Source organism: Thalassophryne amazonica, chromosome 1, assembly GCF_902500255.1.
Source record: "Thalassophryne amazonica chromosome 1, fThaAma1.1, whole genome shotgun sequence".
In the NCBI taxonomy this organism is placed as follows: Eukaryota; Metazoa; Chordata; class Actinopteri; order Batrachoidiformes; family Batrachoididae; genus Thalassophryne; species Thalassophryne amazonica.
Genome location: NC_047103.1, coordinates 9,456,228 through 9,528,316, shown reverse-complemented (window position 1 = coordinate 9,528,316; position 72,089 = coordinate 9,456,228). Strand labels below are relative to the sequence as shown.

Below are 72,089 nucleotides of genomic sequence, written 5' to 3'. Positions count from 1 at the left end.
TTGTGTTTTTCTAATGATTTGGAGGTCAACTGATACGATCCAAAACCAGACCTGAAACGTCTACGTGCCGTGACTTGTTTTGAAGACCCGTGTCCTGAGGTGAGATCAAACAGGAAGGGTTCAGTCCCATGAGGACAAGTTTGCCAGTTTTCGCATCATTTTGACCCAGTTTTATTATTGTTAATTTCTCAGACACGCCCCTCCCCGTTAGATTTTTTTTTTTTTTTTACATTTGTACTTTTCCCATCAGAGGTTCCGTCTCTGCTCTTCAGCAGCATTGCACAAGTCAGGAAACGTGATTAAGACCTAAATTATAAAGACAAATTGCTTTTTGGCTCTTGATTAATGGTAGATTGTCACGCGTCCTTAAACGGTGCAGCTGAGTGTCTGAGGCGGAGTCAGTACTGAGGGTACCTGTTCACAGGAGGTCTGTTCTGCATGGCGTACTGACTGGATGTCTCGTGAGGAGAGAGGGAGTTCTGGTTGGGGGGTATGAGCACATCGAACACACTCTTATTTGGAGGCACAGATTGCAACATGTTCTCCAGATCCAGGAAAAGGGGAGGGGCTTGGACAGAAACTCTCCTGCTATGGAGGAGGGGCCAATAGGTATGGCCCAAGAAGTGGCCAGGCGCACAGGAGAGCTCCCGTAACCATAAAGAGGGAGTCCGCCGTGGAGCGGCACGAGAGGGCCTCCGTTGAATCGCATGCTGGGCGGGGCAATAGCATTGGGAGGAGCGTATTTGGTGTAGGAGGTAGGCAGCTCCCAGGGGGGCGTGACAGTCTCTCTGCGAGCCGATTTGTGCAGCGGCGGCTTGTAGTCGGAACAGTCTGATGCCGCTTTGCCATCGGGAGGGAGGCGTTTTCCAGAATGCGGCACACCTTTCCATTCATCATCAGATGACGAGGAGGTCGAGGCTGGACTGATGGAGCTGGCAGAGGCACTGCGGGTGGAGGAGGCGTAGTGAGGTTGCAGAGGAGGAGGTGGCTGATGGTGGTCTGCCTGCCCCCAGCAGCCTTTAGAAGCTGTGCCGACGTCTTCAGAGGCGTCAGCTGGTCTTAGACTGTGTAGCAGGGAGTCTATAGCAAATGAGGAGTCCAGCTTTGGTCGGAACAAGTCCTCCTGTGGTGGAGAGGGGTTTCTGGAGCCCAAGAGAGGTAGACACATCAAAGGATCCGAGGGTGGAGCGTGGGTTTGTCCGTGAAGGATGTAAGGGGCCAGATCTTGTGCAAAGATGGTCTCATCCTGGCGTGACACAGCAGTGTTCTGCCTCTTCAGGAGCTCCAGAGGAATACGGCTCAGCTCCACACTCCAGAAGTTCCCTTTGCCCTGGGGCTTGCCTGGGTCCTTCAGCACCTACAGGTGGATGGAGGACAATGAGAGGAGTCCCAGCCACATAGTTTGGCAGCTGGGGACTTTGATCTGAAGCCCCTTCAAAGTGCATTTAACAAAAAGACTCAACATTTCAAAGACTTGTGTTGAATTTAAGGCATGTGACATGTTATTTGTGAGTGAGATTACCTCAGCTGCACTGTCCTAACTTAGTGTAAGCATTATGCACAGTAACCCCAAGAAGACTAGCGATTTGGGGGTCAAAAGGTCAGTCATTGAACTATATTTTATAAAAAGCCTTCTGCAGAAAAGTGTCACTTGCAATGGTAAGCTCAAACATTTGCCCAGGGGGCCGTGGCTTTGTGCACACTATGCGCTTGTTCTTTGTTTTGTTTAAAATCTCCATTCTGATGATGAAGATCAGAGATTTCCAGCTCTGATCTTGGAAGAACCTGCCCTGCATGTATACTCAACAAAAATATAAACGCAACACTTTTGGTTTTGCTCCCATTTTGTATGAGATGAACTCAAAGATCTAAAACTTTTTCCACATACACAATATCACCATTTCCCTCAAATATTGTTCACAAACCAGTCTAAATCTGTGATAGTGAGCACTTCTCCTTTGCTGAGATAATCCATCCCACCTCACAGGTGCCATATCAAGATGCTGATTAGACACCATGATTAGTGCACAGGTGTGCCTTAGACTGCCCACAATAAAAGGCCACTCTGAAAGGTGCAGTTTGTTTTGTTGGGGGGGGATACCAGTCAGTATCTGGTGTGACCACCATTTGCCTCATGCAGTGCAACACATCTCCTTCGCATCATCCGTGAAGAGAACACCTCTCCAACGTGCCAAATGGCAGCGAATGTGAGCATTTGCCCACTCAAATCGGTTACAACGACGAACTGGAGTCAGGTCGAGACCCCGATGAGGACGACGAGCATGCAGATGAGCTTCCCTGAGACAGTTTCTGACAGTTTGTGCAGAAATTCTTTGGTTATGCAAACCGATTGTTTCAGCAGCTGTCTGAGTGGCTGGTCTCAGACGATCTTGGAGGTGAACATGCTGGATGTGGAGGTCCTGGGCTGGTGTGGTTACCTGTGGTCTGCGGTTGTGAGGCTGGTTGGATGTACTGCCAAATTCTCTGAAACGCCTTTGGAGACGGCTTATGGTAGAGAAATGAACATTCAATACACGAGCAACAGCTCTGGTTGACATTCCTGCTGTCAGCATGCCAACTGCACGCTCCCTCAAATCTTGCAACATCTGTGGCATTGTGCTGTGTGATAAAACTGCACCTTACAGAGTGGCCTTTTATTGTGGGCAGTCTAAGGCACACCTGTGCATAATCATGGTGTCTAATCAGCATCTTGATATGGCACACCTGTGAGGTGGGATGGATTATCTCAGCAAAGGAGAAGTGCTCACTATCACAGATTTAGACTGGTTTGTGAACAATATTTGAGGGAGATGGTGATATTGTGTATGTGGAAAAAGTTTTAGATCTTTGAGTTCATCTCATACGAAATGGGAGCAAAACCAAAAGTGTTGCGTTTATATTTGTGTGAGTATATATACAACCGGATTATTAAAGTTCGGTTCTCATATGAGCACAATCGCCTGAGTTAATTAGCTGTGGGTGGAGCAAAAGGACAGAGCTACGGCTGCAGAGACGAAACCTTATCTAAAGTTTGGTCTACTATCCATCTGCTCATACACAGGCACAGGAGATGTAAAAGTTCCTCCAAGCTGCAGTTCATCACCAAAGTGTGTGTTTGTGAAGATCTGAACCGAAACAAAGAGTCAGTTCACCATGAGAATAGAAATTTGTTGAGAACTTTAGAGTATGTTCTTTATGTCGTTTCTGGATACCAACCTTGATGAAGCAGTTGTAGGATGAAAGGTTGTGTCTGACAGAATCTTGCCAGCCCTTGTAGCTTCCTTTGAAGAACGGGAACAGTGTGCTGATCTCTCTGAGGATCTTAAAAATCAAATCAAATCAGAAAAATAAATGGACTGCATTTATATAGCACCTTTCCATCTGCATCAAAAGCTCAAAGCGCTTTACAATAGTGCCTCACATTCACCCCGATGTGAGGGTGCTGCCATACAAGGTGCTCACTACACACCGGGAGCAACTAGGGGATTAGACCTTGCCCAAGGGCCCTTAGTGATTTTCCAGTCAGGCGGGATTTGAACCCAGGATCCTCTGGTCTCACGTCAAATGCTTAACCACTAGAACATCACCTCCCCCATCATAAATTATTATTTCAGTGCTAAGGTGACATTACTGTGCCTGAGTGTGGATGCAAACACTGGCATTCATCTGTAAACAAACAACAACAACAAAAAAACAACATTTCACATAAAAATAAATAGTCTGGAAGGAGATCCTTTATCTCCATCAGAACATCCAGCAGAGAGACAAACTTATCTGACAGAGATCAGAGTCTGGTTTCGGTCTTATCAAGGCAAAGTGAGAACGTGTCGCTCACACAATCCTGTTTTATGTCACAACATTTATGAGACTTTAATCATTTATGATGATTCTTGAATAAAATTATCTGGATGTTACACCAAAAACTTACATTTGTTCCAGATGGTGACGATCACCAGTTTAATTACTTGAACTGTTTTTTTTAAACCACTTCACATTGTTTTAAGACAGATGTTAAAATAATTTAATCAGGTAGTAAATTGTTCAAACTAGTGTTAATGTCAAATTGTTGGTAAGATTTTGTTTTACATCTTCAAAACATTTTGAAATCAAGCTTTAAACTTTTTAACACTCGTTTGAATCAGATGGGGTTTTCACCTGAGTTTAGAACACTAAGAAGGATCTGTTAATCGTCAGGATGCTCAGTGGATTACATAATCGTCAGGTTGCTCTGTGGATTAAATAATCGTCAGGATGCTCAGTGGATTAAATAATCGTCAGGATTCTTAGTGGATTAAATAATCGTCAGGATTCTTAGTGGATTAAATAATCGGCACGTTACTCGGTGGACTAAATAATCGTCAGGATGCTCAGTTAAATAATCACAAAGATGCTTAGTGGATTAAATAATCGTCAGGATTCTTAGTGGATTAAATGATCGGCAGGTTGCTCAGTGAATTAAATAATCCGCAGGTTGCTCGGTGGATTAAATAATCGTCAGGATGCTCAGGTAAGCACCACGTGTCCAAAACAACCCCACAGTGAAAGTTTTACCTCGGACAAAGTGAGTTTCTTCTCTGGGGATCTTTGGATGACCATGGCGATCATAGCCAGGTAGGAGTAGGGCGGTTTCGGGTACCGCTGGTAGTTCTTTTCTTCTTCTTCTTCCCCCGTTCGTTTTCTTCTCCTGGTCACTGTTCCACGCGTCCTGCGTGACATTTGTCTGCGCGGCATCTTGGAGGCAGGACTTGTCCGGCGGTGCGGGTTTATCCATGAAGGTGCCGGTTCTGCTGAAGCGTCCAGGACGCGCCCCGGGCGTCTCCACACCGGTCGGGTATTGTGGAACCGGCGGACCAGGATGGAGAGGTTTGGCAGGAGGTTTCTGCGTTACACCGCCGGGACAACAACGCTGCTGTTGCGCATTTCTGTGGAAGTCAAGGTGACGGCCGTGTGTTCTCCGAGGTGGAGCGGAGCGGGCGGTGCCAAGACAGAGTTCTGCTCATGCAGCCAGGGCTTTGTCATGCTGATCGGACAGGAGAAGGCAGAGGGGGAGGGAGGTCAAGGAGTCGGTCCTTAACTTGCGGCAGACTGCTGGCTCCAGGCTGACTATTTGAAGAGCAAACAACAGTTTCATGTAAACCCGCTGCGTAATCGACGAGAGAATGACGCGTTATCTGAGTGCAAAATGACTGATCGCCCTGGGGGTGAGAGTGCGTGCGGTATGTGTGTGTGTGTGTGGGGGGGGGGGGGGGGGCATGTAAATAGCTTGTATGATAAAATCGACATGACAACCAACGATGCAGCGTTCGCTTTGGAAACAGACGCCTTGTGCGTAAAAATGTGCCAAAACTAAAATTCAAAAAGAAATCTCAGAGTCTAACATGAAGTTCGCTCATTTAACGAGTTTTTAAAAACCAGATAATATTTTAGTTACTGGATGAAATTACAATCAGCGGCCAGAAAAATCGGCATTTGTACGTTTAATCAAGTCTGAATCAGTGGGGGAAAAAACTTGCAGTTTGTATCTTGATTTTTGTTTGAGATTAAAATTCAAATGTAGTTTAAAATTGTAAAATACTTCCCCCTTATATATATATATATATATTATATATATATATATATATATATATATATATATATATTTAAACGAAGGAGTTCACAAATTGACTTTTTTCAAGACTTCATGAGCAAGTACATATCTGACAGGAAAAATGCTATTTATTTTTCAACAAATCATGATCCCGTGTTGAAATTAAAAATGCCACCTTCTATTGTGTCTTCCCCTGACTGATCTGTCAAAGACAACTACAGCTGTAAAAGTGTATTTATTCATGTTAAGTGCTGTACACTAAACATCACTGTGTTTACATTTTTAAATTAAATTCAGATAGTCTAGATTTTTACTTTTGATAAAGTTTTCACATTCAGAATAAAGTGGGCACTTTAAAACGTTTAAATAAAACAGAGAGAGAGTTTGGGGTAAATTTCCTTTAACGTTTTCCTGATATTTTTACAACCGAGCAGACCATGTGATGTCACAAAGTGTACTGTTATATATTTAAAACCCAAAGGGAGTTTTTCCTCGAGTGTCCTTGGCCATGTGAATATAATGTAAACCGCCTCCTGTGTGTGATGGAGGTGCTGTCCACCCTGGAGGAGGTATGCACTCTCAACAAACCTCATCCCGCATGACCGGTTTACAAAACTAGTTTTAAGTCACTTTATAAAAAGTTTCATGCTGGATGTCTCTTTCTTTGAGGCTGATGTGTGCAAAAAGCTGGTTGAAACAGAAGGGGGGGGGGCTTCTTTGATTTTGATAAACCGTTTTCTGACATTTACACATTAATTGCTGGTAAAATAACATTGATTAGCTCTGACTCGCCTGGTCACAAGAATTCCATTTATTAGGATTCTTTAAAAAATTGCCTAAAGGACTCCGAGCATCTTAAATACATACATAAAGTTGAGTTTTTGTTGCTGGTGGTAATAAATCTGATCTGATGCAGAATAATAGATCACGTGTTGGCGCAGCGGCTCGCGCGCAGCTGGGAATCCTGGTGAGCGCGCGCGCGCGCGGGGTAAAGTTTGGGGAATGTGTGTCTTTTGTTCAAATTAGAGCTCTGTCCTCTCAGCAAGACAGCAGCCACGTTTGCATGGACACTTTATTGTTGATCTGACTGAATCCTGTCCGATTGGTGGATCAGATTGTCCCGTTTACGTGAACGCGCCCAAAACAGACGAAGTCCCGCCGGCCCGCTGGAGACTTTCCAAAAACCCAAAACCCAATTAGCATGTGAGGAAATACGGGACCCATTCAGAAGCATTTCTGGCTTTTTGTGAGGCTAAAAACATGCAGAGAGCTGTGGATGGGCCCAACATTCACACCTCCGACTGCAGCCGCAGGACAAGTTTAAAACTTTACTCACGTTTTAATGGAAAACTCACCGCTTTGATGACGTAACAGAGCCAAAGTACTGTTAGGACATAAATAATATGTTGAAATAACCATCAGATTTTAGTTTGAGGTGATTATTGCAGCTTTGTGCCACGGATTGAAACAGCAGCTGTAAGAGTGAATTTATTTAAATGGACTGCGTTTACATAGCGCTTTACAGTGATGCCTCACATTCACCCTGATGTCAGGGTGCTGCCATACAAGGTACTCACTACACACCGGGAGCAACTGGGATTAAAGACCTTGCCCAAGGGCCCTTAGTCAGGCTGGGATTTGAACCAAGGATCTTCTGGTTTCAAGTCAAACGCCTTAACCATATCACCTCCCTAGTAAAAATAATAAAGTAAAGTGTTTAGTAAATAATGTGTGAAATACAAAAATATATAGACAAAATGTTTATTTCCATTGTGGTTTGTAACAGGTCCATGCATCGTTCATGTGATTGATGGATCACATCAAAACCAGTGCATGAGTTTTATATATATATATATATATATATATATACGGCACAGCAGGAAAAATCCACTTCCAGATCTTCAAACTTCTTCCCTCTGGGTTTTTTTTCTTGTAATATTGATATTAAAGTAATGTAAACAAAATGTAAAGCAAAATTTTACCATGTAAAAACGGTGTAAAAGATATCCAGAGGATCCCAATAAAATCCAAAATGTAACAAATAATTCCTATTGATAATCATAAATAATGCTAATAAATAGATGCACAAAACATTCACACATTCCAGTTTAAAAGGTTCCTGAAACAGACAGTTTTATGGTAATTATCAATCAAACTAATCTGCATTTTAAATACGTGATGTCTGTAAAACTTTGCACATGGACTTTATTCATTTACCTTCAAATTTTAAGTGGGATGTCATTAAATTAAAAGCAAACAGTGCTAAGTTACAGAAACAGTTTAGTAGTTGTTCTATATTTACAAAATACGACATATAATTTATTTTATATTCGGAAAGTCTTACCATGTGAATTGTGTAAAAATCACAAACTTCCTTCAGCTGCTGCTGATTACTGCTAAAAATGACCGCGTTTTGGCTCCATCTAGTGGCAAGCCCTGGAATATACGTGAATACGAAAAAGGAGGAAAATATTTTTTAAATTAGGAAAACGTAACAGACAAAACCTTATTATTTTTATTATTTAAAGAAAAAGAATCTGGAAAAAGCAACAGATTTTGCTCATAAAAATATCGGACAAAAGTGGCACATTTTTCTTATAAAATAAAATTTTTTCAGAGAAATTAAGTATCAGATTTTTTGGGGGGGCTGACAAAAAGTAATAGATTTTTCTTGGAAAAAAAACAGCACATATAACAGTAACTTTTTTATTTATTTGAGAAACAAAGTATCAGATTGTTGTTGGTAGGAAAAAGTATCAAACAAAATGTCAGAGATTTTTCATGAAAACAGATCATTGTTGGTAAATAGTGAAAGGAATGGCTGAGTGACTTTTTATGGCGCTGTTGGGAGTCTTACAGTCTTCTAGAATTTGTCATAAATCCCGGGTCAAAATAAGTGTGGATTTAAAGGACAAGTTCACTTTTTTTAACACAACTTGTGTCGTATGAAAGACAGTCGAGTTATAAATTAAATTGTGTTTTTCCAGACCTTAAAGTTGCACAGTGTAATTACTGACATGTTCTTGCATTTTGGATTATTTACTGCATTATCACATCCACACTACCAGAAATACCTTCTAAGATGGGCACAGCTAGGTTGATATATAAGCAATTATTATAAAACATAAGTGTAACTGCCATATTTCTTCAAACATTTTGTAGGTTGTTTGTGTTATTTTAACACTCTGAAGCAGACTGATATTCCTGGATTTGCTCTTGTGAGAAACTCAAATTTTCAATAATACTGTTAAACGTCAAAGGAAAAAGGATCTTCTCCGGGGAGGAACACGTGCTCAGTGAGTGCCCCGCTAGATCCCCCTCTGTGCGCATTCACACCAGTTCACTGCAGCAGAAAAGGATTTAAATACAAATCCCAAACCGCGCTGCTTGCTGTCGTAACGGGTTTTGTGAGGATTAGTGAGACGTGTCTATAGACCAGGATCCAGGTCCAGGCTGGTCACATGGACCCACTGAGGTGTCCTGTGGGGCCCTGCAGAAGAAATTTACCGGAGCCTCAGAAAGGAAATAAACAAAAGTTTAGTGTATCTCATAGTCATACAGTTAGAAAAGAAATAAGGTCTGTCATTGGAGAGAGGTGGTTTTTGGGGATTGAGAAATATAAAACATATTAATTAATTGAAGCTTTTTTTATGTAACAAGATATTACAAAAACATATTAATTAATTGAAGCTTTTTTATTGTAACAAGATATTACAATAATAAAAAAAAAACAGCAAAAGAAGATGACAGTGAAGATCAAAGTCTTGATATTGGAGGCTCTCATCCTGTCTGTCCGGACTGTTTCTGGTTTCTCAGTTCTAGCAAAGACACATGCTAAGGTTGGGGTCAGGGGTCAGAGGTCAGAGCAGTAGCTAAGATGCAGCTGGCAGCGTCAGAGGAATAACCACGATGTCTTCCAGTTCCTGATCTGGACCTGCTGATCACAAACAACCAGAAGAACAGCAGGTATGTAAAAAATCTGGATCCCAAATATTTTCTTGCAGGTGTTTGTCTCATATAACTTCAGTCACTAGAGGGTGCTCAAAAACCCCTCTGCCCTGAAACCATGGTGAAGTGCAGAGATTCGTGATGGAAATTACAAACTAGAACATCGCGCTAGTTTCCAATTCCACAAATTTTTACCTTGGAAAATAATTTCAAGGCCAAAGTCCTGTTAGAAGTGGCTTTTCATAAGATAAGATATAATACAAAATATAGATCAAAAGGGCTTTTCAATGTTAAATCAAATATCCGCTAAATCCACAAAAAGGATCAGATGCAGATCAGACTTTGTCTTATCACTGAGAGCGCCAGTTTGCACCTAACTGTCACAAATGAGAGTGATTGAGGCACTTTATATGTATGATATGTATACATATACATATATGGTATATGAGATATGCAGAATGTACACCAAATGGGCTTTCAGTATTAAATTTAAATGTACAAAATACACAATCTGGCTCGAACTTTAAAAGGCGACTGTGAGTGTCAGTCTGCACCTCACTTTCAAATATGAGAGCAATTGGTGCACGTTTGTTTAAGATATAATGTAAAATATACATTAAATGGGGTTTTCAATGTTAAATTTAAATGGCCACAAAATCTGTAACCTGAATCAGATTTGGATCAAACTTTGCCAGTCAATAAAGATACAATCCTACATAATGCTGTCAAATATCAAAGATTTGAAGATTTTTTGACTGAGTTATGAATTTTGAATATTTGTTCAATGTTACAGATAGGGATTTTTCCAATTTTTCACGATTTTTCCTGACTTTGGCCTTTGACCTATGACCTTGAAAATGGAATCACTTCTTGGCTATCAGGATATGAATCTTCAGTAAAAAAAAAATCCTAACAATATAAGAAAAGTTGTGGACTCCAGGCTGTTCACAAACAGACAGATAAACAAACAGGCAAAAACATAACCTCCTCTAACTTTGTTGGTGGAGGTAAATATTGAAATCCTTCCTGGAACAAAACCACAATTCACCTAATTTCACTGACATTGGTTAATTTGTTTATATTTTTAGATAATCTGCTGACTGAGAGAGAGAGTGAAAAGAAGAAACTATAACCTCCATGATATCAAAAGTTTACTGACTCTATTATGTTGATTTATAATACACTTATTTAATCTCCCAACTGGCATAATAAACTTTGATCACATAACAGAAAGTTGAAATAAAGCTTTTATCCCCTTATAATTTAGATTTTCACAAACAAACCTCGAACAGAGAATCTTTTAAAAGGTTATAACTAGAATTTTGTGTCTCATAATTCTATTTTTTAAAATGTCCATTTTTACCTCACTTCTTTGACATATATTGTAAAGGTGCAGAAAAATGATTTTGATTGATAGTGAAATATCATCAAAGTCCTAATAATTTTGACTTAAAAGATCAAACGTTTGACAGTGTCATGGAATGTCAAATTTTTACTTTTTAATCTCGTAACTCTCTTTGAAATTTAAAAAAATTGACTTCATCTAATAATTTTGACTCAGAATGTCTGTTTCGTTATTTTTTAATCTCATAATGATTTTATAACATCAAAATGTGAGGTCAATTTGCAAATTTCAGTGGGAATGTTAAAATAATCAAAAAATTTGAATTAAGGATGAAATTCCTATTTAGCATTTCACATATTTGAGAATAAATAAAAAAAATATATTTTTTTTCAAATCTCATAATTGTGTCTGAGTGAAAAGAATTGTGAGTTCACATTTGGACTATGTATATCAAGCTTTTGTCGATGTATATCTTAAGAAAACAAAAGAAAGTCAAAATGTTTAAATTTGGGTCTGAATTTTGATTTCATCTCATAATATTGAGTGGGAATGTCCACTTTTTCACTTTCTATATCACATATAATTAAGTTGAAATTTCTGTTTAATGCATCATAATTTTGATTTAGAAAATTGAAAATTTGTCTTCATGATTCATCAATCCAACATCCTGTGAGATATTTTAAATCCTCGTTTTATAAATATAATTTTTAACAAATTATGCCTCACAGAAATATATACTGAAATAAAGTCAAATTGGAATAATGAATTAAAAAAAAAACACCTTTATTTAGCTCTTTTACTTGTGTGAATGATCACCATAATATAACCAAGCAGGACGCACTGTGTCGCCCCCTGGTGGTGGCGACGGTGTAGGAGGGCGTGGATATTATGGTGTACAGTATCGCCCCCTGGTGGCGCTCCGTCCTGCAGCAGGAGTCGGTTGTTATGGTGAAGCTTCGAAGCAGCTGTTGTTTCAGTTTCACAGCCGCCGGTCTGTGCTCTTGCTGCTACTGACTCAACAGGTGAGATGTCGCCACGTTATTTCTTGCTTCTTCCTTTCACGCAAAACTCACTTCTGTTACGTTAGTAGGCTATCTGAATTAGAAAAATTACTTATGAGTGTGACGTATCATTTAACCCGCAAAACTAAAAGCATTGGTGCGCGGCTCAAAAGCTAACCTGTGACGCTAGCCCGACTTAAGGTTACGGACGGTTCGAAACTTTTTAACCATTAAATTTCATGTTTTGTGCCCGTGAATGAAGCCAGGCAGTTTAAAGGAACTGTTTCCTGTCAAAGCAGCCACCTGTTGAACAAACCTGCTGCTCACTTTAATCCTTCTCATCTTATTCACATTCTGGGACAACAACGTTTTATTATGTTAGCATCTCCGTTAGCTACACCTGTTCGCCAGCAAGTAATCGATAGAAATATAACTGCGCGGCTTTTATCAAGAACACCTAAAAAGAAAGCAAGAAGATGACTTTTTTCCATTTTTCAAAGGCAGCTTGCTACCTTGTGCTTTTGACTAGACTGACTTTTAAACTGTTTATTCCGGTTTGTGTTGCGTTTTCCAAACCGATTTAAATCAGGTAAGCTTTATTTTGAGCAGGTTTACGATAAATCAGTGGTATAATGTTTGGCTAAAGTAGAGATAATCTGCTTTAACTGGTGTGAACTTGTTTACCATATTTTAAAGGGACACAGTTTAGTCCAAATGTAAAACAGCGCCACCAAAAGGCCTCGTTTTCAGAATCCCTGAAAGTACTGGTTTTCAAGTCCCATCAGTTATCGTTTAGTTTATGAAACTGTGATGCTCCATTTAACACAAAACATTCACAGTAACAAGAACTAAGGCTGCATTCCAGAATAAGTGCCATGTCAGAATTTCTTCGTTGAAACTATCCACTTCACACCTCGAAGGGTTTTAGTTCTCTGACTCCGAAACAAGAACAGCACTTGGATCAGTTCAGTCGGTGTTAAATAGGGATGCAACTAATATTCATTCATTCATTCATTCTCCATACTGGCTTACTCCAATCAAGGGTCACAGGGGGCTGGAGCCTATCCCTGCAGTCATAGTGTGTGAGGCAGGGTACACCTTTGACAGGACCACATATAAACAGACAAACACATGTACACACATCTACAGTCAATTTAGAGTCAACAATCCACTTACAACCCCTGGCAAAAATTATGGAATCACCGCCCTCGGAGGATGTTCATTCAGTTGTTTAATTTTGTAGAAAAAAAGCAGATCACAGACATGACACAAAACTAAAGTCATTTCAAATGGCAACTTTCTGGCTTTAAGAAACACTATAAGAAATCAAGAAAAAAAGATTGTGGCAGTCAGTAACAGTTACTTTTTTTAGACCAAGCAGAGGAAAAAAAATATGGAATCACTCAATTCTGAGGAAAAAATTATGGAATCACCCTGTAAATTTTCATCCCCCAAACTAAAACCTGCATCATAGCAGATCTGCTCGTTAGTCTGCATCTAAAAAGGAGTGAACACACCTTGGAGAGCTGTTGCACCAAGTGGACTGACATGAATCATGGCTCCAACACAAGAGATGTCAATTGAAACAAAGGAGAGGATTATCAAACTCTTAAAAGAGAGTAAGTCATCACACGATGTTGCAAAAGATGTTGGTTGTTCACAGTCAGCTGTCTAAACTCTGGACCAAATACAAACAACATGGGAAGGTTGTTAAAGGCAAACATACTGGTAGACCAAGGAAGACATCAAAGCGTCAAGACAGAAAACTTAAAGCAATATGTCTCAAAAAATCGAAAATGTACAACAACACAAATGAGGATTGAATGGGAGGAAACTGGAGTCAACGTCTGTGACCGAACTGTAAGAAACCGCCTAAAGGAAATGGGATTTACATACAGAAAAACTAAACGAAAGGCATCATTAACACCTAAACAGAAAAAAACAAGGTTACAATGGGCTAAGGAAAAGCAATTGTGGACTGTGGATGACTGGATGAAACTCATATTCAATGATGAATCTCGAATCTGCATTGGGCAAGGTGATGATGCTGGAACTTTTGTTTGGTGCCTTTCCAATGAGATTTATAAAGATGACTGCCTGAAGAGAACATGTAAATTTCCACAGTCATTGATGATATGGGGCTGCATGTCAGGTAAAGGCACTGGGGAGATGGCTGTCATTACATCATCAATAAATGCACAAGTTTATGTTGATATTTTGGACAATTGAAAGGATGTTTGGGGATGATGAAATCATTTTTCAAGATGATAATGCATCTTGCCATAGAGCAAAAACTGCAAAAACATTCCTTGCAAAAAGACACATAGGGTCAATGTCATGGCATAGCGTCAATGAGCAGATCTGATTTGATGCAGGTGTTAATTTGGGGGATGAAAATTTACAGGGTGATTCCATAATTTTTTCCTCAGAATTGAGTGATTCCATTTTTTTTTTTCCTCTGCTTGGTCTAAAAAAGTAACCGTTACTGACTGCCACAATCTTTTTTTCTTGATTTCTTATAGTGTTTCTTAAAGCCAGAAAGTTGCCATTTGAAATGACTTTAGTTTTGTCATGTCTGCTTTTTTTCTACAAAATTAAACAACTGAATGAACATCCTCTGAGGCCGGTTATTCCATATTTTTGCCAGGGGTTGTACCTTGCATGTCTTTGGCAGTGGGAGAAAGCTAGAGTATCCTGAAGAAACCCACATGAACACGGGGGGAGAACATGCAAACTCCTCACAGAAAGACCCAGGTGGGAAGCAATCCATGACCTTCTGGTTGTGAGGCAACAGTGCTAACCATGAAACCACTATGCTGCCATGCAACTAATGATATTGTCATAGGCCATGGCTACGGGTATGGACCCATATCTACAGAGACTGTTCTAAAGATACGGAGGGTCTTACCAACCATCAGAATGCACAACATGTCCGTACCTGTACCATATGCAGCTAAAGGTCCAGCAAGGCTTCAAAACTCATCCGTACATTGTCCGTATCTTCAGTGAGCCTCGGTCCGTACCTTTAGCAGTCCCGCAGAAGATACGGATGTACGTACCCGTAGCCACTTCGATTGTCATAATCTATTAATCTGTCAACCTTTTTTTGATTACTTGTTTGTTCACTGGACAGAGATATTTGGCAATATCGATCTCTTTGCAGGTGAAATAGGTCTAAGTCTTTAGGGTCCCGGTGCTGCCTGTCTTGCTGTATGGTTGTGAGACTTGGATGCTAACCAGTGACCTAAGGTTGTCTAGGTAAGTATCTTCAAGGGATCCTTGGGTACTGCTGGAATGACAAGCGGTTACTGAGAGAGACTAAGATGAGGAGTATCACTCACATTATGAGGGAGCATCAGCTCAGCTGTGACATTTCAGCCATATAGCGTGTTTCTCTGTGCATGATCCAGCACGCAGGTGCCTGAGTGTTGAGGACCCCAGTGGCTGAAGAAGGCCATGGAAGATCCACATTTGACCTGGCTGCTGCAGATAGATGGTTATTTTAAGATGTGGGAATGGACCGGTTGACTCAGGGTGGTTCTGTGGTGTTGTGGCTACGGCAAAGCACAGCACCAGCACATGCTCTCAGACTGACTTGATTTGACTTGTTTGTTCCATAAATATTAGACATTGGTGAAGAATGTTGATCAGTGACTCCCAAAACCACACAATTATCCTTAAATGTTTTGTTTCTGCCACATCCCAAAGATATTCAGTTTGTCTGAGAGGAGTCAAGAAATTAGTAATGAAACCAGAAGATATTCACATTTAAGAAACTGACATGAGAGAATTGACTTTATTAATTTATACAGCGCCAGTTCATGATAATATCAACTCAAGGTGCTTCACACAACACGGAATACACAACAAAAGATTTAAAGATTAAAACATGATAAAAGAGCAACCCATAAAGTACAAAAATATATGTAATATACATAATAACATACATGAAATACTAATGATAAACAGGGGAAAACAAGTGGGTCTTAAGTTTCGATTTAAAGTACTCCACAGTGTCTGACTGCCTTATGTGCCGCAGGAGATCGTTCCACAGGGAAGAGGCACGATATGAAAAGGCTCTGTGACCGGCAGACTTTTTATTCACCCTGGGAACACAGAGAAGTCCCGTACCTTGCAAACGCAGGGCCCAAGCTGGTACGTAGGGCTTAACCAGGTCCGCCAGGTAGGGAGGTGCCAGTCCGTGAACAGTTTTATAGACCAGTAACAGAACCTTAAAATCCAATCTCACAAAGACAGGGAGCCAGTGAGGGATGTCAAAATGGGTGTAATATGATCAAACTTTCTGCTTCATGTCAAAAGTCTGGCAGCAGCATTTTGATCCAGTTGAAGACCCCTAATGCTAGACTGCAGTAAACCAGAAAATAAAGCATTGCAAATAGTCCAGTCTAGAAGAGATAAAATGCATGTATCAAAGTCTCAGCATTCACAAGAAAAGCTTCAGCCATTTCTGTTTTATGGCCATTCATGGTAGTTGAACATTAATTAATTTTTTATAGATCAAAGTGCCACAGTTATAGCTCAGGTCAAAGTTCATATTCTATAGTTTTATGCTGATGCCAGTGCTGAGGCACACATAACCATAAAAATAAGAACACTTGTTCATTGTAACTGGGGCCGCAACTACAATTCTTTTCATACTGGTTCACCCACTGAATATTTTTTTTATTATGAATCACTTAGTGTGTAAATAAAAGAAAAAAACATAAGAAGTGGAGATCTCAGATTTTCTTTATTTTTTTTTGGTGGGGGAAGAGAGGCTGCAAATGAATCCATTCTGACCAGATAGACCAGATAGTACCATATTCTGTTGGTTAATAACAAGGATTCAAACCCAGAAAATATAAAATTTAACTGATTTCAAGTAGTTTATCTTTGTTTTAGATGTTCTTAAAACAAATAAAGAGCTATTATTTACTTATAACTTTAAATAAAGTTATTTGTTTAAACAATCTGTCTTTGTTGTAGAAGAACTTTCAACCAGTTAAAACCAGAGTTTCACTTATTTATTCAGATTCTGTGATTTTACAAGTGTTTTGTCTTTGTAGATGTACTGTTTCTGGAAAAAAGTTATAACCTGTAATTGTTTAATTGGGTTTGTTTATCCTGCTAGTTATTTCCCTTATGATTGCTGTTTTTTATTATAACTTTATTATTATTGTTATTAAAACACAACATCACTGACTACTAGTTACATGAACACATCCCTATGCAGGCTGGTCAGGCCAGCAAAGTAGTTTTTGAATAGGGTTGTGTCAGCACAGAAGGGCAAATATTTGCATGTTTCACCATAAATTTAACATGTAGGCTTCACGTTGCACAAAGTGTGAACATATGCATGCACACAATGTCAAAGTTAGCCTTTAAAATGGTATCTGAACCAGACAAACACATCAAGTCCTGTGCAAGCCCAAAGACCTGAACTCTCCTAAAACTATTTCTTCGTCATCCTGTTTTTAGATAGTTGTCACCCTGAATAAGATAATGCAACAGACTCAAATGGGATTGATTTGGAACATGTACAAAAAGCAGACTTGTTCAAAGGCCAAATTCTGTGAGACAGGATTTAGTTGAGGGATGGAATAAGATGATCACAGCTAGATGGGCACTCTGCAGAGTACATACCTCTGCTGAGACATAACCAGCTCTTCAGTACATTATCTTCAACTCCTATTCAAACTCTCCACCTCCGTCTGAAGGCAGACGTCGTCATCTGTTCTTGTGGGCACCATTATTTATTTATTGATTTATTTTTGCAACTATAACGTAGGACATGACTTTACATCCTGATTAGGAGTCAGCGGTTAAAATGTCTCCTCCCCATCCTTCCTCCTCATTCTGCTCTATCTGCTTTGCATTCTTTCCTCCACATCCTCCACAAGCAGTGACTCTGTTTTAAATTTTCTACTCTGCAAACAAGGTAAAGTTTTTTTTCTGTTTATTTAAAAGTTATTCAAGAAGTTGTCACCGAACTTATACAAACCACTGCATTTTGATTTGAGTAAAGATATAAATATTCTCATGTAAAAAAATTATTTTGTTTTAACTCACAGCAGACTTTTTTCTGCTCTTGTTAACGTGCCACTTTCTGGCTGTTTCACAGTAAAATAATCATATTCTGACACCATTGATGGGGTTTTACTTTAAAAGAGCAGGTGTTTGGGAGAACTGGAAAAGTTCCTCTAGAACAGTTTTTATTGTGTTTTTTGGGTGGCATCTGGACAAATGCTAAAGTCACTGTGAAATGCTGCATGACAAATGTTTTTTTTTTTCTTCTGTTCAAAGTGTTGCTTCAAAAGCTGAAGCGAAAATGAGACAGATGTTTGTAGGAGGTCCATTTTTTTTTCATTTGTGAGGTAAAGAAGAAGCAGGTGGGAGATTTGGGTTTGGCTAGATTGTGTGGTTTTATAGTTTCATGTTATGTCTCTTAAAGTCACTGAGGAGGGTCAACGTTTGTGTGTGCATCAGAGAAGTAGCAGATAGATTTAATTAAAGGTTTGCAGAGACTGTTTGTCCTTGGGTCAGGCAAAAATTGATTAAATTTAGATGCAGATAAGAATGTGCCTCAAATATCTTTCATATTATCTTTTCCCCAAACTTTGTCTAGAATTATAGACTTGTGTTTGGTCTAGCTTCAAACATGCAGGAACACCGTTACACTCAGTGCAGAATTCCACGGTTGTTTTGTTTGCTTTCCCATCATGTATCTAAATCTGCCTCCGACACGTTCTCCTGGTCTTTCACTCCCCCTCTGTTCTCACAACTCCATAATTACTCAGACTGCTGAATGATTATGTTGCTCAAACATTTGCACATGACACGACTTACGAAGTTCACATTTATCCCTCTGTTTTGCTCCAGTTTTGGGGTGTGGGCATCAAACTAAATAAATTTTAAAAACTATAGTGGCACTCCCAGCGCATTCTCCAGACAGAAACACAAACAAACACACCTGATCCTGCAGTGTTTTATATTTATGACCGAAATGTGAAAAACAACCAAATGTTTGTGAGCAGATTTGTCCTGTTGACGTCCAGTCAGGATTATTCCTGAATCATTGGACTGACTCAGGAGTCAGATTCAGAATGTTCTGGTGGTCTCACACACACACACACAACAGCATGATGGTAAAACATGAACATGTATGTAGCGCTCCGTGTCTGTTCATAAAGTCGGCAGCTTTAATAAGGTTGAGCAGGAATTTTAAACAGATGATCCTCATTATGTACCGTTTGTTTAGTGAACGTGTGAACTTCCCTCTGTGTATTTAAACAAAAAAAAAAATGTCTTGTGAATGAACATTTATGTTCAAGTATTAGCTGTACGCACCTTTCTCTGTTAGTCTACAGTATAAGAGGAAAACTGTTGTACAGAAATGCCAATGCTGGGACGATTTCCTTAGTGACTACGACAAAACATAACTCTTAGCATGTTCTGAGCAAAATAATTACAGAGTCTAAAAAGTATTCAGTCTCAGTTTTCCACAACGTCAGATATTCCATTTTATTAGTGTGCTTTATTTCCGTATATGAATTAATTCAGTTCAGTTTAATCAGCTTATAAAGCGCCAGATCACAAGAAAGCCGCCTCAAGACACCTCACACAGAACAATTCAACATAAACATTAAAATAAATAATTGAAAATAAAAAAATTCAAATACATAATTAAAAAACAGAACTAAAACAATAAAACAGATTAAAAAATAAAAACTATTCATAAGAGAATAAAGATAGGTTTTAAGTAGAGGTGCACCGATCATTATCGGCCGATCATGCCTTGATCGGTGATCGGCAAAATGCGCCGATCAAAGGGCCGATCACAACAGTGCAGGGAGCGCTTGGTCTTGTCATGACACGCTTTCTCTGTGACGTAAACTCATTTTGACTTCTGATATGAGCTGGACGGACAAGGAGAGCAGTTGCCTTCATCTAATGTAGTCCATGTCCGTCCAGCTCATATCAGAAGTCAAAATGAGTCAAATGGCTCTGAGAGCTCTAGACTGCTGTGTAATGAATGGAACCACACTGCCATCTAGTGGATATCCAGTGTGCATGAGTGTGTATTTGTGAATCAGTAGGCATTTTGATTTTATTTATTTTTTCATATGAGTGTAGAGGTACAGAGAGTACAAAGAAGCTTTGTTCATTTGATTTGCTTATATTGTGAACTGCCATGATACTGGAATTGACAACTAACTCTCCTAGAAGGAGAGAGCATATCTCACCCATATTGGCCTCTCTTCATTGGCTTCCTGTTAATTCTAGAATAGAATTTAAAATTCTTCTTCTTACTTATAAGGTTTTGAATAATCAGGTCCCATCTTATCTTAGGGACCTCATAGTACCATATCACCCCAATAGAGCGCTTCGCTCTCAGACTGCAGGCTTACTTGTAGTTCCTAGGGTTTGTAAGACTAGAATGGGAGGCAGAGCCTTCAGCTTTCAGGCTCCTCTCCTGTGGAACCAGCTCCCAATTCAGATCAGGGAGACAGACACCCTCTCTACTTTTAAGATTAGGCTTAAAACTTTCCTTTTGCTAAAGCTTATAGTTAGGGCTGGATCAGGTGACCCTGAGCCATCCCTTAGTTATGCTGCTATAGACTTAGACTGCTGGGGGGTTCCCATGATGCACTGAGTGTTTCTTTCTCTTTTTGCTCTGTATGCACCACTCTGCATTTAATCATTAGTGATTGATCTCTGCTCCCCTCCACAGCATGTCTTTTTCCTGGTTCTCTCCCTCAGCCCCAACCAGTCCCAGCAGAAGACTGCCCCTCCCTGAGCCTGGTTCTGCTGGAGGTTTCTTCCTGTTAAAAGGGAGTTTTTCCTTCCCACTGTCACAAAGTGCTTGCTCACAGGGGGTCGTTTTGACCGTTGGGGTTTTTACGTAATTATTGTATGGCCTTGCCTTACAATATAAAGTGCCTTGGGGCAACTGTTTGTTGTGATTTGGCGCTATATAAATAAAATTGATTGAATTGATTGATTGAACTAAGTTTGAAATAAATAAAAAAAAATTGATTGAATTGATTTTGTTTGTGGATCTGTGGATTTTGCAAAAAGAATGTCTCAAAATTACGTCACAGGGGAAAGCAATGAATGCATGTAATTGGTGATCCACAAATGCTGAAACTCAATTCACATATACAATTTTCAGTTTTACAAATGTAATTTTTTTTTTTTTTTTTTTTACAAATTAAGTTTTATATTTGCAAATACATTATTTGCAAAGACCAATTTACAAGTTACAAATATGAAATTTGCATTTGTGGATATCTGAACACATTTGCAAATCAATGATTATTTGTAGATCACCCTGTGTGTATTTACAAATATTAATGAGACAATTTTAACCCCATAGAATGAGGGCTGTATTTTACATTCTCAACGTATTCTCTGTAGGCTGTAACCTGAGCAACATGAAACATGGAAAAAAAAAAGCTTGCTGATAGAACAAAGTCAGTGTAATAAAACAAAATTTGGCAGTTTATTCTACAACCCCTGGCAAAAATTATGGAATCACCGGCCTCGGAGGATGTTCATTCAGTTGTTTAATTTTGTAGAAAAAAAGCAGATCACAGATATGACACAAAACTAAAGTCATTTCAAATGGCAACTTTATGGCTTTAAGAAACACTATAAGAAATCAGGAAAAAAAAATTGTGGCACTCAGTTAGACCAAGCAGAGGGAAAAAAAATATGGAATCACTCAATTCTGAGGAAAAAATTATGGAATCATGAAAAACAAAAGAACGCTCCAGCACATCACTAGTATTTTGTTGCACCACCTCTGGCTTTTATAACAGCTTGCAGTCTCTGAGGCATGGACTTAATGAGTGACAAACAGTACTCTTCATCAATCTGGCTCCAACTTTCTCTGATTGCTGTTGCCAGATCAGCTTTGCAGGTTGGAGCCTTGTCATGGACCATTTTCTTCAACTTCCACCAAAGATTTTCAATTGGATTAAGATCCGGACCATTTGCAGGCCATGACATTGACCCTATGTGTCTTTTTGCAAGGAATGTTTTCACAGTTTTTGCTCTATGGCAAGATGCATTATCATCTTGAAAAATGATTTCATCATCCTCAAACATCCTTTCAATTGATGGGATAAGAAAAGTGTCCAAAATATCAACGTAAACTTGTGCATTTATTGATGATGTAATGACAGCCATCTCCGCAGTGCCATTACCTGACATGCAGCCCCATATCATCAATGACTGTGGAAATTTACATGTTCTCTTCAGGAATTCATCTTTATAAATCTCATTGGAACGGCACCAAACAAAAGTTCCAGCATCATCACCTTGCCCAATGCAGATTCGAGATTCATCACTGAATATGACTTTCATGCAGTCATCCACAGTCCACGATTGCTTTTCCTTAGCCCATTGTAACCTTGTTTTTTCTGTTTAGGTGTTAATGATGGCTTTCATTTAGCTTTTCTGTATGTAAATCCCATTTCCTTTAGGCGGTTTCTTACAGTTCGGTCACAGACGTTGACTCCAGTTTCCTCCCATTCGTTCCTCATTTGTTTTGTTGTGCATTTTCGATTTTTGAGACATATTGCTTTAAGTTTTCTGTCTTGACGCTTTGTCTTCCGTGGTCTACCAATATGTTTGCCTTTAACAACCTTCCCATGTTGTTTGTATTTGGTCCAGAGTTTAGACACAGCTGACTGTGAACAACCAACATCTTTTGCAACATTGCGTGATGATTTACCCTCTTTTAAGAGTTTGATAATCCTCTCCTTTGTTTCAATTGATATCTCTCGTGTTGGGTCATGATTCATGTCAGTCCACTTAGTGCAACAGCTCTCCAAGGTGTGATCACTCCTTTTTAGATGCAGACTAACGGGCAGATCTGATTTGATGCAGGTGTTAGTTTTGGAGATGAAAATTTACAGGGTGATTCCTTAATTTATTCCTCAGAATTGAGTGAGTCCATATTTTTTTCCTTCTGCTTGGTCTAAAAAAGTAACCATTACTGACTGCCACAATTATTTTTCCTGATTTCTTATAGTGTTTCTTAAAGCCAGAAAGTTGCCATTTGAAATGACTTTAGTTTTGTGTCATGTCTGTGATCTGCTTTTTTCTACAAAATTAAACAACTGAATGAACATCCTCCGAGGCCGGTGATTCCATAATTATTGCCAGGGGTTGTAGTGTCTTTATTTGAATGCATGTTTTTTGTTTTAATCATTAAGTTTTAATGCAAAAATAGTCCTATACATTAGACCTATATTCTTATTTTGGGCATGATCCAAATATGTACTTGATCAGTATCGGCAGATCAAAATGTCGGTGATCGGCCTAAAAAATCCTGATCGGTGCACCTCTAGTTTTAAGTCTTGACTTAAAAATATTCACGGACTCCGACTGCCTCACGATTGCAGGAAGACCATCCCACAGGGTGGGTGCACCATAAGAAAAAGCTCTTTAACCCGCTATTAAGTCATGTGAAGAGGGTTTAACTTAAAAGAGAGCTTTACCCAAAAGAGAGTTTAAAAAAAAACAAAAAAAAAAAACACTTCTGTAAGAAGGTTTGAGCAGGTAGCACCACTTTATGAGTGGGACTGTACTAACTTACTGGTGGAGTCTTTGAAGTTGAGAACTTCCTTCCTTCCTTCCTAAACAAAAAACAAACATAAGAATAAGTTCTACTTACGTAAGGGCCACTTCACACATAACACGAAAGACACAGAAACCAGAAGAAAATCCGCGAACCAAAAAATAAAACGAAAAAGGAAATGGGGAACCACAAAATATTCCACCTACTGTTGGGAAGGACACACGGTCACACCGACGTGCACAACACACCGGCGACGGTTTTGTGCACTCGCACAAGCGTGCACAAACACGGTGCGAGCAGCTGGAACATGTTGCACCACATTGCGCCTCTGCTGTGGAAGGAAAAAAAAAACACACACACACCAATTTAAAAAAAGCCCACCGCATTTTACTGAATCCCTCTTATCGAGTGGACAATACAAGTATGGCCTAGCCAGTCTGTTCCTCTGTATATAACCCATGTATTTGAGAACTTGTTATAAAAGTAATTATTTAGTGCTGTTACATTAAAAAAAAAGGTCCATTTATACATTAAGTTATCTTGGCTTTGATGTTTTTGTTTAATTTGTGTAGAGACTTGTTTACACTGTTTCATGGACATAATTTTACAAATTTTCATGTAGAGAAGCTTGAATTCATTTTTTTGTTTTTCAAATTCATGGCACCAAAAATTTTAATGTGTAAAAGCCAAATAATTGCCAAACCTTTGCATATCACTGATCCTTGCAGTGACATTGCTTTGAGATAAGAGTTTCTGTTTTCTCTGTATTTTATTTATTTTTAAATACTGCAGTTAAAGACAAACGTCTCATTCTTAATCCTGTTTGTTCTGCATACAGCAGAAACACAGCAAACTGGTTTTATTGAGGCGCTCACGTGACGGCCCATTAGTGTTACTGTTTGACAAAACATCAGGCGACATTCACCTTTACTGAGTCATAATCGTTTTATTCACCAAGTACATTGTGTGAGCTTTGCTGAAGGACATGTTCAGAAAGTTGAAATAAGGCGTGTACAGAGGAATGATGTGGTCACTTTACTCCAATTAAAGCTGGGCAGACACTGTACGATATTTTCAATCGTATTACTTGGCTCCAGCTCAAACTGTACTACAAAACCGCAGGGTGTAAAAGTTCAGAGCGCACGATTTATGTTCTCACACTATACGGCCGATGCTCTGATGCAATCTGACTGCTCACATTGTACGTTCAAAAACCACACGTCGGACTCATGTTTCCGAAAGCAAAACGTAAACAGAAGCTTTTTTTTTTTTCCAAACTTTTACGTTTCTTATTTTTACAAAAACTCTCGATGGGAGACATAAAAGTTAAAAAAAAAAAAATGCAAGACTTTACATGAGCTGAAGAATAAGGGGGAAAAGAAACAGAAGCTGCTCTCCCAAAGAGTTATCACTGTTTATGCTCTCTCCAATTCTGCATCGGTGTTTGCACATGCGCAGTGTGAGAGGTTGGGGTAAATCAGCTCGTAGACACTTGTGGCACTTCTTCAACAACGCAATACCCTCATGGCTGACCAGAATATCAAACAGGTTTGATTTTCATCCGATCATATGATTGCCGATGGGGAGGTGGTTGTGAGAGGTTAAACGCAGCTCGTTACTCCATGTATACTATATGATACAGGACGCATGATTAAGCTGAAACTCAATGCAATCCAAAAAATTCTCGCGCAAGTGAAAGATTGGCTCAAAAAGGGCCAAAACTCACACAGTGTAATCCTAGTTTAAGGGTAACAGAGGGGCTGGAGCCTATCCCAGCAGTCATACTGCGTGATGCAGGAATCCCTGGACAGGACGCCAGTCTGTCACAGGCCCACATAAAGATAAACACATTCACGCCCGCACGCACATCGACGGAACGATTTCCAGCAACTGTTCAGTATCACAAATGCTCACAAGTAAAGCATGTACAGATAAAGGCTGGTTATCATGGATCAGCTCTAGATTCCATTTATAATCAGGCACAGCCTGGACTGATTGTTTGAAACTTCATTACAGAGTCTCTGCTGGGAGTTTTCATTCCACAAATAGGCAAACTCTTTTTGAACAGTAAGTTTGTTTATGTTCAAACAAAGCAATAAAATGCAGCTGCTGTGGTTCGATGTGTTTGGATTTTCTCGATGTCATCCAGTCCTGAATCTCCTCCCCACTCAGCCTCTTTTCTTTCAAGTCTTACTTTGATCTGTCACTCTTTTCCCCACTTTAGCCACCCTCTTTCTCTTCTCCTGTTCTTCCATTTTCATTACCATTTTACAACCCCAGTTCCAATGAAGTTGGGACATTATGTAAAATGTAAATAAAACAGAATACAATAATTTGCAAATCCTCTTCAACCTATATTCAATTAAATACACCACAAAGACAAGATATTTAATGTTCAAACTGATAAACTTTATTGGTTTTGTGTACATATTTGCTCATTTTGAAATGGATGCCTGCAGCATGTTTCAAAAAAAGCTGGGACAGTGGTATGTTTACCACTGTGTTACATCACCTTTCCTTCTAACAACACTCAATACTCGTTTGGGGACTGAGGACACTAATTGTTGAAGCTTTGTAGGTGGAATTCTTTCCCATTCTTGCTTGATGAAAATTCAGTAAGGTATATCTTATATATTATATTCCAATTCTAAGGTGGAACTATGCCAGTATACAAAGGTATATCTAAAAAGGAAGAGTATGATGTACGACTTCAGTTGTTCAACAGTCCGGGGTCTCTGTTGTTGTATTTTGCACTTCATAATGTGCCACACATTTTCAGTGGGTGGCAGGTCTGGACTGCAGGCAGGCCAGTTTAGTACCCGCACAATTTTACTACGAAGCCACGCTGTTGTGACACGTGCAGAATGTGGCTTGGCATTAAGCAGGGACGTCCCCGAAAAAGACGTTGCTTGGATGGCAGCATGTGTTGTTCCAAAACCTGGATGTACCTTTCAGCATTGATGGTGCCATCACAGATGTGTAAGGTGTCCATGCCATGGGCACTAGCACCCCCATACCATCACAGATGCTGGCTTTTGAACTTTGCGCTGGTAACAGTCTGGATGGTCTTTTTCCTCTTGATTTCCAAAAACAATTTGAAATGTGGACTTATCAGACCACAGCACACTTTTCCACTTTACGTCTGTCCATTTCAAATGAGCTGTGGCCCAGAGAAGGAGGCGGCGTTTCTGGGTGTTCTTGATGTATGGATTTCACTTTGCATGGTAGAGTTTTAACTTGTACTTGTAGATGTAGCAAGAACTGTGTTAACTGACAATGGTTTTCTGAAGTGTTCCTAAGCCCACGCGGTAGGATCCTTGAGACAATGATGGTTTTTAATGCAGTGTCGTGTGAGGGATCGAAGGTCACGGGCATTCATTGTTGGTTTTCGGCCTTGCCGCTTACGTGTAGAAAGTTCTCCAGATCCTCTGAATCTTCTGATTATATTATGGACTGTAGATGATGGAATCCCTAAATTCCTTGCAACAGAACATTGAGAAACATTGTTCTTAAACTGTTGGACTATTTTTCATGCAGTTGTTCATAAAGTGGTGATCCTCACCCCTCTTTGCTTGTGAACAACTGAGACTTTTGGGGATGCTCCTCTTATACCCAATCATGACACTCACAAATAGTGTCCTCAGTTCCAAAACGCTTATTGAGTGTTGTTAGAAGGAAAGGTGATGTAACGCAGTGGTAAACATACCACTGTCCCAGCTTATTTGAAATGTGTTGCAGGCATCCATTTCAAAATGAGCAAATATTTGCACAAAAACAACTAAGTTCATTAGTTTGAACATTAAATATCTTGTCTTTGTGGTGTTTTCAGTTGAATATAGGTTGAAGAGGATTTGCAAGTAGTCGTATTCTGTTTTTATTTACATTTTAACACAATTTCCCAACTTCATTGGAGTTGTACATACATATTCCTTGTCCCTCTTTTTCATTACATGTCTAAACCAGCTTGTTTGACTTTCTGAACATTTTAAAATCTATGTCCTTTTTATTCCTGTCATTCTTTCACATTCTTTCCAGCTCTCAGCATTTCCATTTCTGACTTTATCCAAATTCTTCTGCACTCGCTTTGAAGCCCATGTTTCAGCCCCAGTCCTCATCTTAAGCCAGACTCCCACTGCCAATACACCCAGTTGGGTACAATCATTGCCTGAAAACTGGTGTAATCTGTGGTAAAAGTCACATTGCAGAACATTGTAACCAATCTGGAAATTTTTACAGATGTTTTTAAAATAAATTTATATCAGGACACATCATGATCTGCAAAACATGAATAACTGGATGTAATTTGTGCAGATGGTGGTAATATGCATCTTCTACTTTAATTTTACAAATGGCTTTGTTTTTTATTTGTTAATGTATCTTGAAATTAATCATTTTTGCTTGAGTGTGTATTTGGTTGCTAAAGTTACAGTTTAAGCTCAAATTAAAACACAGTGCGGATTGTTTTCTGTTTTGGAGTGAGTGGTTTCAGGGAGGTGATGGTCTAGTTGGTAAGAGCCAATTTTTTTAAGAGTCAGGCGTGCTGTAATTCAAGCTGACTCAGATTTCAATGAAACATGGCTCAGATATGGAACCTACCAAGACATGAACTTTCCCAAAATGTTTTGGCCGAAAACCAAATGGTGACCTTGCCAGGAGTCATCAAAGTTCAAGGTAAAAATTTGCAAAAACTGATATTTCATTAAATTCCCATCTTTCAAGTGGTGTAACATTCAGTGCCATCAAGTCCTCAAGCCAGTTTAACTATCAAATGACTTATGGAGGCAAACACGTTCATCTTGAGTGCATATTAGGTTGGGGGATCGATGGTGCGGAATATAGGGGGCACTCAGTTTGGTCATTTTGCGAAATTGGCTGTATTTAAAGGCCTGTAACCCTCTGCGCCATCAAGACCCCAACCAGATTTCAATGTTATAAACAAATATAGGCTTATTCTAGCAAATGCAACTGAAAAAATGTTGGGGTCTTGATGGCGCTAGCCACCAGGGGGCGCCAAAGTACTCAACTTGCCCAATTTTGAGGAAGTTTAGTGCCATCAGCCTTTTTTAAACGAAATTTGCAGGAGTGGATAAACCAACATCTCTACTTTATATAACAGTGCAGAATTTTGGGGACTCCTTATACTGATTTGATACCCCTTTTTAATCAGGTCATTGAACACATGCTCGCTCACCCAATTGCTTGAATTACAACATGGATGCATGTATGATCTGATGATATTTTCTTTTGATTCTCCTTCCCTTATGTACAGTCAATCCAATACATGTGTATTGGTATCAGTTGCTATGGTAACAAGCTTGTGAGCATGTCCTGTTCAATAGAACATAAGAATTTTCCTGAAGTTATTTTTCTCATACCTAAATCCTCAAGTCTGCCAAGGGAAAAGGCAATTTAAGGCTTATCCAAGTAATTCATGCATGAATTCTTGTACTGCAGATGCCGCAGATCGAGAGACAAATGTCTGATCAATGACCTGATTTTAAAGGGGTATCAAATCAATATAAGAGGAGTCCCCATAATTCTGCAAACTATTATATAAAGTAGAGATGTTGGTTTATCCACTCCTGCAGATTTTGTTAAAAAAGGCTGATGGCGTGGGCCACCAGGTGGCACGAAACCTCCTCAAAATTGGGCAAGTTGAGTACTTTGGCGCCCCCTGGTGGCCAGCCCCATCAAGACACCAACGTTTTTTCAGTTGCACTTGATAGAGTAGGGCCTATATTTGTTGATAACATTGAAATCTGGTTGGGGTCTTGATGGCGCAGAGGGTTATGGGTAGGGATGCACCAATCCACAATTTTACACTTCCGATCCGATCCCGATACCTGAATTTGGATGTCTGCTGATACCAATACTTTTCCAATCCGATACCAGAGCTCTGTTTGTTTTATTATTATTATCATCATCATTATTATTATTGTTGATTTTATATGAGGATTTACTTAAAAAGGAGACCTAAAGGTTCAGCTAGGGTAAGTGTACCCATTAAGCCCATGTACTCTTTAAGCCCACTTTCAACTTTGATGTCAATTTGCAAAGAAAGGAAAACATATATTTTGGCATCCATTACTTCATCCAATCAAATGGTTTGTTACGTCTATGACATTTTTTTATTGCATACAAATCACATTTTCCGTTGTTGAGTTAGCCCCACCCCAAAGTATGCAGTCTCTGGACCCCTGACTAGAAGACACAAAAAAACTTTTGTGTTTTGGGACCTGTCAGATTTCATTCATTTTCAGCCACATCTTTAAGTACATTAATATTATGTCAAATAAGAGGTAAATGTACAAATTTTGATTTATAGATAAATAGTATTGTAATTGTCAAATTATGCGATTTTCCTTCAAATGGAAAGATGAGTTTTATGAGATACCAAACACAGCTGATCTCATGCTAACACGCCTAGCCCTATTAATGCTACTCTGCCACAAGAACTAAGGTTGTCAGCTACAAATATTAAGCATTTTGTTATTCATTTAGATAAATGGATCATAAAATGTTCTGTGGAGCTGATTCATTTCATAAATTAGCTTTTTTACAGGTGGCCTTAAATGGTGCATCCCATCAAAATGCATGTGAACTACAGCGAGACATGCTAATATTCAATGACAAAAACTTTATATTTCTGAATGTGTGCACAATAGTATCTGCTGTAATGTTTGATGCAAACTATATTTAGGCTCCATGCATAGTTTTTTGAGCATATCTTATATTTTGAAAGGAAAGCATTGTTTGTTTGTTTTTTAAGCGTTCCTCACGGCAGAACCATTTAAGCCCAGCATGCTCTATTTAAGCCCACCTCATGTATTTCAATGAAGAATTTCCTCAACTACAAGTTAATAGGGATGTGAATCGTACAACAACTCACGATTCAATTCGATTCCGATTCTTGGGGTGACAATTCGATTCAGAATAGATTTTCGATTCAAAGAGCTCTGAGAAAGTTATATTACTTAAAAATGTTTATGTTTAAGAAAATGCAGCTTTACAAGGTTAATCAAGTGATTCTAGATATAAATTTACTTATCTGCTTTGCTCATTCAGAGTTGGCTGGCAGTTTAGCGAAGCACTGGTCAGTAGTTGGCAGATACCCCTGCTCCGCTCTTTTAGCTCCGGGTGATGGTGTAGCATGTGGGCTTGCGGATTTGAAGTGTTTCCAAAGTACTTGACTTTCATTTTGCAGATTTTACACACTGCATAAGTCATGTCAAGCTCCTTCTTACGCAGCAAATAATAAAATCCAAAATGCGCCCAAACATTTGCCTTCAGCAAAGACGATGCTGGCTGAATTAGCTCTTTGTCCGCCATGCTAAGCTGCAGCTCACTAATGTTTCAAGCACGCCGGACCCTCCCTTCGCGGGGACGCTGTAGTACGGAAGCCGTTGCCTGACAAACAGTACACGCAGCTAGTAAGCAAGAAAATGTTTTTAAAAAATGCTTTTTAAAACTCGATTCTTGGACATTTTGGATCGATTCGGAATTGTAATAAATAAGAATCGCGATTCGGACGTGAATCTTTTTTTTTTTTTTGGCACCCCTACAAGTTAAATACATTTTTCTGTTCAAAAGTGTGTAAAACTAATCGGTTCACTGTGTGACTTTACATTACCGATCTACTTTACTAGATAGACAGATATACTCTCATCACTCACTCATCTTCAACCACTTTTCCAGGTTTGGGTCGCGGGGGCAACATCTCCAGCAGGGGACCCCAGACTTCCCTTTCCCGTGCCACACTGACCACCTCTGACTGGGGACCCCGAGGCGTTCCCAGGACAGTGTGGAAATATAATCTCTCCATCTAGTCCTGGGTCTTCCCCGAGGTCTCCTCCCAGATGGATGTGCCTGGAACACCTCCCAAGCCAACAGGACCACATCATCTGCAAAAAGCAGTGATGAGATCCTGAGCCCACCAAACTAGAAACCCTCCTCCCCCCAACTATGCCTCGATATCCTGTCCATGAATATCACAAACAGGATTGGTGACAAGGTGCTAGAGCTGAAACAACTAATCGAATTAATCGATTATTAAAATAGTTGTCAACTAATTTAGTCATCGATTAGTTGCTAAATCATTTTGTTTTACCGCAAATGTTTCATTTCTTCCATATAATCAACCGACCTGTGCTTTGAATCTTGAACCAATGGAGTGCTTTGAGCTGCTGCTTCGTTGGTTTCATTTGTTTTATTTCGCTTTATCTTAATTTTTCCCCACTGAAACCCTAAAGAGCAAATGTCTGTGAGGAATATTTACCTTTTTATGTTAAACTGACTTGTTATGGTCTTCTGAAACAGTTGATAGATGTATTTTATGCTAACACGTTAGCATTAAGCTGCTGGCATTTCAGCATGTTTGTGCATTTGTTTTCTGTATAATAATTAATGGCTCACCGTTTGTTGTTGTAAAAGAGTCAAATGTATTACAAATTATATTTGTAATTTATTTTTATTTATATATTAATAATAATAATAGCAATAATATTAATAATAACTAATAATGCTACAATACAATTTTAGAGAAAAGAGACATGAGTCACGTGTGTCATTGTGAAATGACCACATAGTTTACAAGTTATACAGAGAATGTTGCACATATAATGAGTCGGGCTACAGTTTTTGATTTAGGTTTTATGGATAACTGGTTATGCTAATTGCTCATTTGCAGCAACAAAAATACCTCTTTTTTTCACCATATATTTTATAACATTTATATGTTTCAATGTTGTTTTATGGCAACTCAGCACTTTGATAAAGCAATGCCATTTGAAATCATTATTTTTGTTCTTTATTATAAACTGTTTTATTCTTTATTATTTTATATTTCAACAGCCAAGGGACATTTGATGATTTGTTGATTTTCAAGTATTTTAAGTTTTCAAATAATGTTCTGTTAAAGTGATGGAAGGAGAGAAAAATTGTTTCCCTGGCACATTTTTAAAAAAAAATTCCCCGCTATTCTGATTAATCGATTAATCGTGTCGGAACCCCATCAGATTCATCGATGATCCAAATAATCGTTTGTTGCAGCCCTACAAGGTGCAGGCCTTGGGGAGGCCAACCTCCACCGGAAACGATTCTGACTTACTGCCGAGGACTTGAACACAGCTGTCGCTTTGTGAATACAGAGATTGGATGGTCCTGAGAAGGGACCCCCTCACTCCATACTCCTACAGCACCTCCCACAGTATCTCCCAGGGTACCCGATCATACACCTTCTCCAAGTCCACAAAACACATGTAGACTGGATGGGCATACTCCCAGGCCCCCTCCTGGATCTTTGTGAGAGTGAAGAGCTGGTCAGTTGTTCCACGACCAGGACGGAACCCGCATTGTTTCTCTCCAATCAGAGGTTCGACTATCGAACCCTCCTTTCTTGCACCCTGGAGCAGACTTTACCAGGGAGGCTGAGTAGTGTGATGCCCCTGTAGTTGGCACACACTCTGGTCCCCCTTTTTAAATATGGGGACCACCACCCCAGTTTGCCACTTCTTAGGCACTGTCCCTGACCTCAGCGCAATGTTGAAGAGACATCTCATCCAAGATAATCCCTCCACACCCAGAGCCTTCAGCATTTCTGGACAGATCTCATCAACCCCTGGGGCCTTGCCACTGCAGAGTTGTTTGACTTCCTCAGTGACTTCTACCAGAGAAATTGATGATGATCCCCCATCAGCTTCCAGCTCTGCCCCTACTATAGGGGCAGAGCTGCCCCCACTCCGGTCTAAGCAGGAGTTCCTCAAAGTGTTCCTTCCAGCCCCAGATTACATCCTCAGTTGAGGTCAACAGAGTCCCATCCTTACTGTAGACAGCTTGGATGGTTCCCCGTTTTTCCCTCCTGATGTGCCTCACGGTCCGCCAGAAGCACCTTGGTGCCAACTGAAAGTCCTTCTCCATGGTTGCTCTGAACTCCTCCCACACCCACTGCTTTGCCTCCCCCACAGCAGAGGCTGCTGCCCTTCGGGCCTGTCTGTACCTTGCAACTGCCTCTGGAGTCCTCCGAGATAACATATCCCGGAAGGACTCCTCCTTCAGTGATTTTCAGATTTTTATTTATTTATTTATTTATTGAGGTTGAGGTGTACATATGATAAAAATTACAGACCTCTCCATTTTTTGTAGGTGGGAAAACTTGCAAAATCGATAGTGGATCAAATACGTGTGTGTATGTATGTATGTATGTATGTATGTATATATATATAAATATATAAATTGAGTACAAGTAATTTATTCCTAATAAATAAATGGCTTTTCACGTGTGCAAGATGGAAAAAGTCACTTGTTTGTGCAGATTCTGTGTTTGAGTACAGCAGTTGTTTTCCTGAAGGGTTTGGCCCTGCTTTGCCTTCTCTCTCACTCTTAAGAAAAAAAACTCTTTCCATTTGTTAAGCTGGGTTAAGAACACTGTCCGTAAGCAGGTTGGGTTATTAATGGCCTCGCCCACTTGGTCTTTGAGGGTTGGGTTGACAGCGACTCTGTGTTTCAGAATGAACACATTTTCCCTGAGTGAACTCGGACTTTGGATCCCGAGGCTTGATCCTGAAGGACAAAGACAGGTTGTATAAAGAAGGTTGTACCACAGTTCCCTCACTTTTTAGATGTTCTTCACTAAGCCAAATTTGTTGTTGAAGTTTAGCCTTTGTATAATGGTCTAATATAATGGGGAAGTGTTAAGCTTTTGTTTCAATTAAAAGAAATTACTTTGCAGCTTATGATGAAGGACAAATGGTTCGGTGTGTGTGTGTGTTGAATATAACCTGTAGTGTCCTGGTCTGTTACATTTAAAACCCATGTTCCTAAACTGCCAATTTATTCATTAAATAAAACTTCATTTGTGTTGTTTGAAAATGCCACTCTTGAGAGCCTTAAACCCATGGGGTGATCGAATTTAGTTGCACAATAAAGTAATGGTCATCAATTATTCGCTTTGTTTCTTTTCTTGTACTTAATCACATCTTTCATTTTATGAGGCCTTGTAAAGGTAACCTGTTACAATTATGTAATGTTTTTTGCTGTGCCAGTTTTTTTTTTTTTTCATGTGCCATGGCCTTTGAAAAGTCATTTCACACACAAGAAGCTGTTGTAAATGGTTTGCAGCTTCACTGTCATATAAGCTGAAGGTGAATATTTATGTTATAGCCAAGTGGTCTCTGTGTGTGTGTGCGTGTGTATTTCATGGAGAAGCTGGGGAGAGCTGACATTTTCCATTTGGTATGCTAATGTATTTTGGGTCAAGAATGAACACTGTGAAAACAGAAAGTTGGTACTAGTATTATTTTAGGAGAAATTAGGGATATTAGCTGACAACAGTGAACAATCGGGTCGAATTAGTACGTGCATGTGGTAGTTTGTGCACGTATTATTCGAGCAGTGCACGTAATTTTATACTGCAATAGCACTGGTGCAAGTAACTTTATCCAAGTTTTATCAACTATAAGCACAAGTAGAATGAACCAATAAAGGAATAAATAAGGAAAAAAAAGAATTTCCAGTGTGTTGTCTTCGTCTTCCCTGCGTTTTATGACTCTCATACACAGAGCGAGTTGCTGTGCTGTATTTGTTGAGGAAAGCTGACAAACGTCGCCAGCGGTGCTATCCCTGGATTCACAACATCCTCATGAGACGTTGCCAATTCGGGGAGTTTCATTATTTGCTGCAGGAGCTGCAGCAAATAACTGGAGCTGCAGGAGCTCCAGTTTGAGGACCTCCTGTCCCGTTCGCGCACACATGCAGGGGTCGAAATACATTTTTTAACCTACTTGCACTGGTGCTAGTAACAAAAAATTACTTGCACCAAAAAAAAGTTACTTTCACAACCAAAAGTCAGTCTTATATCAACCTCAAAACTCCTCCTCTGATGTGTCAGACTCTTCCTCTCTGGGGAGAGTTTGCCGCTGCTGCTGCTGGTCTCTCCTCAGTTTTCTTTTTTTCACGTGCGGGCGTGAACGAATCGTCCGTGAAGATTATTTTATTTATTAACTACACAGATGTATAATAAAACAAATGGTGACTGGTTTGTAACACAATTATGACAGAGTTTCAGGGGAGAGAGAGCAAGGAACCTACGGAGCCATGGAAATGTCGCAAAATGTTTTGCATGTGCAGAGAATGTGCGCACATTTTATGATATTGTGTGCTCGTTTTATGATATTGTGCACACGTTTTAAGCATTGTTTGAGTAAAACAAGGGCACAATCTACTTAAAAGTGGCCACAATTTGTAAAACCTGCACTCAATTTTGTCTTGACACATAAATGTTGGCTATTAGCCAACAAACCAGGAGACAGTGTAATACATTTCCCAATTAGAAATGGATCTGGTCAGAGTGTATCATCATGGTTTCGGCGCACAAGGACATACAGAGAACTCCAGCTGCCCAGTATGGCATCATCTGGAGTTTAAGCACATTAAAAAGGATGCTGAGGGCGAAGCGTCTCCCCGTCGTGAGGATGACAATTTAGGTCATATTATGGAGTTCATTTTGAACGAAAGGAAAACGTGTGCACGTTTTATTAATTCGAGGGCTCAATTAAAGGAAAACGTGTGCACGTTTTATTAATTCGAGGGCTCAATTAAAAGAAAACGTGTGCACGTTTTATTAATTCGAGGGCTCAATTAAAGGAAAACGTGCACATGAATTATCACGGCCAGGAAAATGTACGCACGTTTTATTAATTTGAGAGCACGTTTTATTAATTTGTGTGCTCAGTTAAAGGAAAACGTGCGCACAAATGATCATGGCCAGAAAAAAAAATACCTTTAAGTGACCTCTCCTGGGTTCCGTACGTTCCCACGCGCATGTGAAAAAAAAAAACTGTCTGCCGCTGCTGCTGCTCTCCCCTCAACCTCTCCCCAGAGAGGAACAGTCTGACACATCAGAGGAGGAGTTTTAAGGTTGATATAAGACTGACTTTTGGTTGTGCAAGAAACTTTTTTTGTTACTAGCACCAGTGCAAGTAGGTTAAAAAATGTATTTTGACCCGTGACAATGGACATTGTGCTGCAATGCACCATGGGAGTATGGGGTTTTTGGTTTTAAATGTTGTCACTGTGGTTCATGCTAGTTAACGGTGTTGTTAGTGTTATTGATTAATCATGTTTTGTAGTTCAGTTAGTTTAGTCATTTTAGTTCAGTGTCATGTTGCCATTACAATGAGTGAAAAGGATGTTATAATTTGCCTCTTTTACCTCTGCCACTATCTGAACTGCTGCATGTTGAAAGTAAATGACATCTTTTTCCAGCAACGGCGGCATCTGGCAGCTGGCCCGCCCCCTTATGCTGGGGGAGGGCTGACTTTCTTGTGGCACTCCGGCTGTTGCAAAGCATGCATCAGACAGGAATTAATGTTTGACTTTAGGGTTTACAAACATTTTTGACCATTTGGCCTTAACTATGCCAGTAAAGAAATGTTAGCGCACTGAAAATTAGTGGAACTAAATTTAGCGGAAGCTAATTAATCTGCTGATAGTTTTCAAAGTGAGCTGAAAAGCTAATCCGCCAATGGAAAAAGTGAGCTTCACTAATTAGCGGTTGGCAGATTAGCGGAACTGTCCCCACCGCTGCAAATGAATATCATTTGCACCGTGATGGAGCATTGGGTACGGCATTTTGGCCATGTGACACATTTGTGTCTACACGATTCAGCACGTAGGTGCCTCTGTGCTTATACTGCAGTGGCTGGAGAAGGCCAAAAACACACCCACCTTTCACCAAACTCAGACAGATAGATTATTTTGAGAGATGGGGGCGGGCTGGTTGTCTGCAGTGGTGTTTGCCATCCAGGACCCAAGGCAGCTCTGTGGTGTGGTTAATGTGGTGGCGCCAGTGCATGCTCCCAAACTTGACTTCACTTGTTAGTGAGTAGGATGAATCAAAAGGTCTGTGCAGCTATTGGTGGAATTTGGTGAAGTGGTGAATCTTGAGTCAAGTTTGAGGTGGATCCAGGATTTTTTTTTTTTTTTTTTTCTGCAATCTACTTTTTTTTTTTTTTAATGCTTTTGGTTGTAATTCTAGAATTTTGAAAAATAATATATTTCTAAGTTTTAAAATCTGCAGTTTTTGGATTAAACAAACATTGACTAAAAGAACACCTGGTGGGTCATTTCCAGTGTGTCTTCTGTCAATCAGATGCAGACACCAGCATGCTGTCCCAGAGGTTTGGGTTGTGTTTTTGATAGATCTCCAAAGTTTCTTTCCCACTATTTTTAGTAATTAAAACAATGATCAGTAATTGTTTTAAAATGCTTGCAAGCAGTGGTGTGCTTTACCTAAGCACGCTCATATAAGCACCGTCGAATCACGCCATTAAGAAAACAAAAAAGTCATCAGCAGGGCAGGTGACAGACCTTAAACAACCTTAAACCCTTGTAGTAACATCCTGCATTTGTACAGATTTCCTAATATCTGTTTGCTCTCTCATTGGCTGATTGGTACGAAGTTGCGGTCACGTCAGTACCACTGCCCCATCGATCAGCTGGCAGTGTGCCGCAGCGGCTCTGTGGCTCCACTGCAGGCTTATCAGTCTCTCTCTCCTATCTCACTGAGAGCTACTAGTTGACCTTCCTCTCAGCGCTCGCAGGCCCAGACTTAAATAATAAATGGATAGCCTGGAAAGAGCAGCACGAGTGTAATCTGCCCGGGAACCTGATGAAAGGCAGTGAGCAAAAGCTTTCTGACCAGCGGTTCGGACGTAAGCTGAAAGATGTCCTGTAACGATTTAGTTGCTCTTCCACACCGTCTCCGAGTCCGACTCACTTTTGGTGTATTTTCTTAAGTGGGCGGCTGCAGCGTGTGTGATGGACTGGAAGGCGTGTCAAAAAAAACAAAAAAAAAAACACCCTTGCGTTTCAGGTTTCCTTTGGGAGAGGAGTGGGAGCGGAGGGAGTAGGGGAAAGGAGCTCGGAGGTTAAAGATAACTGGATTAGGAGAACAGCGTGCCAACGTTATTACTATAATACTGTCGTCACATTCTCTTTGTCCACCAACAGATGCAGACAGAAGAGATCGGTGCTGAAGACTGACTCATTGAAAGCGTCATGTCTAAGATTCTTCTTGTGAACACCAATAACAACAACCTTGGACTAGTTGCCAGTCACCATCAGCGGCCAGCTGAGGACCGTCAGTGTCGCCTTGAACTTGAACCACAAACCTCATTGTTCAAATGTCCCACTTCTTCATTGCTGGTGGATTTATGAGTCAGTTATACACACAACTACTTCCCCTGTTGAAAGGGTTTTGGCAATGAGTTATCACAGCCTTCAGGTTCCAGCTCCTGCAGCCCTAAACAGCATTAGTCGATATCGAGGGCGGGTGGATGGATCGTCACAGATTGTTTCCACTACTGTGGGCTAGAAGCTGGAATGCTCCATTATATTTTGGGGGTGGTGTTTTCTTAATGTTGTTGGACAAGTTGCCCTCAAATAACATGGATGGAAGGACCATTGTTCAGTTCCAGGACCCCGCTTGGATTATTTCATTTTGGACCTCCATCTTTTGGCTTTTATTCCTTGGCTAAGTTGGAAAATATGGGAAGGCAAAATTGTCATATTTGTATGTCTTTCATATTTCTTTAATTATGGCAGTGTCCATCACCTGACCCCAGGTATTGAACTTCTCTTTTGATGTAGCTTTTTTTTTTTTCTTCTTCTTCTTCTTTTTTGTGACGACTACTCGCTGTCTGTAACCACAGGCCAGTTTGGTGGCCTGTGGCTTTGACTGCCTCTTTAAGGCCAACAGGCGAGATATATGAGAAACTGGATTTGGGGAAGCAGAAATAGACTGATCGGAGAGTCTGTGGCATGGCAGCAGATCACAGCGAGCTGCTGGCTGAAATGGCCACAGTGGGGCGCCTGAGTGCCACCGAACGCATGAAGCATGCCCAGAAACGTCGCGCTCAACAGCTGAAGGCTTGGAACCAGATGGAGAAGGATGCAGTGAGGGGATCCAAGGCCAAAGCAGATAAGAAGAAAGGACGCACAAGCAAAGTGAAGTTCCCCAATGCGGTCACCCTGTTGGACGCTGCAGCACGGAATGATGTCGAGGAGGGTAGGTGGGCTTAACACATGGCGGGAATACACACACTTAAGCAGGAATGTGATTTATTTGATATGCAATACCTGATTCTTAATGATGTGAGAAAATCTGTGGACTCACAAATGGCAGCTCTGTTGCGTTGAAGCCCAAAATCATTTGATGTGGTTTAGTTTATGTTCAGTCTCAGAGCTGTTTGTCATCTGTCTGAACAGTAGGAGAGGGTAGATCAGTGGGGTAAGGAGTTGGTGTCCTAATATATAGACCTGGGGCCCACTGCCGGTCTCCCAACCTGTCTGTAACCTTGGATAGGACATTTCTTCTCCATCGTCCCAGTGCACCCAGCTGTAAATGGGTACCAGCCTCGGCCGGAGAAATAACCTGTGTTGGACGGGCGTCCCATCGAAGAGGAGTCATGGACGCTCATCTGCTTCATGTTATTTATTTGGTCTTTTAGTACCTTTAAACACAAATCCGTTAATAACATCCAGTAGCGCTTTGTTTATATTCTGGATATGTCAGTTTTAATATTTTGCTTCAGTCAAGTTGGTTTAATTGGTTTCATTATTATTGACTATTAATTGTACACATGTACTAAATCTGTATAGTTAACTGAGGGCCAAAGTATATTGCTGTTCTGATCATGTGGCTTGGTATTGATTTTATTTGTTTTTTCTGTCCTTGTAGTGAGGGAGCTGCTGAACTGTGGTGTCAGCCCAGACCTGTTCAACGAGGACGGACTGACTGCTCTACATCAGGTAAACCATGAAGCCCAGTGAGATGCCGGCCCTCAGTAATTTACCAACACGTGGGGGAAATCAAACCCCATGTGGTCTTTCCAAAGTCCACGAGATCCAGATTAATTACTTAACACTGATATTTATTTATTATTTTTGACAGCACTGAGGAAATGGTTCATCTCCTCAATTATTATTTAATGATTAGGTATAATTACTGGGCAGCAGACCTAAAATGTCTTCATCTCACTCGTCTTTTCAAATGTATAAATTCCTAATCTAGGCTCGGAGCCCTCTGATACGTCAACGTATAGATTTTTCCCACACTTGGTGGTGGGTGGAGTTAAATAGCCTGTTCCTGTCTTTCACACAGCTTCAACAGTTGACACTGTTCATAAAACCGCCTTCACACACAACTGTTGCCTCTTTATGGGACAATTGCTCATCGAGAGGTCAATAGAAATGTCGTTCACTGGAGGCACTTGGCAGTGAGTGACGGTGACTAAACCTGCAGAGCTCTCAGTGTGTTAGCAGTCAGCTGTTGTTCCTCCACAGCACCTCCAGCTCTTCTTTGTCTGACACAATGAAGAGCGCTGGCATCCAGCATCTATCATCTTGAAGTCCTCAGACACGTCTGGACTGATGCAGTGGCTGCTTGAGCGCTTCCTCTTCCACCTCCACCTGATGGGGAGGACTTAGGATCAGTGCTGATGGAATCTGAGGCAGCTGTCTTGATGGTTCACCTGTCTCTGGATATTTAAGACTTCTTGTTTCTTGACATCTTTTCCCCACACAAGTGCAAGATCAGTGCAATAGTTTCCCAATGCTTGAGCAGGTTTTTAGGGTTCACTGTGTTCATCCGGTTTAGAAGCTGATGAGTGGAAAGTCCACTGAGGTGTTCATGTTGTGTAGACTTGTGGAGCCACCGAGTCGTGCCTGTCTTTATTTTCACTTAGCTTTAAGTCAGTTTGATGGATTTTGAGCCTGTTGGAGGGTCACATGCAGACTTCACAGTCCTGTAGCCTGTACAGTCAGCGGCTCTGTGGGTTTTTGTTCTGTTTGCAGGTTAATGACTCGTACTGGCTGTTAGAAAGTCATGAGAGATGCGCTTTGAGCACAGAGAACTCTTTATGGACGCAATAAGTGGAAAACCTGTATTTACACAGCAGAGGGCGAGCATTTCTTCAGCGTGATCTCGTGTTTTTGAGGCTCGTTCTGCTGAACCTGAAAACGGGGACATTTGAAATGAGAATGTCATTGTTTGCATCTTCTGTACGTTTGTACAAATTAAACACGGGTTTGCTCACACATTAAATGGTTTATAGTTTCTTTAAACTGCAATAAAATACATTTCTTCAGCATTTAGATGTTCAAAGTACTTGACACTGGTAGTTCAATTAGTATTGAATGAAGTAAAAGCTGTAGAAAAGCTGTGTCCCCTTAAAATGTATTTAAATAATGTGCAGGTTCAAGTCTTTCTATAATATGCTGCATTAGAAAAGAGCAGCAATGGTTAGTGAGGGAAATATAATCTGTTCAGCAGGAGAACAATTTGGTGTTTTCTTCAATATCTCCACCTTGTTTTACCTTAAAACGCTTGGACGTGATTGCAAAAGGCTTTATATAAAAAAGGTGGATTGTGAACAGCTTATGATTTAGCCATGAAAAAAAAAATGTTCAGGCATTTTTGTTTTGTTTTTTGTTTTGCTTATATCTCTGGTGTTGTCATCTGAGCGTTTCTGTCCCTTATTCACCTTCCTGGTCCAGCTGTACGTGCATGAGATGTTGGGATTTACATAAATTCCTGTTCAGAGGCTAAATATTCCTGTCACCAAGAAAGTGGTCACACTAGAATCAACATACTTTTTTTTTCTTTTTTTTTAACTTAGCGACCCATTTAACCTGTTAAAATGCTCCAACTTGATTTCAATTTATTTTCATTTATATAGCACCAAATCACAACAGAGTTGCCTCAGGGCGCTTCACACAAGTAAGGTCTAACCTTACTAACCCCCAGAGCAACAGTGGTAAGGAAAAACTCCCTCTAAGGAAGAAACCTCAAGCAGACCAGACTCAAAGGGGTGACCCTCTGCTTGAGCCATGATACAGACATAAATTACAGGCCAATTCACAAAACGAATATACAAGAAATGCTGTTTGTGCACAGGACAGGAGGGTCTCCAGCACAAATAACACACCCATCTGTGGATGGAGCTGCACCTTAAACAGAGAGAAAAAACAGAATCAGGCATCAGAAAGACAAGAAATACAGTATAATTTGTCAGCATTAAACAAGAAAAACAGAAAATACTAAGGTGATCACCGGCCACTAGCCATAAACTTCACTAAAAGACCCACAATTTAGGTAAAGTTGAGGCTGCAGCACGCTCCATTTCCTAATAAAATGAATTAAAAGAGTAAAAAGCATAAAACAAAACTGTACCAGTATGCTAGCCATACGAAATGGAAAATAAGTGTGTCTTAAATCTGAACTTGAAAGTCTCCACAGAATCTGACCATTTTATTGACGCAGGGAGATCATTCCACAGAACAGGGGCACGATAAGAGAAAGCTCTGTGACCTGCAGACTTTTTATTCACTTTAGGGACACAAAGTAGTCCTGCACCCTGAGAACGTAAAGCCCAGGCCAGTACGTAAGGTTTAATTAGGTCAGCTAGGTAGGGAGGTGCCAGTCCTTGAACAATTTCATAGACTAGTAGCAGAACCTTAAAATCTAATCTCACTGGGACAGGAAGCCAGTGAAGAGATGCCAAAATGTGGTCGAACTTTCTGCTTTGTGTCAAAAGTCTGGCTGCAGCATTTTGAACCAATTGGAGACCCCTAATGCTAGACTGCAGTAAACCAAAAAAAAAAAAACATTCCAGTAGTCCAATCTAGAAGAGATAAACGCATGGATCAGGGTCTCAGCATCAGCCATAGACAGGATGGGATGAATCTTCGCTTGCAACTTGCATTCCTTCTGCTCAGTGCTGAGGGGGGAGTTGAGGAGGAGGGGCTGAGGAGGTTGTGTGTCTCTTTTGCCCTGAAATGTGGCGCTCGTGTGACGTCTTGTGGAAGAAAATTAATTTATAGCGCCTTTATAAAAAAAAATAATAATAAAGATCACAGCAGAAACAAAGATGACCAAACTTGTGTGTGTGTGGGGGGGGGGGGGGTGTTGCTGTGGTTGCTGTTCACCCTCATGCCATCAAGAGAACAAAAAAATGGTGACTTTCCTGATCTGGATCCAGTGTTTGTTAATTGGATGTTTATGCAGGATGCCATAAATAATAATTAAGTCTAATTTAGAATTGTTCTCTGATCTGTGTTTAAGCCCCCTGACACTTGCACAACTTTGATACGCACACTTGCACACATCGTCATGGCAATCCCACCCGCTGTGTTCCCAGCTGAACGTCATGCTTTGTTCCACTGGCTGCCACACGTTGTGCGCTGGACACTGCGTATATAACATAATTATTTTGTAGCGGTTTAATCATTTTCTGTTGGACTTAAGGGTTGAAAAAGCCTTGAATCACTTCCAGAATCACAGAGGAGCACTGCAGCTGCTGCTTCTCTCACACGAGCGATGAACGAGGTGGAGAAAGCATTTGGAGGAGTCTAAAAAGGTCATGTTTATTGTCATGTTTACATTGTCATGGCTTGGTAAAACAGTTGCATGTTCTTGCCTTCTTGTGCGCAGCTGTAAAAGTATGTTTGTGATAGATTTAACATTTCATTATAATCATTAAGACGAGCTGCTCTCTGATGCGGTGCACTGACTGAGCCACTCACACTGTTCAAGCCCCTTTCACATTGGCGTATTAGTAGAGCTGCATATTGCGGCGTGGTTTCATTTAAATACGCCCAAAATGTGCGCATACTCAGCCTTTTTCCGTGTTAGTAGATCTGTGTTGCAGCTGCGTGTGTTCGCTGTTTAATGTGTGCACATAGTCGCGTGTACCTTGGCGCTATTTAAACCCAGTTCACTCCTGCCGGCTGTGCAGAACATCACTGCACATGGAAAACAGTGGACTGTAGTATGTAGCCAAAGCTGCTGTTTTCTGCCTCTGTGGAAGCGCGCTCTGTTCTCTCCTGCACGGCGTGGTTCACGTCAGAAACAGAGTCATTTAACATTATTATTATTAGTGGTTTTTTTTGTTGTTGTTGTTTGTGTGTTTTTGTCTTGGTGAATAATTTTCATTGTGTCCAGATGCTGCTGAGTCTGGCTGTGGTAAAGGCTGCTGTGAATGAAGCGCTGTGACTCGTTAAACTTTTAAAGCTCCGGTTGCTCTGATCAGGTCTGCTGATGATCATCTGATGATCGCACTGACATACAGCGACGGCGCTTTTATTTTGAAGTCACAGCTCTTTTTAGGTTTGATCAGAGCTGATCAATCAGGGCGTTTGGGGCTGTGTGATCATGTTCTCCAGCTGAATCCTCTGGATTCATGCACTCAGTTTTTAGTTGTGTACAGGAGCGCCGTGTTGCACAGACTTGCTTGCAGTAACGCTGTGCAGACCTGCTTAAAACTGTGTCCGGCACTCAATGCAGAAGTTCCCCTCTCACGTTCAGTCTACACCCGTTAATGACGAGTTTACTCTCGTGCACGACACAGTGCATGCATCAAAGTTGTGTAAGTATCAGGGGGGCTTCTTCTCTGTGCATATATGTATATGAGCACACCTTTTCATGTATAACCCCCTACCTTCTCCAGTGCTGCATTGATGACTTTGTGGAGGTCGTGCAGTGCCTCCTGGATGCCGGCGCCTGCGTGAATGCATGTGACAGTGAGCTGTGGACTCCACTGCACGCCGCTGCCACCTGTGGCCACACAGGGCTGGTGCAGCTCCTGGTTCAGGCGTGAGTTTGGCCTTTTAGTTTCTCTCCCTTTCTCTCTGTACCAGGTGCACCATTTCTGTCATTGTTTTCCTCACTGACTTAACAGTAAAGATATGTCAAAAATCTGAAACACTGCAGAGTTTTGTTGACATTTTTAAGGCAAAAGCTGAAGTGACTCTGTGCAGTTTTTATTCATCCTGTTCAGGCTAACAAATGTCCACAATGCAAATAAGGCTGCAGCTCGACTCTCCACTAATCTGATTTTTGTGTGTGTGTGTGTGTGTGTGTGTGTGTGTGTGTGTGTGTGTGTAGTGGGGCTAACCTGCTGGCTGTCAATGCAGATGGCAACATGCCCTATGACCTCTGTGAGGATGAAGCCACCCTGGAGCTGCTGGAGATGGTGATGGCTGAACAGGGTCAGAAAGTTGGCGTCACCAGCATTTGAACGTTTGTCCTTTTTAGCGTTGTTAGCTGTGTTTTATTAAGTGTGTGTGGTGTGTTTTCTTTGCCTCTTCCCTGTGTGTAGGAATAACTCAGGACCAAATAGATGAATGTCGAGGCACTAAAGAGAAGGTGATGCTGGCCGACATTCAGGCTCTGCTTCGGAGCGGAGACGACCTAAATGTACAGGATGATAATGGCACAACACTGGTGAGACAGACGGGCACATGCACGGCGGAAAAAGCTAACACGTATTAGATTGGACAGAGAGAGAATCTGAGCCTAGGCTTACAAATGATAAAACGTGTGCTTTACGTGAACTTATTCATCATCACAAATCCACACACTGCCTCTATGACTGTGGATCTTCACATCTTTCTCAGCTCCACATTGCATCTGCTAACGGCTACATGTCTGTGGCTGAACTGCTGCTGGAGCACAAGGCTCAGATGGAGGTCAAGGACTCGGACGGCTGGACGCCACTGCATGCTGCCTCCTGCTGGGGACAAGTGAGTGCTGCACAAATACCCCCAAAACTATACTAAAATAAATAAATAAACATGCACAAATTTTTAAATACTTTGTTCCAAAGATCCAAATGATAGAACTGCTGGTGGCCCACGGAGCCAGTCTAAATGCCAAGTCTGTCCTGGATGAGACTCCACTCGGTAAGACCAGAACCAGAACCCCTGACTCACAACAATGACTCGTTTACAGGCTGAACACAAAAAATGTATTTATTTTTTTATTTTATTTTGCGTAAATACACTGAGATGATTCATGACCCTGTAGCTCAGGATCTGAATTGCTCAAAGACACATTGGCAGTGATTATGACAGATGTGTGCTTTTTTTTTTTTTTTTTACCTCACATTTACCTTTCTGCTACACTTACAAATAAATATGTGGAAACAACCTGAACCAAGAAAAATGTGCAGCAGTATAAGATTCTGGTTCCTTGTTTGGATCAAATGAACTACAGGTGTGAAAGTGACAAATCCCAGAGGACAGCCGGATCCAAACGGTTTGGACAGTGACTGTTTAAATTGATACAGCACGTCCAGAAAGTATTCACAGCACTTCACTTTTTCCACATTTTGTTATGTTACATCCTTATTCCAAAATGGATGAAATTCATTTGTTCCTCAAAATTCTACTCACAACACCCAATAATGACTACAGGAAAAACGTTTTTATGGTTTGGGGTTTTTTTATGCAGATTTGTTAAAAATAAAAACCTAAGAAATCACATAGGTATTCACACCCTTTGCTCAATACTTTGGTGATGCTGCACCTCTCAAGCTCCATCAGGTTTTATGGGGAGCATCGATGCTCAGTCATTTTCAGATCTCTCCAGAGATGTTCAATCAGATTCAGGTCTGGGCTCTGACTAGGCCACTCAAGGACGTTCACAGAGTTGTCCTGAAGCCACTCCTTTGATATCTTGGCTGTGTGTTTAGGGTCATTGTCTTGCTGAAAGATGAACCGTTGCCCCATTCTGAGGTCAAGAGCGCTCTGGAGCAGTTTTTCATCCAGGATGTCTCTGTACATTGCTGCATTCATCTTTCCCTCAATCCTGACTAGTCTCCCAGTTCCTGCTGCTGCAAAACATCTCCACAGCATGATGCTGCCACCACCATGCTTCACTGTAGGGATGGTGCCTGGTTTCCTCTAAACATGACACCTGACATTCAGGCCAAAGAGTTCATTCTTTGTCTCATCAGACCAGAGAATTTTGTTTCTCCTGGTCTGAGAGTCCTTCAGGTGCCTTTTGTCAAACTCCAGGAGTGGCTTCCATCTGGCCACTCTACCATACAGGCTTGATTGGTGGATTGAAGCAGAGATTGTTGTTCTTCTCTCTCCACAGAGGAATGCTGGAGCTCTGACAGAGTGACCATCAGGTTCTTGGTCACCTCCCCGACTAAGGCCCTTGTCCCCCGATCACTCAGTTTAGATGTGTGGCCCGCTCCAGGAAGAGTCCTGGCGGATCTGAACTTCTTCCAGTTACAGATGATGGAGGCCACTGTGCTCATTGGGACTTTCAAAGTAGCAGAAATGTTTTCTGTACCCAGATTTGTGCCTTGAGACAATCCTGTCTCAGAGGTCTACAGACAATTCCTTTGACTTCATGCTTGGTTTGTGCTCTGACTGTCAACTGTGGGACCTTATATGTAGACAGGTGTGTGTCTTTCCAAATCAGGTCAGTCAACTGAATTTACCTCGGGTGGACTCCAATTAAACTGTAGAAACATCTCAAGGATGATCAGTGGAAACAGGATGAACCTGAGCTCAATTTTGAGTTTCATAGCAAAGACTGTGAATACTTATGTACATGTGATTTCTTAGTTGTGTTTTTGTTTTGTTTTTTAATAAATTTGCAAAAAAAGAAAAGAAAAAGTTTTCCACATTGTCATTGTGGGGAATTGTGTGTAGAAATTTGAGGGGAAAAATTAATTTCATGCATTCTGGAATAAGGTTCTCCACACTGCAATTCTCTTTCTCTCTCGTTGTTTTTTTGTATTCACATTATTTTGTGTGAGTTTTATTTTGTGCTAAATAAATAAATCTAATCAAATAACATTGTAACATAAAATGTGGAAAAAGTGAAGTGCTGTGAATACTTTCCGGATGCTGTGTGTGTGTGTGTGTGTGTGTATATATATATATATATATATATATATATATATATATATATACACACACACACACACACATACATGTAGTGGTTTTTGGTACAAGCAAACTGGGCAGCATTTTTTTCATGACACATGGGGGCTGCAAATTGGTTCTCGTATCACTGTTTGTGAAATTGGCGCTCCCTGCAGTGTGTGAGAGGTTCAGTGATCGTCTCCAGGTGCTTTGCGCTCTACTCTGCTTTGGCCCCGGACGCTCCCGTTTCCCCGCTGCCCCTCTCACCGTGCTGTCCGGCTCCACAGTGTCTCCTCTGGCAGGGCACAGTCCACTTAGGGTGCAGCACAGAACCAGAACTCTGCGGACCATAGAGTGTCAAAACAACAGGAAGAACGAGGCTGCAGCAGGCAGTCAGTTTATGAAATAAAAGGCATTTGAAAGCAGACGACAGGGTGTAACAACAGGTTTGAATCTCACCAAGGAGGACAAACTGCCCACCTGTGGGGGAAAAGTTTGCAGACAGGACAGCCTGTCTATTTATAAGGAGGGTTTAGAACTTGAGCTGCGTTCACATTACTACCTGAAGTGCCTTGAATCTGACTTTTTGTGCGTGTGTGCCTGCATGTGATGCAGTGTACACTTTAACAAATTACGAGATATATGTACTTAATCTGGTTTTGTTAACCCTCATCATAGAACATCAAACAGGCGTCTGTCTTCATGTGTCAGATAAAACTGAAGTTATTGTACTTGGCCCCACAAATCTTAGAAACATGGTGTCTAACCAGATTCTTACTCTGGATGGCATTACCCTGACCTCTAGTAATACTGTGAGAAATCTTGGAGTCATTTTTGATCAGGATATGTCATTCAAAGCGCATATTAAACAAATATGTAGGACTGCTTTTTTGCATTTACGCAATATCTCTAAAATCAGAAAGGTCTTGTCTCAGAGTGATGCTGAAAAACTAATTCATGCATTTATTTCCTCTAGGCTGGACTATTGTAATTCATTATTATCAGGTTGTCCTAAAAGTTCCCTAAAAAGCCTTCAGTTAATTCAAAATGCTGCAGCTAGAGTGCTGACGGGGACTAGAAGGAGAGAGCATATCTCACCCATATTGGCCTCTCTTCATTGGCTTCCTGTTAATTCTAGAATAGAATTTAAAATTCTTCTTCTTACTTATAAGGTTTTGAATAATCAGGTCCCTTCTTATCTTAGGGACCTCGTAGTACCATATCACCCCAATAGAGCGCTTCGCTCTCAGACTGCAGGCTTACTTGTAGTTCCTAGGGTTTGTAAGAGTAGAATGGGAGGCAGAGCCTTCAGCTTTCAGGCTCCTCTCCTGTGGAACCAGCTCCCAATTCAGATCAGGGAGACAGACACCCTCTCTACTTTTAAGATTAGGCTTAAAACTTTCCTTTTTGCTAAAGCTTATAGTTAGGGCTGGATCAGGTGACCCTGAACCATCCCTTAGTTATGCTGCTATAGACGTAGACTGCTGGGGGGTTCCCATGATGCACTGTTTCTTTCTCTTTTTGCTCTGTATGCACCACTCTGCATTTAATCATTAGTGATCGATCTCTGCTCCCCTCCACAGCATGTCTTTTTCCTGGTTCTCTCCCTCAGCCCCAACCAGTCCCAGCAGAAGACTGCCCCTCCCTGAGCCTGGTTCTGCTGGAGGTTTCTTCCTGTTAAAAGGGAGTTTTTCCTTCCCACTGTAGCCAAGTGCTTGCTCACAGGGGGTCGTTTTGACCGTTGGGGTTTTACATCATTATTGTATGGCCTTGCCTTACAATATAAAGCGCCTTGGGGCAACTGTTTGTTGTGATTTGGCGCTATATAAAAAAAAAATTGATTGATTGATTGATGTGTCAGAAATGTCACAGATGTAAATCTAAGATTGGGTCACATAGTCAAACAGGATGATCCCTTTGGTGCTACACCATAGTCAATATGACTGACTGTTGACAACAGATATAAATATGGAAGAAAATGGTGTGACCACTTTTCACCTTTAAAAATGCAGAACTGTTTTAGGTGTTTTATGCTGTGTTTACACATAACGATGACAAGTCACGAATGCCATGAAGTACACATTCTTGGCCGCTGATTACGAATGTGATGATTCGGGGCACAGGCGTCAGGTGTCTTCAGGAACTGCTGCAACCTGTTACCACACGTTACGATTAATGGCACGTGTTGCTGGAGAATTATCAGGAACCATTACGCACGGTCAAGAATAATGTTCCGCGTTAAGTTCTGTTGTTGTGAACAAGGTGAATTGTCTCCACGCACACACACCCATATTCATCCAACCGAATTCAGATCGCTCCAGTTTTTCAGAAGAACTTTGTGACTGCATGAATAGTTGGGCTCTGTGCCATGGAGTGGTGCAGAGAGGAGGAGGACAGAGCCAGATGTGTGGCTTCATGCGGGTCTCGTCTCACGCATTTTCCCAAACATCAGGCACATGCAGCAGGTGGAACACCTGCAGGAGCGCGCTGAAGAGCACTGAAATTAGACCTTTAGCCAACTTGGTGTCAGCAATCAAACTGAATGCGGTGCAGCAGGGTTTAATTGTGTGCGCGCGCTTCTCCCTCTGCTGGACTGGAGGAAGTGCAGAGATGTCTGGCAGCGCACTCGTTTGGGGGCGGGTGCTAAAGGGGTAAAATATGACACATACAACGTAATTTTTCTACTTCCGGGGAACAAACTTCGGCATTTTCAATGGGGTTTTCAGCAAATTACACACAGTGAAAATACAAAGAAAAAGTGAGGATGTGGTGGGAAAGTGGACTTGTGTTGCGGTTTGTTTATGATCCGGAGCTCAAATGTGTCGAGGCGGTTTTGCAGGCAAGAGAATGGAGGTACTCTGGTTAGCTGTGTAGGCTAACACTTACCGACACGACGTCTCCTACCTCCTCGCCTTTTCTTCTCCACTGGGAACTGAAAAAAATAAAAATAAATACTTTTCGCGACTGCTTCGGTGATTGCAGCCGAAAAACAAAATCTTACAACATTTATCCGTGTGAAGTTATGCTGTGTATATTATTAAATGGAGGTCACCATAAGTGGGCAAATCCCACAATATCACAGAGGGTTCAAACGAGACTACGGTCCCCTATTTTTCTTTTGTGAAAGACAGATTAATAAAGTGTCTAATGACAGACATTTAGCATGTATGGGTGTGTTTCTTCAAATTTGCAATTCATGGATGTTTTGCTTTAGTTATACTGTAGTCTGCAGTCTTTTGATGTCGATTCCAATTGCATTTTCAGCAGCACTTCTAAAATATTAATAATAATAAAAAATACTCAGGTCTCATCTGGGGTGTAATTCAGGGTAGAATCACCACTTTATGTAGTATGTGTGTATATATAATTTTTGGTTCTGTGTAGAACCACAGTGGAGTTAAAATGAAGCAATCAAACAACTTCTTTTTTTTTTTTTTTGCGAGTTGAGTTTTGATGTTGGCTGTATTGAAAATCCTGACTCGCCTTTTGACCTTTTCTGAATGTTCCCGCCCCTCGCTGTGAACCTTTTTCTCAGACATGTGCATGGACGAGGAGGTCAGAGCCAAACTGTTGGATCTGAAGCACAAACACGACGCCATCATGAAAAGTCAGGACCGGCAGAAGGGCACGCTGCAGAGACGAGCGTCCAGCACGGGCAGCAGAGGGTGAGTGGACACATGGGGGACGGGACGCAACACAGCAGGAAGCATACAGAACACACACTTAGGTTCTCTGTGTGTGTGCACAGGAAGGTGGTGCGTCGCGTCAGCGTGAATGAGCGCTCCAGTCTGTACAGGCGGGAGCACCACAAGGAGGCCATGGTGTGGCAGGAGCGCGGGCGGCAAACCGAACCGCAGGACGACGACGAGGACAGACAAACGGACAACGAGCTGCACCAGCACGCGGCCATGGTGGTCAACTCACACTTTCTGTTTGCTTTACAATTATTGGATTTTATGTGTCTGTGCAGTTTGAGAATCTGTTTCTGTGGAGTAAAAAATGTTTGCAGAAAAACTGAAGCGGTTAAAGAAAACAAACCCGTCACTTTTATGTATAGCCAATATATTTATTTGGCTTTTGTTCTGTTAATTCAACAAGCAAGCCCATAGTAAACAAACAACAACAAACCTCAACAACAGTACCAAAATAAATATATAAACTTCTAAAAAAAAAGTTTTATGAGAGACTTTCCAAAACCAATGTCCAGCTGGCGGCACCTCAGTGCTCTTTTACTCAGAAGCAACACAAAGTTTAGCTTGAAGAATATCCAGAGGTACACAGACGACCTTACTGTGGGGAAAAAAAATACTAGAAAGTTCGTGCCGCCCTCGAACAGAACTTCATTTTAGGACAGCGCCTCAAACGGGCTATGATGTCATCTCACCCAAATGTAATACAAAGATCAGGAGCCTCATGTACAGAGTGCTGTGTATGTCTGTCTCCACACTAAGGTTCAGATGTATCAAAAGTGAAATGACCGTGGAAATGTGCAGTGCATCACCCAAAAATCCTGGCTGGTGTACACACGTTTCTACAGCTGTTGTTTCTCTGCCAACACGTAGAGGTGATGCTGGTAACCGTTAATAGTGTGAAAACATGAAGTCATCAGGGTGATGTGCACATCAGAGACACACACATAAACAAATAACACACTCACGTGTTTGCAATTATATGGATGATATAAAAGCACATGTAACGTGGCACTAACAGTGGCTGCGTTAGCGTTGTCTGAGGAATTTGCAAATGGTGCAATCTGACGTGAGCATGAATTCAAGGAACGCGAGGATTTACTTGCAAATGACGATAATTGGTTCATAAGCTGATTTTGATTACCAGGGCCACTATTCCTGGGGTTGTGTGCAGAACTGCGGCCGGCCCAGAGCGCAGTACGGGGAGGAACCAGGAGTTGTCTGTGCGCACACAGGTGCCGCCCACGCTGGGCTTCCCGGCATCGGGGGCATTCCAGCGGGAGCTAGCTGACCGGTCACGCGTGTGCCATTCAACCTTGAGCTGAGCCATGCCAGCTGTGGAACGCAATCATCTGAATGTCCCCTATTGCACTTGGTTAAAATGACAAAGCAACAGATTTGTACCAGTCTGACCTGGAACATATATGTATTTTACATTTTGGACTGGATCTCGATAAAGAAGCAGAACCACAAATCTTAAAAACAAATGTATAATATTGAGAGTTGTTTTCTGTGTATCAAGTTTAATTCATGAAAAGGTTAACTCTCATTTCATAAATATGAAGGGTTCAGATACCAAACCAAGAAAGTCCAGAACCTCAATTTTTGTTTTTATTTGAGGCCGATATGCACTTTGGTGCTTCACTGAACCTTCAGTGTGCAAAATATTAAAGGATTTGAACACACAATTTCTACTTTATTGGTGGAAATTTTGGCATTTGCAAATACTTTTTTCCTAAAAGAAAGAGAAAAAAAATCATATTTTAATTTAACCCCTTAACGCCTATTGTCACATATATGCTACAATATTTGACTGAAGTATGCAACATACCAAATTGACCAGTATGCCTGTTGTCGCAAATTTGCAACGTACCATTATTATTATTATTATGACATTATAACATAAATTATTACCAAAATACCAAATTACTATTTATTTTTTGTGCAAAAGTGAAATTAATAATCTCAACATTATTTACCATCTACTTAAAGGCAAAAACACACACAAAACATTTTTTTATATACAGCTATATAAATTCAGGCGTTAAGGGGTTAAACTGTGTTTTCTCCATGGGGGGGGGGGCAAGTTCCGTGGGCTTTTATTTATATATATATATATATCAATCAATTTTATTTATATAGCGCCAAATCACAACAAACAGTTGCCCCAAGGCGCTTTACATTGTAAGGCAAGGCCATACAATAATTACATAAAAAAATAAAAAAAAACCCAACGGTCAAAACGACCCCCTGTGAGCAAGCACTTGGCGACAGTGGGAAGGAAAAACTCCCTTTTAACAGGAAGAAACCTCCAGCAGAACCAGGCTCAGGGAGGGGCAGTCTTCTGCTGGGACTGGTTGGGGCTGAGGGAGAGAACCAGGAAAAAGACATGCTGTGGAGGGGAGCAGAGATCAATCACTAATGATTAAATGCAGAGTGGTGCATACAGAGCAAAAAGAGAAAGAAACACTCAGTGCATCATGGGAACCCCCCAGCAGTCTAAGTCTATAGCAGCATAACTAAGGGATGGTTCAGGGTCACCTGATCCAGCCCTAACTATAAGCTTTAGCAAAAAGGAAAGTTTTAAGCCTAATCTTAAAAGTAGAGAGGGTGTCTGTCTCCCTGATCCGAATTGGGAGCTGGTTCCACAGGAGAGGAGCCTGAAAGCTGAAGGCTCTGCCTCCCATTCTACTCTTACAAACCCTAGGAACTACAAGTAAGCCTGCAGTCTGAGAGCGAAGCGCTCTATTGGGGTGATATGGTACTATGAGGTCCCTAAGATAAGATGGGTCCTGATTATTCAAAACCTTATAAGTAAGAAGAAGAATTTTAAATTCTATTCTAGAATTAACAGGAAGCCAATGAAGAGAGGCCAATATGGGTGAGATATGCTCTCTCCTTCTGTCCCTGTTAGTACTCTAGCTGCAGCATTTTGAATTAACTGAAGGCTTTTCAGGGAACTTTTAGGACAACCTGATAATAATGAATTACAATAGTCCAGCCTAGAGGAAATAAATGCATGAATTAGTTTTTCAGCATCACTCTGAGACAAGACCTTTCTGATTTTAGAGATATTGCGTAAATGCAAAAAAGCAGTCCTACATATTTGTTTAATATGTGCATTGAATGACATATCGTGATCAAAAATGACTCCAAGATTTCTCACAGTATTACTAGAGGTCAGGGTAATGCCATCCAGAGTAAGGATCTGGTTAGACACCATGTTTCTAAGATTTGTGGGGCCAAGTACAATAACTTCAGTTTTATCTGAGTTTAAAAGCAGGAAATTAGAGGTATATATATAAAAGGAGCGGTGTAGCTGAGAGCCCTTTGGGCTAGGGTCAATGTACTGAGTGTCCTTTGTGGTTTGTTTGTTTTAAGGAGTGATTTGTCATCAAATGTTAATTTGTCTGCTGTTCTTTCAGCTTGCTGGTGGTGGCGCCGCATCTCTCCTGGAGGACATGGAGGCTGCAGACCAGGAAATCTCCTCTGGCCTGGGAAACGGCGGCACATCGGTGTCGTTGGCCTCCTCCGTCCCCGGGGAGCTGTGGACCGGAGGGGGACGCATGGAGCGCAGCGCCTCCTACCAGCTCAGCCCCGGCTCTGCGGAGGACGCCGCGGCTGACAGCATGACCCGGGAGAAATCCCACCACACCCTCGCCGAACTCAAACGCCAGCGTGCGGCTGCTAAACTCAACAAGTACCCAGCACCCCCTCCACCACTGGCCCATCCCCAGAGGAGGAGCCACCTCCTGTCGCAGCAGGTGAGATGACGCCTCCTCCGGACCAGCAGGATCTCCAACGGGCGGCGAGTGTGGAGGAGGCGTCCTCCCCCGGACAGGTGTACTTCACGCCCGCGAGCGGTGAGCCTCCGCTGCTGAAACTGCGAGCTCCCGAGGAGGAGTCCAACAACAAGGAGCCGTGCTGCGGACTCATGTAGACTCACCACGAGGAGAGAGGCGGAGTAACGCTGCTTAGCTCCTCCCCAAAAAGGACAGAGGCAACATATTTACTCAGTCGCAGCATTTCAAAACACTGTATTCTGGGTTCAAAGTGTCTGACGACTGCTCTTTAATGCCAGGACTCTCTTGGTGGCGCTGTGGGGATAAAACCTTTTTGAAATAGTTGAAGAAACGGGCACGTTTTGACATCTTGTGGCAGCGTTTTTGTCCAAGTGGATTTTTTTTCTGTCTCTTCATCAAACCTTTACAAATATTTGTGTCGAAAACACTCCACTTCCACATCATCCGCTTTGTTTTGACCAAAAAAAAAAAAAAATGTTTGTGTTCTTCTAAAACGGAGTGAGCGATTCTTGTGCGTGGCGCCCGGCCCTTTGGAACCCGTTCGTCCCCGCGAACGTGCGATTATGCATAAATCTGAAAGTCGATGCGCAGCAATAATTCTCGCTTTGGTTTTTCATTACAATTGGACTCATCTGAGACTTTAACCGTGAGTCCCGTTTCGGTGTTCCCTGTTGGAAACTTGGCAACGGCTTCCAGATTCGAGGCGTGTCAGTCACAATGAACTTTGACCCAGCTGCACAGTTGTGGTTGAAACCATTCGCTGCTGCTTCTTAATGACCGAGTTGTTCTGATGACACTCCGCTCATTGCGCTTTGCGGCACCAACACGTGTTTCTCATGTGTAAGCAGGCTTCAGTAAGAGTCATCTAGTGGTGTAAGGGAGAACTACAAGTTGTACTCTACTACACTAAATCAGAAAATTACCAGTTTAATCAGAAGATTGAAACAAATATTTAAAATTATTTATTTACGTTGTATCTGAAGGTATTTAAAGCAGCTTGGCAGATGATTTGGGAGGTTCTTCGGTCTGTCAATACAGCTTTTTATTTATTTATTTACTTTTGATGGAATATTTACAAAACAAACTTCTGATTTTTGCACAAGGAAACCTGCGTTTAATTATTTTGAAGTCAGTGATTTCTCTAATCAAATGTATTGAACTGATCTTGAAGTCACTGGATAATTTAATCTTCTGGCTGTCGTTTTGCTGTCAGTATTGATATTTTTCTACCCCCCGTGAATGCAGCCAGGTTATTTATTCTACTTGTACAGTGTAAATCTGTAAAACGTTCATTGTTGTTGATTCGTAGCGTCTTTGTCAGAGCTACGTGAACCGGTTTGTCAAAGGTCGTGCCTTCTGCAGGTGCAGCAGATGTTTGAAATTCTTGCACAAAGTCAGTTTGTAGATACGAGATTAAATTCTGTAACAGGCCTTTATTTCTTGATAATACTTCTGTTTTGTTAGTAATTTGTACCAAAGTCTGTTGAGATGAATAAAACATAAAAATGCTAACGTTTTCGATCTGTGTTGTGGATTTAGAGGATATTTGATTTTAACATCAAAAAGCCCTTTTGATCTATATTTTATCTGATCAAAAGCCACTTCTAACAGGGCTTTGACCTGAAATTTTTTTCAAGATAAAAATTTGTGGAATTGAAACTAGTTTTGATGGATGTTTGTGCTCTATGAGCGCAGAGCTCTATTTTAATTTCTACAGTATCTTAATCCAAGTGATTCTCTTTCTTTAAAAGATTGCATTTTTGTAGGAGAGTAGATTCTGTTAAGTGTCTCCTCCTTCAGCTCCTGACTATGTTTAACGGCTGGAGTTCTGAGTGTGAATTTGGATATTTTCCATTTCCTCCCATGTGATATGTTTGTGAAAAACGCTGTCAAACAGAGCTCCTAAAGACGACATCAAGTCAAAGTCCAGCATTCAGTTTCTAGTAACTGTAGGATCCAGATGTTAATAACTGAAGAGTTAATTTATGGTCGGTTAGAGGAGCGTGAAGATGACAAATATCTTCTACATGTTGTCAGAGAGGAACAGAAATAAGAAAGAAAAAAAATATGTTCTTCAACTAAGAGCTTCTGATCCTTGACCCGATATAAAATCTTTAGAGTTGTCACTGATGAAACGCTGAGCACCAATCAGTTTGTCTAGTCAGCAGTTTGATTAAACTCACCAGCACAGGTCATCATTGTCTTATTCAAACATCTCATTAACAAGGTCGGAGAAGAAAATTTTATAAAAATTAGATCCATAAATATTGCATATGAGACAGCAGAAATCAAGATTGACGATCAGTATCAACCACCTCCCATCATCATTCACTCATCTTCAACCACTTACTCCAATTACAGGTCCTGGGGGGCTGGAGCCTATACCAGCAGTCATAGGGTGTGCGGCGGGGTTCACCCTGGAGAGGACGCCAGTTTGTCGCAGGGACGCATATACGCAAACAGTCACGCACACTTACGGACAATTTAAAGTTTCTAGCCCACCTAACCTGCACGTCTTTGGACGTGGGAGGAAGCTGGTGTCACCGACCGAACGGTCCCTCCTAAAAATCCGTCCACCCTGCCTTCACTGCGCATGTATCATCAGCCGCGGTTCAGTGATTATCACCTCGTTTCTGCTTCCAGTCATCATCTATCTCAGCGACAGATATCAAGCTTTTGTACAACAATCATTTCCACATAAATTCAGCATTATTTCATCATAAAAGATGGAGGATGCGATCAGAGCACTGCGGCTACATGAGCTGCTAGCTGATGCGTTCTCTGCGCATTGGCCATTTCAAAGCGTCACAGAGTTTCGCCGTGTTTCTGCTTAAAACTGACTTTAGAATGATTTAAGAGTTTTGCCTTTATCATCTGATGGTTAATGATCACATTAATCTATTTGATCTCTTAGGGTGAAGAGACTCCATCTCAGACGAGCTGCTGAGCTCCAAAATAACGCATGCGCAGTGGAGGTAGGGGGGACCGTTCCATCTGTCACTGGAGCACCCACACAGAGGGAACCCACACAGACACGGGAGGAACATGTAAACTCCACACAGAAAAGCCACAGGTGGGAATCAATCCCATCACCTTCTTGCTGTGAGGCAACAGTGCTAACCACTAAGCCACCGTGCTGCCCCACCTACCATCATTAAAAAAACTGATTCAAAACCCCGGTGGAGTGGTTTGAATCATGGAATGGTTTTATCAGATGTGCTACAGCAAAGCTGAAGGAATATCTTATCAGATGCCTTTCACACTGAGCATGTGTTAACATTTAGTTAATAGGTTACAAACAGTCAAACAGAACATTTAGTTAAAACCGAACATTTAGTTAACAGAAAAGCAATATTTGGGTGATTCTTAGACTACGGGCACTTATTATGTCCTTTGATCATATTGTATGAAAAACAGAAAAAAGGGGAAATTTCACACTTTTATAGTTATCTTTACAATGAAAGTGTGTTAAGAAATTTGTTCTAGTAGTCTATGATGACTTTTTCAACTTTTTTCAGTATCATTATATGCAAATATTGCTGTTTTGTGCTTGTCCCACAGCCAGACTTTTGATCTTCAATGATAAAAATGAATGGTAAAGAAACATTTTTTCTAATGTATAAAAATATCTCTGAATAAAATATCAGTAAAATAATCAAAACATAATTGGCGTATTCAATGTCATACAACTGTTGTGATTTTTTTTAAACAAAATGTAGTTGTCCCACACTATTTCCGTAATTTCCACCACAACACTGTAATGTCCATTTAAACATTTTGTATGAAAGATTGTTTGGGTAGTTGCTATGGAGATAAACACTGACATCAGAGCACATGTATATAGCGCCAAATCACAACAGTTGCCCCAAGGCGCTTTATATTGTAAGGCAATGGTGTCGTGGAAATTACATTTACAAGGCCAATAGTGCCCGTAGTTAAAGAATCACCCATTTATCATCCCCGTAGAGACGGTGCCTGCTCCCAGACCACCAATAACCAGTAAAAATCTATTTAAGCATAAAAATTCAAAAAGAAAAAATAATATAGCACCTTCAACTGCACCACAGACTAAAACAGTTAAATGTGGTCTATTAAACATTAGGTCTCTCTCTTCTAAGTCCCTGTTAGTAAATGATATAATAATTGATCAACATATTGATTTATTCTGCCTTACAGAAACCTGGTTACAGCAGGATGAATATGTTAGTTAAATGAGTCAACACCCCCGAGTCACACTAACTGCCAGAACGCTCGTAGCACGGGCCGAGGCAGAGGATTAGCAGCAATCTTCCATTCCAGCTTATTAATTAATAAAAAATCCAGACAGAGCTTTAATTCATTTGAAAGCTTGACTCTTAGTCTTGTCCATCCAAATTGGAAGTCCCAAAAACCAGTTTTATTTGTTGTTATCTATCGTCCACCTGGTCGTTACTGTGAGTTTCTCTGTGAATTTTCAGACCTTTTGTCTGACTTAGTGCTTAGCTCAGATAAGATAATTATAGTGGGCGATTTTAACATCCACACAGATGCTGAGAATGACAGCCTCAACACTGCATTTAATCTATTATTAGACTCAATTGGCTTTGCTCAAAATATAAATAAGTCCACCCACCACTTTAATCATATCTTAGATCTTGTTCTGACTTATGGTATAGAAATTGAAGACTTAACAGTATTCCCTGAAAACTCCCTTCTGTCTGATCATTTCTTAATAACATTTACATTTACTCTGATGGACTACCCAGCAGTGGGGAATAAGTTTCATTACAGTAGAGGTCTTTCAGAAAGCGCTGTAACTAGGTTTAAGGATATGATTCCTTCTTTATGTTCTCCAATGCCATATACCAACGCAGTGCAGAGTAGCTACCTAAACGCTGTAAGTGAGATAGAGTATCTCGTCAATAGTTTTACATCCTCATTGAAGACAGCTTTGGATGCTGTAGCTCCTCTGAAAAAGAGAGCTTTAAATCAGAAGTGCCTGACTCCGTGGTATAACTCACAAACTCGCAGCTTAAAGCAGATAACCCGTAAGTTGGGGAGGAAATGGCGTCTCACTAATTTAGAAGATCTTCACTTAGCCTGGAAAAAGAGTCTGTTGCTCTATAAAAAAAGCCCTCCGTAAAGCTAGGACATCTTACTACTCATCACTAATTGAAGAAAATAAGAACAACCCCAGGTTTCTTTTCAGCACTGTAGCCAGGCTGACAAAGAGTCAGAGCTCTATTGAGCCGAGTATTCCTTTAACTAGTAATGACTTTATGACTTTCTTTGCTAATAAAATTTTAACTATTAGAGAAATAATTACTCATAACCATCCCAAAGATGTATCGTTATCTTTGGCTGCTTTCAGTTATGCCGGTATTTGGTTAGACTCTTTCTCTCAGATTGTTCTGAGTTATTTTCATTAGTTACTTCATCCAAACCATCAACATGTCTATTAGACTCCATTCCTACCAGGCTGCTCAAGGAAGCCCTACCATTATTTAATGCTTCGATCTTAAATATGATCAATCTATCTTTATTAGTTGGCTATGTACCACAGGCTTTTAAGGTGGCAGTAATTAAACCATTACTTAAAAAGCCATCACTTGACCCAGCTATCTTAGCTAATTATAGGCCAAACTCCAACCTTCCTTTTCTCTCAAAAATTCTTGAAAGGGTAGTTGTAAAACAGCTAACTGATCATCTGCAGAGGAATGGTCTATTTGAAGAGTTTCAGTCAGGTTTTAGAATTCATCATAGTACAGAAACAGCATTAATGAAGGTTACAAATGATCTTCTTATGGCCTCAGACAGTGGACTCATCTCTGTGCTTGTTCTGTTAGACCTCAGTGCTGCTTTTGATACTGTTGACCATAAAATTTTATTACAGAGATTAGAGCATGCCATAAGTATTAAAGGCACTGCGCTGCGGTGGTTTGAATCATATTTATCTAATAGATTACAATTTGTTTATGTAAATGGGAAATCTTCACAGACTAAGGTTAATTATGGAGTTCCACAAGGTTCTGTGCTAGGACGTGAATTACAATCTTACCAAATTTACGCTTAGCCTTAGCCAGCAGTTTCAAATTTCCTTCAATGTCGCCTGCTCTGGCCCCTGGAAGACAATTGACTATGGTTGCTGGTGTCGCTAACTTCACATTTCTCAAAACAGAGTCGCCGATAACCAGAGTTTGATCCTCGGCGGGTGTGTCGCCGAGTGGGGAAAAACGGTTAGAAATGTGAACGGGTTGGCGGTGTACACGGGGCTTCTGTTTAGGGCTACGCTTCCTCCTCACAGTCACCCAGTCGGCCTGCTTTCCCGGCTGCTCGGGATCTGCCAGAGGGAAACTAACGGCGGCTAAGCTACCTTGGTCTGCACCGACTACAGGGGCCTGGCTAGCTGTAGAATTTTCCACGGTGCGGAGCCGAGTCTCCAATTCGCCCAGCCTGGCCTCCAAAGCTACGAATAAGCTACACTTATTACAAGTACCATTACTGCTAAAGGAGGCAGAGGAATAACTAAACATTTCACACCCAGAGCAGAAAAGTGCGGGAGAGACAGGAGAAGCCGCCATGCTAAACCGGCTAAGAGCTAGTAGCTGCGCTAAGCTAGCGGATTCCTAAAAACACACAAACTGAAAAATGTGTAAATAATTTAGAGGTGATTTAGCAGAGGGAGCGCTTTAGTTAAGGAATTCTTTACTTCACCTTCTGACTCTCCGTCTTAGTGCCTTCAGTGTCAGGGAAAGGGCCTCACCTTCATTGGTTTGTTTGTCCCCCCGGGACCACAGGTTATTTTTTATTATTACTGTTAAACTGAGGGCCACTGTTTTTATTATTGTTAAACCAAGTGCGCCTTTTTTATTAACCTAATGGCCACAGTTGTTTTGTTTTTTTTGTTTGTTTTATACCAAGGGTTACTTTTTTTTTTGTTAAACCAATGGCCAGGTTTTTTTTTTTTGGCTGTTTATTAAACCGAGGGCCACAGTTTTTTTTATTTTTTTATTATTATTAAACCAAGGGCCACAGTTTTTGTTTGCTTGTTTGTTTTGGTTTTAACCAAGGGCCACAGTTTTTATTTATTTTTGTAACCAAGGACCAATTTTTCTTTTTTCTTTTAGTGTTTTTTTTCTGGTTTATATTTTTTAAACCAAAGGCCACAGTTTTCTTTTTCTTTATTTTTTCAATGAAGGACCACAGATATTAGGCCATGAAAGCCTCCACTGAATTTTAGAGGTGATCTGAATCTGGATTCTGGATCAGGATTTCAATTTGTACGCTTCACTTTGCCAGATTTTGAGTATTACTTCAAAAATACATAATGGACTTTCACCACACTTTAGTGTTGGGCCTCAGAAGACTCCATTAAATTTTGGAGGTGATCTGGATCCGGATATGGACTCGATCAGGATTTCACTTTGTAGACTTTTAGGGATTATGATTATGATTTAGGGCTTGTGAATTAAATATCTTGATCAATTGGACCATTCTGGGTTTGTATGAAATGACTGCATTGTGTTGTGGAATCCAGGTCCAGGTAAAGTTTGGGTCACAATGTGAATCATAAATCTTTTATTTTGAGTCCTCATCAACCCTTGGCAGAAGTCAGAAGTCTCAGATTGCTCTTGTTTCTTTTAAAACAAGTGCCAAAGTTTATTTATTTTATTTTTTTTTTCCCCTTCACTGTACTAGAACACAACCCCAATTCCAATGAAGTTGGTATGTTGTGTGAAATGTAAATAACAGAATACAATGATTTGCAAATCCTCTTCAACCTATATTCAATTGAATACACCACCAAGACAAGATATTTAATGTTCAAACTGATAAACTTTTTGTTTTTGTGCAAATATTTGTTCATTTTGAAATGAATGCCTGCAACAAATTTCAAAAAAGCTGGGACAGGGGCAACAAAAGACTGGGAAAGTTGATGAATGCTCAAAGAACATCTGTTTGGAACATTCCACTGGTGAACAGGTTAATTGGAAACAGGTGAGTGTCATGATTGGGTAAACTATGTTGAAATTCCCCATCGTGAATTCCAGCATTTGTAATCAGAGTCATGATGAGTCTGCTGGAGCAAGATCAGGTTTGATTTAAAAAACAAAACATACGAGTATATCCCCCTCTAGCAAATGCTGCTTTGATACAAGTTTTTGCTACATTCTGATAACATTTCAAGGAATTGTACCAAGTTTCCCGAATTTGTCCTCAACATGTGAGGAGTTAATTTCAGAATTCAGGCACCCGCTCATGAAACTGGCTGTGTCTAAGTTTGTTAATCAAGGGCCATAACTCTGCCAAAATGTGTCAGTTTTGCACAATTTTACAATATGCGGGTGATTCTTAGACTACGGACACTTATGTCCTTTGATCATATTGTATGAAAAACAGAAAAAAGGGGAAATTAAAAAAGGGGAAATTAAAAAAAATAAATAAAAAGGACCAAAGCTAATAATCTTCCCAGGATGGTCCCAGGATGGAACATGAGCTGAGAGAAGAACTGCCGTCCCCAAACGCAGCAGCTGTGAGTGTTGAACTGATAAACAGGAGGTGGTGACCAACATGTTTGAGGAAAGATAACGGTGCTGATCTACTGACCGTGAACAGAATCAGACGTTTCCATGAGCATGAACCCGGACAAGCGCATTTTTGAGCAGGTTTGTAAGAAGAGGAAAAGTTAAGCAGTCAGTTATTTTCAGTCTTTTGAATTATTTTGCCTCAGAAGCCCCCGGGAAGAGGACTTAGCTGAGAATAGGGAAGTGTGGTCGAGCTGGTCGGTCTATGTCACCATGACTCGGATAAGGGGCAGAAAATGAATTAATCCTCTATTTCACCTTCTGACTGTCCATATTAGTGCCTTCAGTGTCAGCGAAAAGGCCTTACCTTCATCGGTTTGTTTTGGTTTTTTTTCCCCAAGGATCACAGGTTATTTTTTATTATCATTATTAAACTGAGGGCCACTGTTTTTATTGTTGTTAAACCAAGTGCGCCTTTGTTATTAACCCAATGGCCACAGTTGTTTTTTGTTTTTTAACCAAGGGCCAGTTTTGTTTTTGGTGTTTCCGTTTGTTTGTTTGTTTATTAAACCAAAGGCCACAGTTTTTGTTTGTTGTTTTGGTTTTTGTTTGCTTGTTTGTTTTGTTTTTAACCAAGGGCCACAGTTTTGATTTTTTATTTTTTATTTTTTTTGTAACCAAGGGCCAAATTTTTTTTCTTCTTTTAGTGTTTTTTTCTGGTTTGTTGGTTTTTTTTATACCAAGGACCACAGTTTAGATCTTTTTTAACCAAAGGCCACAGTTTTTCTTTTTCTTTCTTTTTTTCAACTAAGGACCACAGATAGATATTAGGCCATGGAAGGCTCCACTGAATTTTTATTTTGAATTTTTGATTTTGAATTTTGATCTGGATCCGGATTTCAATTTGTACGCTTCACTTTGTCGGATTTTGAGTGTTACGTCAAAAATACTTAATGGATTTTCACCACACATTTGTGTTGGGCCTCGGAAGACTCCATTAAATTTTGGAAGTGATCTGGATCCGGATCTGGACTCTGGACCAGGATTTCACTTTGTAAACTTTTAGGATTACCTAAAAACTACTTCATGGATACAACATCATGATATACGAGGTCTATTAGACAATAAACCGACCCTTTTATTTATTTTTTTAGCTAATTTGATTTGAATGACGTGCGATTCCACCAATCACGCTTGAACCCTCGTGTGCATGCATGAGTTTTTTCACGCATGTCGGTGACATCATTTCCCTGTGGGCAGGCCTTGAGTGAGATGTGGTCCCGCCCTCTTGGCTGAATTCCTTTGTTTCACACGCTGCTCCAGACGGCGCGCGTTGCTTTATCAAAATTTTTTCTGGATCTGTGAGGAATATCCGAGTGGATACTATTCCAGAAATTAAGCTGGTTTTCAGTGAAAAGTTTAACGGCTGATGAGAGATTATGGGGTGTTTCTGTCGGTGTAAGGACTTCCCAAGGAGCGGGATGTCCTGCAGCGCTTCCAGGCGCCGTCGTCGGCCTGTTTCAACCTGAAAACATCCTAATTTAAGGCTTAATTCACCCAGGATGTCGTGAGAGAACAGAGAAGATTCAGAAGAGGCCAGCATGAGGACTTTATGCGGACATTCCACTGTTTAAGGACATTTTTTAATGAAAGACGTGCGCGCAAATTCGCTGAGTCGTTTCCGTGACGACTCGGCGAATCTGTGTGCGCTGCGACAGGAAAAACACCTCTGTGTTGAAAACCATTTGTAAAATTCAGGCGGCTTTTGATGGCTTTCAACAAGTGAGTAACTGAGAAATTGTTTAACAGCTTGGGCATGTTCCAACTTGCCCGTTAAGGTTTCCAACAGAGGTGTTTTTCCTGTCGCAACCCCCCGCGGTCGGGTCCGGCCCAACATGCGACTCTGCCCGCACGTTCTTTCATTACAAAATGTCCGTTAACAATGGAATGTCCGAATAAACTCCTCATGCTGACTTCTTCTGAAAGTTCTCTGTTCTCTGACGACTTCCTGGGTCAACAGAGCCTGAAATGTGGAAGTTTTCAACTTGAAATGGCGAGACGCTGCCGCCTCGAAGCGCAGGCGCTGTGGGCCGTCCTTAAAGCGACAGTTACAGACCAAAATCTCTCATCAGCCATTAAAATTTTTACCGAAAACCAGCTGAATTTATCGAATGGTGTCCACTCAGTTGTGCCTTACAGTTTTGAAAAAATTTTGATCAAACAAAGCAGCAGTCTGAGCCATTCCTAAACAATGAAAAAAATCGACGAGAGGGTGGGCGACTCCTCACTCAAAGACTGCCCACAGGCGAATGACGTAACCGACAGGCGTGAAAAAACTCTTGCATGCCCACGAGGGTTCAAGCATGTCTGATGTAATCACACGTGATTCAAATCCATATGGTTTTTGAAAAAAATAATAAGGTCGGATACTTTTCTAATAGACCTCGTAAAACCAAGATCAGGAACATACTATTTTGTTTCAGTTTGTGAATTAAATATCTTGATCAGTTGGACCATTCTGGGTTCGTATGAAGTTACTGCATTGTGTTGTGGAATCCAGGTCCAGGTAAAGTCTGAGTCACAATGTGAATCATAAATCTTTTATTTTGAGTCCTCGTCAACCCTTGGCAGAAGTCAGAAATCTCAGATTGCTCTTGTTTCTTTTAAAACAAGTGCCAAAGTTTGTTTGTTCCCCCACCCCACCCCCCTGGGCAGCCAAGTCTTCAGGTGTTGGAGCCTCTTCAGTGCTACGATTATTTTCATGTAGGAATTTGGCAACCCACTATCAGGAGTTTTTTCATGCTTCCATCACGAAATGAGTCAAATTTTCATGATGGGGGGGGGAGTTAATCTTAAAAGAAAGAGTTAAGACATTGACCGTTTGTCAAATAACAGGCTTTTAATACGAAGCTTCGGACACTGTGCTAACCAGAGTGTTGTAACAGTGTGAAGTGTGGCTTTCTGAGCTCTACGTTTATTCACATGTCAGGGCAGGGGACAGTTATGCATACAGTGTCTAAAGAATGCATCTGTTTAAACACAAACACAGAGTTAATTAAAAAGAAACAGGTTGTTAAAGTCCCAACTGAAGACTGAAGAATTGTCCTTCTATCTACAAGAATGACAGGGCTGTGATGATCAAAGAATCTCTTGCATCTGAGAGAATGTCTTTTCCATCATGGTGAGGATCAGGGGTCACTTGGAGGTTGTGAACAATGACCCACTATGACAATTGATCAGGGTTTTGCAGTATCATTCACAAGTCATTTGTATGATAAGGCAGGCTCAAGGGATGGTTTTTATCAGATGTGCTACAGCAAGGCTGAAGGAATGTCTTATCAGATGCCTTTCACACTGAGCATGTATTAACATTTAGTTAATAGAAAGCTTACAAACGGTCAAACAGAACATTTAGTTGAAAAATTTAGTTAACAGAAAAGCAATATTTATCATTTTGGTTTCACACAATTACTAACCCTACCACTCCTCCTAACCCTAACCATAACCTAACCCTACTCCTTCACCCTAAACCTAAACATCCCCCGCCTAGACCCCACCGCATCACTTTTAATTTCGTGCAGCCGTCATGGAATGTGTTAGAATAAATTCAAGCTCCTGTTACAAAAATGTTACACTTTTTGTGACAATATGACGAACCAATAGATTAATGTATATTTAGTGATGCTGAATCATGACATGCCATGAGATATGATAGGAATTTGGAGTTTTTTCGCCTCACGCCAGATGAATCTCCTGGTCAATCTTATAATTGCTGTCATGGGTGAGTCGTCTTTATTTTTGGAGACGTCGTTAAAGTTGGAGGCGATTAGCACCGTCATGCTTCTTGTACACTCCTGTTTTTCCCCATCAATCTGTGCACTGAGCGCTTTTAGGAAACCTTTAGTGTTAAATAAACAAAACGGGTTTGGTCCGCACTTAGCTTGAAAGGTTCATGTGGAAATAGTCACATTTAGCGGGATGATGTTTGAAAACTGCTCATAGCGACGCCATCTTGGTCCCTCTCAAAGGCTGCAGTGCTTCTTCTTCTTCTATGGTTTTAACACCAGTTGAATGTTACATTGCTGCCACTTTCTGCATCAGTCCGTTATAGCAGCACTAAGTCCTCTCCATGAGTCCAGTGTGTTTCATGTACGAGGTATCTTATAAAACTAACCGGCAGTTTTATATTAAAAAAAAAAACTATAGGGATTTGATTGACATGCGATTACACCAATCATGCTTGAACCCTCGTGCGCATGCGTGAGTTTTTTCACGCGTGTCGGTGACGTCATTTCCCTGTGGGCAGGCCTTGAGTGAGATGTGGTCCCGCCCTCTCGGCTGAATTCCTTTGTTTCACACGCTGCTCGAGACGGCGCGCGTTGCTTTATCAAACCTTTTTCTGAACCTGTGAGGAATATCCGAGTGGACACTATTCGAGAAATTCAGCTGGTTTTCGGTGAAAAGTTTAACGGCTGATGAGAGATTATGGGGTGTTTCTGTCGCTGTAAGGACTTCCCACGGAGCGGGACATCCTGCAGCACTTCCAGGTGCCGTCGTCGGCCTGTTTCAAGCTGAAATCATCCTAATTTAAGGCTTAATTCATCCAGGACGTCGTGAGAGAACAGAGAAGATTCAGAAGAGGCCGGCATGAGGACTTTATGCGGACATTCCACTGTTTAAGGACATTTTGTAATGAAAGACGTGCGCGCAAATTCGCAGAGTTGTTTCCGTGACTTTACTAGGAGGAAGAGAGTACTGTGCAAGAAAGTATGACCAATTCTCATTCTAGTAATAGTGACCTCATCCTGTCTTTTTCACCCTTTTCTTCTACAACTAGTTACTGAATCTGTCACTCTACTAGTTACTGAAATTAAGTGCCTAACCCTCTGTCTCCTGCTTCCAGTACTCTTGGCGTTGTAAGTTAATTTCCCTCCATACAATACACTTGCCCTCTGCTTTGGAAAGATTGATACTGATATCTGTTTTGTCTTTTGTCACAGCTTTTTTTTTTTTTTTTTTTGGCCAACCTATCCACCTTCTCATTTGTTGAGATATATACAGTGCCCTCCAAAAGTATTTATATTTCACTCATTTTGAGTTGTTTATGCCATTTCAAATCCAAAAAATTAAATCAGACTTCTCAGCTAAAAAAAATTCTAAAATTATCTTCCTTAAACTCAGTCTCAAAGCAAATCTCTACAACGTGATATAAATTAATTAAAAATATAAAAGCCAATATGATGGGTTGCATAAATATTGGAACGTTTGGTATAATACCTGTAAATAATCAGTTTGCCAGTTTTCTTCAGACAAGTCAGGGGATGGCTACATAAACATTTCCAAGTAACTGAACATGTCTTCGACTTTATTTACATCAATACAAATAGAAATATAAACAGTATGAGATTCTGTGGTAAATGGAGATGATCACACTGCTCCTGTACATATCCTGAGGGCCTGAGGTTGATCTAGGTTCAACCAAGACAAGACTGTCTTGGAGGCAGATCCATACACCAAGCTTCCATATTTCATTCTTGATCTTACCAAATAGACATACATATATCTGCTCCCCACTCGCCACCTCATTATGTTCATCACTTGTTTTCATTTGTCAACCACTTTCATTATGTGATCCCTCCATGAATAAAAAAAAAAAACTCCAAAGAACTTGAAACTTGACAGTCTGTCCAAATTTTTACCATATAGTGACAGTTTCATGGAACCTTGTTCCTCGTAAACAACATACTCTTAGTCTTCTCAACAGAGAACCTAAAGCCCCACTTCCTTCCCCAATCTTCTACTTGAGTTACTGCTTCTTGTAACTTTACCACAATAAATTTAACGTTTTTCCCTCTTTCCATAAACTTCCATCATCTACAAACAACAACTTACCAATACCTAAACGAATACTTGAGAAAATATCATTTATCATAATATTAGTTTCTCCTATTTTTTTAGTTCTTCTCACTACTGTAGCTGCTTATACTTAGTCTAATGCTGGTAATTATGAGTCCTTTTCAGTAATCTAAAAGCTTGATTTCTGTTCCTAATTGCCTTGTCACACTTATTATTCCAACAAGGAACAGCTTTCCTTGTACATCTACCTGTGCTCTTAGCAGTCATTGCAGCCAAATGTATACTCTGAGTCACTTTCAAATTTCTTGACATCACCCTCCTCTTGCACTAAGCTGAGGTACGCATCACGTACTTCCACCAACCTTCCCCAATTTGCTTTTCGGTAGACCCGTCTTCCATTATCATTCTCAGTATGGTGTGATCCAGCCTATACAGAACTGGACAGTGATCACTTCCTACTGTTCTACTGTAGTACACGATCCACTCACACTGTGGAGCCAGTCTGCTTGACACTAACATGAGATCGAACACCGACTCTTTGCCTGTTCTTATATCTATCCTTGTCTTTTAACTATCATTTAGATGCACCAGGTTTCTTTCATTTAACATCTCCTCTATTATCTGACCATTAGTATCTGTCCTTTCCCCTCCCCACAAGGTATTATGGGCATTAAAATCCCCACATCAATTAATACTGGGGGAGGTGATAGTCTAGTGGTTAAGGCGTTGGGCTTGAGACCAGAAGATCCTCGGTTCCAATCCCAGCCAGACTGGAAAATCACTAAGGGCCCTTGGGCAAGGTCTTTAATCCCTTATTGCTCCCGGTGTGTAGTGAGCACCTTGTATGGCAGCACCCTCATATCGGGGTGAATGTGAAGTATTATTTGTAAAGCACTTTGAGTGTCTGATGCAGATGGAAAAGCGCTATATAAATGCAGTCCATTTACCATTTAATATTATCACTATCAAAGTCTTTCATTTTCTCTAGTTCATCAAATTCTAATTGTTTACATGAATTATAGTAGTCTACTAGCACTATCCTCTTCCTTTCCACCACCACGTATTCATGCTCTTTCCCTGTACCTTCACTCTATAATGGTACTCCCCTTCTTTATAAAAGTAGCACCCCCCCCCGTCATTGTTCCCTCTCTCATTTAACTCCAATATAACCAAATAACACAAAATCCAGGCTAGGCTTTAACCATGTTTCTTGAATACATATAATATATGGTTTCTCAGCTCTGCTATCGATAAACTGTTTAAAATTCTGTCCGTTTGCTAAAAAACGTCTTGTGTTCCGTAGTAAAACTAACATCATCCTGGTGCTCATACTACATCTATAAATGCACGCCTTAAACTAGTACAGTACAAATGGATAATGCGCACTTATGTAACTCCAGATTTAAACCGATACAACAAAAATATACTGGATATTTGTACAACATGTATGGAAGCTAGAGGCACTCTTTTACACTATATTTGGGAATTTAGAAAAATAAAAATATTTTGGGGAGAAGTAAGAATTATAACTGAGAAGATAATTTCAAAACAAATTGTACTTGATCCAAAGTTTTTTTTGTGTTGGGCATATATCCTGAAACACAGAATTACAGTAAGAATGAAGGAGCATTCATAAACCTGAGCTTCCTATGTACTAAAAAATGTATTGCAACGTTATGGAAAAACAATAATAGACCAACTACCGTTCAGTGGATCAGGCAGATCTTATCAAACCTTCCACTGGAAAGGTAACTTACATATTAAAGGGGAAACCACAGACTTTTGAGAACATATGGATGCCTTTTATTAATTATGTTAAGGATTTAGATTTAACTGATGACCAAATGAATGAAGAGTGAAGAGTGGACAATGCGGTTCCCAAAACGTAAAATCTCTTTTGTTTTGTTTTTTTTACATCTTTATGCAATGCACTTGCATACTTCAAGTTGTGCAGATTACCATTTCTTTAAAAAGGAGAAGCATTTTTTGTTTGTTTGCTTGTTTGAATGTTTTAAACCTCTATGTCATAAATGCACCAATCTGATGTTTTGT

General features: G+C 40.6%; 2 protein-coding genes and 1 long non-coding RNA gene across 3 annotated transcripts; 1 reads left to right on the top strand and 2 right to left on the bottom strand.

The window, feature by feature from the left end:
* Window positions 1-398: 398 nt before the first annotated feature.
* On the bottom strand, window positions 399-4,771 carry LOC117520972 (forkhead box protein H1-like). The gene is given in 5 exon segments (XM_034182309.1): window positions 399-637; window positions 640-1,357; window positions 3,217-3,321; window positions 4,552-4,656; window positions 4,658-4,771. Coding segments are annotated over 5 exon segments (1,281 nt in total).
* A 12,889-nt stretch (window positions 4,772-17,660) lies between these two features.
* Window positions 17,661-56,028, top strand: ppp1r16a (protein phosphatase 1, regulatory subunit 16A). Its single transcript, XM_034161570.1, is given in 12 exon segments — window positions 17,661-17,819; window positions 38,475-39,531; window positions 40,204-40,274; window positions 44,972-45,117; window positions 45,409-45,512; window positions 45,623-45,747; window positions 45,921-46,046; window positions 46,130-46,205; window positions 51,721-51,850; window positions 51,934-52,096; window positions 55,300-55,602; window positions 55,605-56,028. Coding segments are annotated over 11 exon segments (1,701 nt in total). The 5' UTR covers window positions 17,661-17,819; window positions 38,475-39,284; the 3' UTR covers window positions 55,815-56,028.
* A 34-nt stretch (window positions 56,029-56,062) lies between these two features.
* On the bottom strand, window positions 56,063-69,075 carry LOC117502578. The gene is made up of 3 exons (XR_004558366.1): window positions 69,065-69,075; window positions 61,132-61,135; window positions 56,063-56,446 (listed from the first exon to the last, which is right to left on the bottom strand). It is a non-coding gene; the product is annotated as an uncharacterized LOC117502578 (long non-coding RNA).
* Between the last annotated feature and the right edge of the window lie 3,014 nt (window positions 69,076-72,089).